The sequence below is a fragment of the Saccopteryx leptura genome, chromosome 7, assembly GCF_036850995.1.
Source record: "Saccopteryx leptura isolate mSacLep1 chromosome 7, mSacLep1_pri_phased_curated, whole genome shotgun sequence".
Classification (NCBI taxonomy): Eukaryota; Metazoa; Chordata; class Mammalia; order Chiroptera; family Emballonuridae; genus Saccopteryx; species Saccopteryx leptura.
The window spans coordinates 118,087,738-118,157,720 of NC_089509.1; the positions used below are offsets into that span (position 1 = coordinate 118,087,738).

At 54.1% G+C, this 69,983-nt stretch overlaps 2 protein-coding genes across 2 annotated transcripts; both read left to right on the forward strand.

Moving 5' to 3' along the window:
- Positions 1 to 4,050: 4,050 nt before the first annotated feature.
- Positions 4,051 to 41,818, forward strand: LOC136379056 (proline-rich protein 12-like). The gene is given in 13 exon segments (XM_066346524.1): positions 4,051 to 4,082; positions 4,337 to 4,466; positions 4,598 to 4,727; positions 4,789 to 6,275; positions 6,277 to 7,422; positions 15,106 to 15,243; positions 15,368 to 15,534; positions 36,050 to 36,237; positions 38,781 to 38,887; positions 39,108 to 39,200; positions 39,757 to 40,048; positions 40,789 to 40,922; positions 41,804 to 41,818. Coding segments are annotated over 13 exon segments (4,059 nt in total).
- A 3,791-nt stretch (positions 41,819 to 45,609) lies between these two features.
- Positions 45,610 to 54,955, forward strand: COPS8 (COP9 signalosome subunit 8). Its single transcript, XM_066345706.1, has 8 exons — positions 45,610 to 45,801; positions 46,769 to 46,839; positions 47,974 to 48,022; positions 49,166 to 49,298; positions 51,235 to 51,342; positions 52,212 to 52,274; positions 53,039 to 53,086; positions 53,988 to 54,955. Exons 1-8 carry the CDS (start codon positions 45,724 to 45,726, stop codon positions 54,065 to 54,067), a joined length of 630 nt encoding a protein of 209 aa, XP_066201803.1. The 5' UTR covers positions 45,610 to 45,723; the 3' UTR covers positions 54,068 to 54,955.
- Positions 54,956 to 69,983: the final 15,028 nt, after the last annotated feature.

Consider the following 69,983-nt stretch of genomic DNA (forward strand, 5'->3'; position numbering starts at 1 on the left):
TTTGCCATCCAGAATGCTCCCAAGAATTTATAAATATTTTTCGTAAGGGCACTCTCGTTTGATGGAAACCTCATCTCTTTTTGTCCACATTCCCTTCCTGAACAAAGGTCTAACGATGGCGATGGTGCTAAACTCAGGTAGCAGGCTCTATCAGTGCTCGGCGTCATGTTACGTGCTTTGCCTGCACCGTCTCAATCGGCCTTTGTAAGAGCCCCATTTAAAGCTGTGTTGCCCTGACCTGTTGGCTCAGTAGTAGAGCTTTGGTCTGGCGTGTGGATGTCCCGGGTTTGATTCCCGGTCAGGGCACACAGGAGAAGCACCCATCTGCTTCTCTACTCCTCTTCCTTTCGCTTCTCTCTCTCTCTCTCTCTCTCTCTCTTTCTCTCTCTATCTTTCTCCTGCAGCCATGGCTCGATTGCAGTGAGTTGGCCCTGGGTGCTGAGGATGGCTTCATAGCCTCTGCCTCAGGTGCTAAAATAGCTCGGTTGCTGAGCAACAGAGCAGCAGCCCCAGATGGGCAGAGCATTGCCCCCTAGTGAGCTTGCTGGGTGGATCCTGGAGGGAGTGCATGCGGGAGTTTGTCTCTCTGCCTCCCTGCCTCTCACTAAAAAAAAAATTTAATTTTTTTCAAATACTAAAGATGTGCTCACTGAGGCCAGGAGAGATTTTGACAACTTGCCTGAGATCAACAATTGGCAACACACAGAACCCGGGTTGGAGTACAGCCAAAGCCGACATTTTTCACCTTCTCTTTGAATTCAGTCTCCCTTTCTTTTTCGTTTTCCTATAATCCAGAAAAAAACATTCTTCAATTGATTTATCCATATATAATTTTACTCCTTTTAAAAGCTACGAGGGCCCGTCTACAAGTCCTACACATCAGTGATTATTCCATTTCCTGACATGGGAGGTAACGATATTCTGATCTGCAGGTCGTAAACTCAGTCGGATGAAATCAAGTCGTGTTCCTTTGGCTCACCGCAGGAAGGTAGCCGTTACCTCTACCAGAAGAAAGCCCCCCTTCTTCATCAGCCTGTACCCCACAAACAGCCCCGGCGTGCTCACGGCCGGCTTTCATTACTTGGCTCTCGTTTTAAGATTTTTTTTTTTTCTCCCAGGTGTTCTTAATTTGGAAGTTATTTTTCCATCGCCCATGAGCCCATCAGGGCTGTAAATATCTAACTTCAGTATTTTCCATAGCTGGGAGGACTTTACAGTGGTCACTTCAAACACGGGGACAGAATTTTTCTCCGCTTCTTTAAGGCTGCTCTATAAATTAGGATCTCGGTAGTTGATCGCTCGCTGGCTCCGGGTGCAATTCTTTTCTTCTCTCAGACTTTGATGTCTAGAAGCACATGGTGCTATTTATGCCTTCAGCACGTACAGGGATATTTCCTAAGCACGGAGAAGCACAGCTCTTCTGAGTGAATATTTTTCTAGTCAGTTCCTCTTCCGCCTTGGGAATCTTCCTGTGCTGTTAGACAGGCACTTGTGCCCGCTGTCTTCAGGGCTGTGTCTGACCCAGGACCTCGGGTCGGGGTCATGCTCGACTTAGTTGCTTTCTCATATGAAATGTCCTAAAACCCTCCCCTCCAAACTCAGGCTGACCCCAGCCCTCGTTCATCACCCATTCTGCTCCACCCTGTCCCATAGCCTTCCCCAACCAGGGTCCCTCCCCAACCAGGGTCCAACCCCAACCAGGGTCCCTCCCCAACCAGGGTCCCTCTTCAACCAGGGTCCCTCCCCAACCAGGGTCCAACCCCAACCAGGGTCCCTCCTCAACCAGGGTCCCTCCCCAACCAGGGTTCCTCCCCAACCAGGGTCCCTCCCCAACCAGGGTACCTCTCCAACCAGGGGGTTCCTCCCCAACCAGGGTCCCTCCCCAACCAGGGTCCCTCCCCAACCAGGATTCCTCCCCAACCAGGGTCCCTCCCCAACCAGGGGGTTCCTCCCCAACCAGGGTCCCTCCCCAACCAGGGGGTTCCTCCCCAACCAGGGTCCCTCCCCAACCAGGGTCCCTCCTCAACCAGGATTCCTCCCCAACCAGGGTCCCTCCCCAACCAGGGTCCCTCCTCAACCAGGATTCCTCCCCAACCAGGGTCCCTCCCCAACCAGGGGGTTCCTCCCCAACCAGGGTCCCTCCCCAACCAGGGTCCCTCCTCAACCAGGATTCCTCCCCAACCAGGGTCCCTCCCCAACCAGGGTCCCTCCCCAACCAGGGTCCCTCCCCAACCAGGGTTCCTCCCCAACCAGGGTCCCTCCTCAACCAGGGTCCCTCCCCAACCAGGGTCCTTCCTCAACCAGGGTCCAACCCCAACCAGGGTCCCTCCCCAACCAGGGGGTCCCTCCTCAACCAGGATTCCTCCCCAACCAGGGTCCATCCCCAACCAGGGTCCCTCCCCAACCAGGGTTCCTCCCCAACCAGGGTCCCTCCCCAACCAGGATTCCTCCCCAACCAGGGTCCCTCCCCAACCAGGGTCCCTCCCCAACCAGGGTCCCTCCCCAACCAGGGTCCCTCCCCAACCAGGGTCCCTCCCCAACCAGGATTCCTCCCCAACCAGGGTCCCTCCCCAACCAGGGGGTTCCTCCCCAACCAGGGTCCCTCTCCAACCAGGGGGTTCCTCTCCAACCAGGGGGTTCCTCCCCAACCAGGGTCCCTCCCCAACCAGGGTCCCTCCCCAACCAGGGGGTTCCTCCCCAACCAGGGTCCCTCCCCAACCAGGGGGTTCCTCCCCAACCAGGGTCCCTCCCCAACCAGGGTCCCTCCTCAACCAGGATTCCTCCCCAACCAGGGTCCCTCCCCAACCAGGGGGTTCCTCCCCAACCAGGGTCCAACCCCAACCAGGGTCCCTCCCCAGCCAGGGTCCCTCCTCAACCAGGGTCCCTCCCCAACCAGGGTCCCTCCCCAACCAGGGTCCCTCCTCAACCAGGATTCCTCCCCAGCCAGGGTCCCTCCCCAACCAGGGTCCAATCCCAACCAAGGTCCTTCCCCAACCAGGGTCCCTCCTCAACCAGGATTCCTCCCCAGCCAGGGTCCCTCCTCAACCAGGGTCCAATCCCAACCAAGGTCCTTCCCCAACCAGGGTCCCTCCTCAACCAGGGTCCAACCCCAACCAGGGTCCCTCCCCAACCAGGGTCCCTCCCCAACCAGGGTCCCTCCCCAACCAGGGTCCCTCCTCAACCAGGGTTCATCCCCAACCACGGACCCTCCCCAACCAGGGTCCCTCCTCAACCAGGGTCCCTCCCCAACCAGGGTCCCTCCCCAACCAGGGTCCCTCCTCAACCAGGGTCCCTCCCCAACCAGGGTCCCTCCCCAACCAGGGTCCCTCCCCAACCAGGGTCCAACCCCAACCAGGGTCCCTCCCCAACCAGGGTCCCTCCCCAACCAGGGTCCCTCCCTACCGTGCCTTTCCTCCCTCGGCCTACCTGCCCTTGGGTCATTTTAATTAATATGTCCTAATAACCACGTTAATATTAATACATCATGTTAATAAATCAATCTTGTGTCTCTAAGGACATAGTCACATAACTAATCTGACTTTAAAAAGAAATCACATTCATTTGAAGTGACACAGATGTATTATTTTGCACCGCTTTGCCAATGAAAAACTGTAAAAGACAACTAAAAATATCTTCTCACGTTTGTTCCTGTAAGCGATTGTTTCATTTTCAAGTTGCATTCCCTATTGCAGGAAGATAACATTCTTTATCCAGTATAAAAAAAAAAATAGAATGCTACAATGTAAAACACCAGTGGGTATGAAAACATCTCGTTGATGCATCTGGTCCATCCTGCTAACACAGGAATGTTGTTAATGATCTGAGGTCGAACATTTTTTATTTCCAGAAGATGCTGATAAATGCCGTGTTTCTAAATGGCTCACACTGTGAGTCGTTAACAACTTCCTTAGGAAATAATTTCACGTCCCCATAAGATTTTCCTGCCTCTCATCCTAAATTTCCTTTGGACAGATTTGATGGCTCAGTAGGGTGATCATTCCGTTGAACACGTCACGTTGCCAGCTGTGTGTTGTAGTGACATAAAGGGTCATGAACCCGGAGAGCGGGAAGGGACCCACAAGGTACGAAAGCACATAGGACCCCACGGCCATTCCCACCTCTCTGCAACTCAGATGAAGCTGCACATGTTTGCTTATTGACCGGAAAAATCATCTCAGCCTAATTTTGAATGGAAAAGATTTAGTTTGGACAACAGTAGACAGAGTCTGATTTTTTTTTGCTGTGTGTGTGTGGGAGGGTCTCTCTGTGTTGTCCGTAAGAAACAGACATGTTAACTGTCTGTTGGTGAGTCTGCTGGACCGCCTGTCCTCTTGAGGGGACACGTGGATGGGAGAGTCGCTACCTCACGATCAAACGGGGACTTGCCAGATACTCTCAAGTGCTCCCTGGACCTGACACCGACCAGCCCCGGTCTGGCTCTTGTGGACAAACTGAGGAACAAGTTGGTAAGCCGTGACGGTCAGCTGTGACCACCCTCTGTGCCTGGGCGGGCTGGCTTGCGTTTGAGGAACACCTTCGCAGAGCTTCTAGCCTGGGTCTCGCCCCCACCTCAGCCCACCTCATTCCTTTTTCCTAGAGGAAGTTTCCTCCTCCACCTCCTCCTCCATCTCCTCCTCCTCCATCTCTTCCTCCTCCTCCTCCTCCTCCATCTCCTCCTCCTCCATCTCCTCCTCCTCCTCCATCTCCTCCTCCTCCTCCTCCATCTCCTCCTCCATCTCCTCCTCCTCCTCCTCCTCCTCCATCTCCTCCTCCTCCTTCCCCCTCCATCTCCTCCTCCTCCTCCATCTCCTCCTCCTCCTCCATCTCCTCCTCCTCCTCCTCCATCTCCTCCTCCTCCATCTCCTCCTCCTCCTCCATCTCCTCCTCCTCCATCTCCTCCTCCTCCTCCATCTCCTCCTCCTCCTCCATCTCCTCCTCCTCCTCCATCTCCTCCTCCATCTCCTCCTCCTCCTCCATCTCCTCCTCCTCCTCCATCTCCTCCTCCTCCATCTCCTCCTCCTCCATCTCCTCCTCCTTCCCCTCCTCCTCCATCTCCTCCTCCTCCTCCATCTCCTCCTCCTCCATCTCCTCCTCCTCCATCTCCTCCTCCTCCTCCATCTCCTCCTCCTCCTCCATCTCCTCCTCCATCTCCTCCTCCTCCTCCATCTCCTCCTCCTCCTCCATCTCCTCCTCCATCTCCTCCTCCTCCTCCATCTCCTCCTCCTCCATCTCCTCCTCCTCCTCCATCTCCTCCTCCTCCATCTCCTCCTCCTCCATCTCCTCCTCCTTCCCCTCCTCCTCCATCTCCTCCTCCTCCTCCATCTCCTCCTCCTCCATCTCCTCCTCCTCCATCTCCTCCTCCTCCTCCATCTCCTCCTCCTCCTCCATCTCCTCCTCCTCCTCCATCTCCTCCTCCATCTCCTCCTCCTCCTCCATCTCCTCCTCCTCCATCTCCTCCTCCTCCATCTCCTCCTCCTCCATCTCCTCCTCCTCCTCCATCTCCTCCTCCTCCATCTCCTCCTCCTCCATCTCCTCCTCCTTCCCCTCCTCCTCCATCTCCTCCTCCTCCTCCATCTCCTCCTCCTCCTCCTCCATCTCCTCCTCCTCCTCTTCCTCCTCCTCCATCTCCTCCTCCTCCATCTCCTCCTCCTCCATCTCCTCCTCCTTCCCCTCCTCCTCCATCTCCTCCTCCTCCTCCATCTCCTCCTCCTCCATCTCCTCCTCCTCCATCTCCTCCTCCTCCTCCATCTCCTCCTCCTCCATCTCCTCCTCCTCCTCCATCTCCTCCTCCATCTCCTCCTCCTCCTCCATCTCCTCCTCCTCCATCTCCTCCTCCTCCTCCATCTCCTCCTCCTCCATCTCCTCCTCCTCCATCTCCTCCTCCTTCCCCTCCTCCTCCATCTCCTCCTCCTCCTCCATCTCCTCCTCCTCCTCCTCCATCTCCTCCTCCTCCTCTTCCTCCTCCTCCATCTCCTCCTCCTCCATCTCCTCCTCCTCCTCCTCCATCTCCTCCTCCTCCTCCTCCATCTCCTCCTCCTCCTCCATCTCCTCCTCCTCCTCCATCTCCTCCTCCTCCTCCATCTCCTCCTCCATCTCCTCCTCCTCCATCTCCTCCTCCATCTCCTCCTCCATCTCCTCCTCCATCTCCTCCTCCTTCCCCTCCTCCTCCATCTCCTCCTCCTCCTCCATCTCCTCCTCCTCCATCTCCTCCTCCTCCATCTCCTCCTCCTCCTCCATCTCCTCCTCCATCTCCTCCTCCATCTCCTCCTCTTCCTTCCCCCTCCATCTCCTCCTCCTCCTCCATCTCCTCCTCCTCCTCCATCTCCTCCTCCATCTCCTCCTCCATCTCCTCCTCCTCCATCTCCTCCATCTCCTCCTCCTCCATCTCCTCCTCCTCCTCCATCTCCTCCTCCTCCATCTCCTCCTCCTCCATCTCCTCCTCCTCCATCTCCTCCTCCATCTCCTCCTCCTCCTCCTCCTCCTCCTCCATCTCCTCCTCCATCTCCTCCTCCTCCTCCTCCTCCTCCTCCTCCTCCATCTCCTCCTCCATCTCCTCCTCCTCCTCCATCTCCTCCTCCTCCTCCTCCATCTCCTCCATCTCCTCCTCCTCCTCCATCTCCTCCTCCTCCTCCATCTCCTCTTCCTCCTCCATCTCCTCCTCCATCTCCTCCTCCTCCATCTCCTCCTCCATCTCCTCCTCCTCCATCTCCTCCTCCATCTCCTCCTCCTCCTCCATCTCCTCCTCCATCTCCTCCTCCTCCTCCTCCATCTCCTCCTCCATCTCCTCCTCCTCCTCCATCTCCTCCTCCTCCTCTTCCTCCTCCTCCATCTCCTCCTCCTCCTCCATCTCCTCCTCCTCCTCCATCTCCTCCTCTTCCTCCTCCATCTCCTCCTCCTCCTCCATCTCCTCCTCCTTCTCCTCCTCCTCCTCCATCTCCTCCTCCTCCTCCATCTCCTCCTCCTCCTCCTCCTCCTCCTCCTCCATCTCCTCCTCCTCCTCCTCCATCTCCTCCTCCTCCTCCTCCATCTCCTCCTCCTCCTCCTCCTCCTCCATCTCCTCCTCCATCTCCTCCTCCTCCTCCATCTCCTCCTCCATCTCCTCCTCCTCCTCCATCTCCTCCTCCTCCTCCATCTCCTCCTCCTCCTCCTCCTCCTCCTCCATCTCCTCCTCCTCCTCCATCTCCTCCTCCTCCTCCTCCATCTCCTCCTCCTCCTCCATCTCCTCCTCCTCCTCCTCCTCCATCTCCTCCTCCTCCTCCATCTCCTCCTCCTCCTCCTCCATCTCCTCCTCCTCCTCCATCTCCTCCTCCTCCTCCTCCTCCTCCTCCATCTCCTCCTCCATCTCCTCCTCCTCCTCCATCTCCTCCTCCTCCATCTCCTCCTCCTCCATCTCCTCCTCCTCCTCCTCCTCCTCCATCTCCTCCTCCTCGTCCTCCTCCTCCTTCCTCCTCCTCCTCCTCCATCTCCTCCTCCTCCTCCTCCTCTTCCATCTCCTCCTCCTCCTTCCTCCTCCTCCTCCTCCATCTCCTCCTCCTCCTGCTCCTCCTCCTCCTCCTCCATCTCCTCCTCCTCTATCTCCTCCTTCCTCCTCCTCCTCCTCCATCTCCTCCTCCTCCTCCTCCTCCTCCTCCTCCTTCCTCACCTGACTCCAGTGTTCAGCCCTCTGTGTCATGGCCCTCCCCTCCCCACATGGACATTAGTCACCCTCCTCTATGCCATCTTGGCATTTTGTTGACTCTCTGGTTAGAGACCTGAGAGTCCATTTGCCTGTGTCTCTCCCCTAAGTGATGCTGAGTCCCCATGGCAGGATAGGGACTTCCCACTGTCATGGCCCAGGGCTGCCCCGTGAACAGTGTGCGTGGGGCTGCGGACACGGCTCCGGCGCCGACCTCGATAGCTCCGTCACTCTCCCACTGACCAGAGGTACCCGCTGCTCAAAAACCCGAGCTAGCGTTATTTTGCCGTGTCCTGAGAAGATGACCCAGCAGGGCGAGGTCTAATGAGTCCTTTTATGAAATTAACGTCCAGAATGCAAAGGACCCAATGCTTCAAAAAGTCACAAAAACTCTTAACTCCTAAAACCAGTGGTATCTGCTTCCCGTGGTAAAATTTTACGGCGCCTTTGACATAAAGCTCTTCAAGTCCATTGAACTGAAGCCACAGGGCATAAGCTGTCGTAAGATAATAAATCCTACGGGCCAGCCTGGGATGCAGCCGACAATGGGGAGGGCGGGGAGGGGGTGCTGGGAGAATAGGAGGCCCCGAAAGGCACTGAGACGAGCTGGGCCCACGGAGGGACTGCTGGGGTGGGGTGGGAGGGGAAGGGGCATCCCCCCCGTACAGTTGTTTAATGTGCAGAATGTAAACTTGTCATCATCAGGTAAAACTCAATCTCACAGGTGTCGACAGGGAACGACACTCAAGAAGTGGAGGGGGATCTTCAATAGCCAACGTCTCCATGGGATTTATCAGCTATCTCAAAATGCCCCAGAAACAAAGGGAGCACCTCAGCTGTGGAGAGGAGGGACCTCCAGCTCCGAGGAGAATGAGAACTCACTCCGAGCGCACTGTGGGGTGCTGGGCCTGTGTTCCGTCCCCAGGACAGGGCCAGGGGCCGGCGAGGGGTCTTGTTCTGAGGCCCGACCCTGCAGAGAGCGGCTCCTCCTCAGAGCCACCGCGTGAGCTCGGGGCTGGGGGAGCCGGATGCATGCGTGTGCGGAGGTGCGTGTCTGTGGTCCTACCTGGGACAGACAGCCTGGGCTCCATCTGGGACCGAGTAAAGGGCAGACTGCTTTAGTTCCACAAAGACACGGGCACCTCCTGGAGCCAGAATGGGTGCCATGAGACCCCCGATCAGACTGCATCCCTTCTCTGTTCAAAACTTCCCCCACCCCCTCTCACACCCGGAAGACTCCTCACCAGGACCTGCACAGAGGCCTGCACAGAGATGCTCCGACCCCAACTTCCAATGCCCCGCCTCCCCCCACCAACCACCCTGCTCCGTCATTCAGCTTCCTTCCTTCCACCTCAGGGCCTTTGCACATGATGCACCCTCTTCCTGCAACACTTCCTTCGCACAGCTGCCTGGTCTACTCCTGCACTTCCTGTAGGTCTCTGCTCCCACGACCCCTTCTCGGGGGTCCTCCCCCGACCGTATGTTTACTTGTTTGTCCGCTTGTCCGTGTCCCTCTTCCCACACCTCACTACAAGGTAGTGTCCACCAGGCAGGAACCTGGAAGTGTCCTCTGCTCTACCCCCAAACGTTTGCTGAGTGAGTGAAAGAACAAATGTACAAAGTGTCCTCTCCACCTTTGCCTCCAGAGGGCACGGCTCCCTCTCCATCGACTATCTGGGTGCCTGTGTCCAGTGCTTTTCCACTGGTGCCAGCGGTCAAGGCCCCGGGAGGCTCCCCGCAGAGCCCAGCGGAGGCATTTTGCAGACCAAGCCTTCCTCTGTTTGAAGCTCTGTATCTTACTCAGTTCAGATCTCAGCAACAGGGGCCCGGCTCGCACTCTGCTAACTTCTCTCTGACACGCCTCCACGCACGCACCCCTGAGTCAGCGTCCAGGCTCTGGCTCGGATGGAAGCCCCGAGCAAGACAGAAGGTGTTTGGTCTAGGGCACTTCTTTGTCCCCAATAAACTGTCCTCGGCTTGAAACGCGTCACCTTTCCCAACTTGCCCACCTGGCTCACCGACGGAGTCCTGGCCGTTTATAGTGGTGACCTATGTCCACAGCGGCACCCTGAGTGGACAGAAGACATTTGGAGCAGCGTCTGCCCCTTTGAGCAACGTTGTTATTAACGACGGGTGAAGGATCTGAGGACCGCAGAAGGTTAAACTCTACGCGTCTGTGGGAAATTAACCCTGAGACCAAACACTCTAGGATTTCTGTTTTCGGGAGCGATGGTTCCCCACTTGTGGGTGGCGGACCCTGGGGGAGATAGATCATCTGGGCTCTGTCCTATGTCACGGCGCCCTGCAGTCACTGCGGTCACAAGTGCCACCTGCCTATTAAATAGAAGTCCCAAGTTCCAGAGACTGACTGTCATCTTAAATAGGTTTCCCATTGCCCTGGCCGGTTGGCTCAGTGGTAGAGCGTCGGCCTGGCATGCAGAAGTCCCGGATTCGAATCCCGGCCAGGGCACACAGGAGAAGCGCCCATTTGCTTCTCCACCCCTCCCCCTCTCCTTCCTCTCTGTCTCTCTCTTCCCTTCCCGCAGCCAAGGCTCCATTGGAGCAAAGATGGCCCGGGCGCTGGGGATGGCTCTGTGGCCTCTGCCCCAGGCGCTAGAGTGGCTCTGGTCGCAGCAGAGCGACGCCCCCTGGTGGGCAGAGCGACGCCCCCTGGTGGGCAGAGCGACGCCCCATGGTGGGCGTGCCGGGTGGATCCCGGTCGGGCGCATGCGGGAGTCTGTCTGACTGTCTCTCCCCGTTTCCAGCTTCAGAAAAACAAACAAAAAAACTACTTAAATAGGCTTCCCGCGGGGCTTTGGGATCAACAAGTTACGCCGTCAGGTGCGTGGTTTCCAGTGGGTCTCCGCCCAACCGCAGCCATCGCCACCCAGAAGACGCCCACACTGCTCCCCGCACAGGGTCTCCGTGCTCCGTGCCCGTCCGCGTCCACCTGCGCGATTGCTCCGTAACCCGGGGTCTTCGGGGAAAGCGCGGCAGATTCAAAGCGAGAAACTTGTCTCATCGGAGGTTCGTGGAGACAAAAGAGAAACAAGCCGAATTGCAAGCCACCGGGAGACTCGAGGTTAAGAGCCATCACCTGGGAGTTTTCCTTTTTCAAGATTTTTATTTTTTTCTTTTTGTCCGCCGATATTCAACGCAGGTCACGTTTCAGTCTACCGGTTCCTGGTCCTGTGTCAACAACACAACAATGAAACCGCTGTCTGCCTGCCCTTTGGATGATTCCCCCGCGGCTAAAATAAACCGAGCCTCGCTGCGCCACCTCGCTCCCTGCTTCTTATAAGTGACCACAAAGCATGCTTTCCGAGAAAGGCTGACTCCGGCGTGTGGGGCGGTCACTCGCCGGACCACAGCTGCCTTCAGACCGGTGGGCAAGTCAGGGACTCCGCTCGCCCGGGGTGGTGGGGGGTGGTGGCGTGGTCCCAGGATGCACGAAGATGACATGTGCACAGGTCTGAGGGCCTGTGTGGGCCGTGTCTGCGTCCCTGTGAGAGGACTGAACACATCTGTGAGATGGGGACCGGGCACCGACATTCTGTCAAGGCATTTAAAGGTGTTGTTGCTATTGGGTTGGCAAGAAAGTATTTCCGGTGGTCTGTGTTCTGTCTGGGTTTTTCCTTTTGACATTTGATATCAGTCACATTTAGGTTACTTTAGAAGCAAGTTGCATGTAATTTTGTTTGTAACTTGTTAGTTTAGGATCAATTTTCACAGGGAGCGCAGAAACGAACATTTTCGGCATATTTTACTCTTTGGTGTCCGTCAAGGAAACAAAGCGCTGAGGCTCACAGAAAGATATGTGAAGGGTGTGGTGTGGATTGCAGAACAGAACACGCATGCGTCAGAAGTGGTTTAAAAAATTCTGTTCTGGAGATTTTTCCCCCAAAGGTGACCAACGTTCTGGTCGACCTACTGAGGTTGATGATGACCAAAATTCAAAGCCATAATTGAAGAGAATCGTCATATAACTGCATGAGAGATTGCAGAGAGGTTAAATGTATCGCACACAATGATTGAAAATTACTTAAAATGTCTTGGGCTCGCTAAGAAGCTCGGTATTCGGGTTCCACATGAATTGAAAGAGATTCACTTAACACAATGAATCAATATTTGCGATATGCATCTCAAGCGCAATGAAACGGACCCTTTTTTGAAAAGAATCATCAATGGTGATGAAGAATGGGTCGTCTACTAGTAACATCATTCGAAAACGATCTTGGTGCAAGCGTGAGGAACCAGCACAAACCACGTCTAAAGGCGAATTGCATCCAAAGAAAGGTCGTGCGGTCAATTTGGTGGGACCACAAAGTTGTTGTGTATTTTGAGCTGCTTCCAAGAAACTAGATGGTCAGTTCAGATGTCGACCGTCAACAACTAATGAAACTGGATGAAGCAACCAACGAAAACTGGCCAGAACTGGTAAACCGCCAAGGAACTGTGTGTCCCAACGTGACAATGCAGAGCCTCACACGTCTTTGGCAACTCGTGGGAAATTATTGGAGCTTGGTTGGGAAGTGATGTCGCATCCCCCATGCAGCCCTGACCTGGCACCATCTGATTACCACTTATTTCGAAGTTTGCAAGAGCTTGATGATGACCTTACATCGCACCTGGTTCAGTTTTTTTGCTGATAAGGATCAAAATTCCTATGAGCGCAGGAGAGATGGCAAAAGGTCATTGAACAAAATGGAAAATCTATCATTGATTAAGGTTTATTCTTTGTATAAAAAAAATGAGTTTTATTTCACACTACAAAACCGAAATTACTTTCTTTCCAACCCATACGTCCTAGCCACTGGATGTCCCAGACCTGTGAGCACCAGGACGTGCGTACGCTCGCACAGGTGCGGACAGACCTCACCACGACACTGCTTGTATTTCACGCTGACTGCCCTTCACGTGTTAGTGTCTGCCTCGTAGAACCCCAGTTTGAAACGCAACCAGAGGCTCCTCGTCTGGTCCAGCGGCTTCTTCCCCAGGGGCGCGAGGGGTAGAGCGAACACGTGGGCAGATAGAAGTCCAGCCCCACCCCCTCCCTTCCATCAGAGCGGACCCCTTTCGCCTCTTTATCAAACCTATTGACCGTGTGATCGGTCGATTTAACTTGGTACAAACGTTCTGTCTGCTCTAAAGGACTAAGTTTGAAATCCAGTGCTCTATTCTAAACTTGCAGTACGATTTAAATAAACCGCTGTCTCGGAGTCAAAAATCTATTCATTGTGTTAGTGATGAAAAGGCCCTAACACATTTGAGACCAAAAAATAAAAAATGGAATCTGACAAATGTGGTAGGACCCCCTTTGTTTAATGAGAAACAAATCATGGTACCATTGCGGTTCTCCGAGAGGGAACTTCCTGTTGGGTCAAAAAATTCTAGCTGCTGCGGACGATTTCCTAAGAGATCAGAAAGGAGCGGTCGTCTGGTGCCCGGCTCAGAAAGGAAGAGAGTACAGGCCGTTTGTCACCCAGACAGAGAGTAAATGCCACGTGGGGTCTCTAGCCCTGTTTCCCCTTTTTTGTTTTTGTTTTGTTTTATTACAGAGTATGACTAAAGAGAGAAAAGTCTGGAATTGTGAAGTAATCCATAACAAGTGCAGGTAGACAGGCTCCGTAGAGACGGTCCCTCCAGCTTCCACGCTGGCTCAGAAAAGAGTTCCCGGTCCCCGGGCGTCCCCCACGCTCTGTGGCCGTGACCTGCCCGGGGGTCCATGCGGCCACGGGGGTTTCGTCCTTGGAGATTCATGTGAGCAGCTCCTCTTCTTTTGCTAATTAGACATTTTAAGACCAGGCACCTTGAGCACTTTGGCCTTTCATAAATGGTCAAAGAAGACGGGGAGTTTTACATGGTTACCACGGTCTGTCAGTGAAGCCCTACGAACTTGAGTCCCATCCCAACTCTAAGCAATTGCTTTTTGCACATTTTGATGGGTTCCGTGTACAGGAAATGTGTTTTCCCTCAAACTGCACTGGTTTGCTAAGTATCTCTGGTAATAACTTTTTAGTAATCTCTTGGGTACTGAGATGCTGAGAACCTGGCCTTTTAGATGCACGAATGGCTTTTATAACTGTGTTTTATCCTCCATATGAGATTTTTCCTCCTCCTTTTTTTTTTTTAAGTGTGAGGAGGGAAGACAGAGAGACAGATTCCTACATGCACTCCAACCGGGACCCACCTAACAAGCCCCCTACTTGTGGTGATGGGTTGTTCTGCCCATCTGGGGCTATTGCTTGGCAACTGAGCTATTTTTAGCACCTGCTCCACAGGATCCACAGAACCATCCTCAGTGCCCGGGGCCAACTCACTCCAACCAATCAAGCCACGGCTGCGGGAAAGGGAGAGAGAGAGAGAGAGAGAGAGAAAGGAGAGGGGTAGATAAGCAAATGTTCACTTCTCCTGTGTGCCCTGACCAAGATTCGAACCTAGGACATTCACACGCTGGGCCAACGCTCTACCACTAAGCTGACTGGCCAGGGCCTTTTTCCTCCCTTTATATTATCTTCTCATTGCTTCCTTAGAATGTCTTTTTCCTTTTTTTCAGTTTCATTCCTCATCAGTGGGTCTCTTTTTTCACTCCCACAAGGTTAAGGTACTTTTCACACGAACGATTAAGATCTTCTGTCACTCGCTATTGATAACCGTGAGAATGTGATGTCCAATGATGACATTTATCTTAACAGAATCAGTTGTTTACGGTAAAATCCTAAGCGTTAATCCCGTTCAGGAAAACCTGAAGCACAGTTTATATTTCTTAGCTTTTTTTCCCCATAAAAGATGTTCCGGCTTCCTTTCACTGCACGTGTCATCTGTCTTCCAATCCAGGATGTTCAAGGACTTCCCAGGACAGTCCTTAGTGAAGCTGCCTCCTTCCCCACGTCCTGGAATGATCAAACACCCACCGTGGCCTCCCTCTGTCTGGCTGTTTGTTTCTTATCATGTGTTTAGATAGTGCCGGGGGCAATAAACCTTGGCAGCCGTCTGTCACTGTGGAGCACGTGGCTCGTGCCACTGACCGCGCTGCCTCGACAGGTGACAGCACTGTTCCTGCCACTCAGCCGACAAAGAAACTGAAGGTCAGAGGGCTGGAATAATTCACCCAGCGTGGCCGTGATGCGGACAGGACTCAGGCTCCTGCAGGTGGGAATGCGCTCCCAGACGACCGCGGCGCCGTGTGCGTGTCTCGTGTTCCGTCTCAGCCACGCAGAACTGGCTCTGAGCCTCGCTGGAGGCGCACACGGCCCCCCCCCCCCCAGGACCGCCTCTCTTTGCCATTCATCAGTCAAAGTCTCCTTGCAGCTGCAAAGCCGATTCCTGCGGCTTCCAGGGCACCAGCCCGACGGGGTGACAGGAGGCAGAGAGCCCCCTCTTCCTGTGACCGAGACCCCGTGGACCTCCTCCTCCGTGGAACTCTCCAGAAACCCGAGAGCAGAGCTCTGAGCAAGAAACCAGAGAAGGTCTCCCAAACCCAGGAACAACAGCCCGGCAAACCGAGCGCCTTCCGACTCTCTCAGTCCCCACCTTCGACCCGGCGCCAGCGTCCGGGGACCTCTCTGGTTCTCCATGAACCGAAGAGACAAAACAAAAATCAGACCCGCAGAAAATTAGAACTCCCTTCGCGGGACGCGTGGTGACCTTGGGAGGGCCTGGGCGCTCTTCATGCCCTGCTGTCACTCACAGCTGGAAAACGCACTTCGCTGCGTGTCCACCGCCGCAGCTGCCAAGCCAGACCCTCCGCCCACCGAGGACCAGGGTGCTGGCTGTCCCAGCAGGTCGGCGGCCAAGGCCTTGCAGTTGCTGATGGGCAGCAGCAGCCACAAGCTCCCCCACCCGCTGTGTTTGAGCCGGTGCAAAGCTTATTCACACCGGTGTTCAAAGCTGCCGCTCGAGCCACCCCAGAGAACACGTCACCTTCAGAAAGCAACCACCTGCATCTCTGCACACGTGCAGTGACGTGTTTCTCCTATTTTTTTGGGGGGGGGGATAATGTTTCTTGGCGTAGATAGGTGTTCTTAGAAAACGGCAAGAGGACAAAGGTCCCTCAGGAGCCTCAACAAGCGGACGTTTCATTTACACGCCTCTGCTAGTGGCAAGGTTAGATTTCTGACATTTAAGTAAAATTGTTTAGGCTCTTGTGTTAATTAATCCATAGGAAGACGCCAGGTGGCCAGAGCCCAAAAACATGTCATCTCAAGACGAGAGATCGGAGCGGGAAGTCTTCTCGGGGTGGGGGTGGGAGTGGGGGCAGCGTTTTCGATACTCCTGTGTGACAGGGAGTCCCGGCCCATTCCCGGGCTCCCTGCCTCTGCGGTACCTCCCACAAAGCAGACCCAAGGCCGTGCCCACACACACACACACACACACACACACACACACACACACACACGTGCACACCGTCACATATGCCGTGTAGCACCTGGCAGGCTGTTTCCTGCACCGACAGGCACTGTCCTTGTCAAGTTCCAGAGGAAAGGGACCACACGTGAAGTTCCTTATGGAAGGCTCACCTGTCCCCTCCCTCACACCCTGCCTCTCCTTCCTCCTTCCCTCTCTGCCAGCCTCGCGGGGAGCGTGTGTGCACCCCTCCGCACTCGTGGGCAGAATGAGTGACCTTCCAAAGACTGGCCAAAGCCCTTCCGCGCCGACAAGGCCCCCGGCCCGCTCGCCTTGGCCCCGCAGGCCCTCTGGTTCCGTCACCCCACGTCCGCTGTCCCGGTCGACTCAGGGGCCACAGCAAGATACTATAGACCGAGTGGCGTCCACAACAGATGTTTATTTCTCACGGTTCTAGAAGCTGGAAGTCTGAGGTCAGGGTGGTGGCTCGGGCGGGTTCTGGGGCAGACCCTCCATCTGACCCGCAGATAGCCGCCTTCTCGTTCTGTCCTCACAGGGCAGAGAGAGAGAGAGAGCGCTGGTGTCTCCGCCTCTTCTTACAAGGACACCAGCCCTGTTGGGTCAGAGCCACACCCTCACGACCTCATTTAACCAGAATTCCCCTCGTCAAGGCTCTGTCTCCAGTACAGGCACATGGAGGTGAGGACTTCAACGGGCTTCAGGCCTTGAGACTTCCCCTGTGTGAGTCAGACCTCGTGTACCCAAATTCCAGAGAACAGGGGGTCAAGCTTCCTGATGGGTCCCCCCAAAGACCCCCTCCCCTGACTCCAGCCGAGCCAGAAGCATCCCTGTCCTCTCCCACACAGAAGTGGGGGCTGCTCCGCCCAGCGACGAAGCTCCCCAAAGCGAGTCCCAGCACGCACCCCCTCGTCCGGCTCCCCTACCTGGTCTCGGTCCGTCCACACAGGCTCGGAGCTGGGAGAAGGCTGGCCTCTCCCCTCCTCACTTCAGGAAGTTGGTTCTGGCCTGGTTGTGCTGTGTTTTGCCGAAGCCCTGGAGCAGAGAGTCCTCGTGTGGCTATCCCGTGACAGTCACGAGTGTCTACTGAGCGGTAAAAGCAGGTTATGGAAGAAAATTTATGGTTTCATCTCATTTTTGCTTTATTAAAGTAAACATTTACAGAAAACCCCTAAAAGGCATAAAATGGTGTAGGAAGTCGCGTCGTATAAAATGATTCATTTTCTGTTTGCTTCTTTGTAGGTAACAACGGTTTTCTTTCTGCAATGGACATATGTTTCCTTTCGAATCACAGGAACACACTGGAAACGGCCTTTTTTCAAAATCTGAACATAAAATGCAGAAAAGTCGACAACGCCATTCGGGGGATATTAGTCAAACTTGAGTAATTTCCTTTAAAAGCAAAAGCACTCTCATGGGTCTGGGTTCCTGTGGTTCACAGATTCTCTCGTGATAATGTTTCTTAAGTTCGTACAAACACAAAACTCATTAAAACCCCTTCTTCGGAACCACTGGCATTTGCAGAAGACACGCCAAAAAAAAAAAAAAAAAAAAAAAAAAAAGGCCTTAAAAACGAATAAAATTCAAATCAGTGCTGGTCATTAGCTCTGACTGATTGCCCCATTTGGCTAAAACAAAACCACTGGTTCTGGGTTTAACGGGAGAATGTGCTCGCGCCTCCTGCGTCGCGGTCATTGTCTCGAACGTGTTCTGTTGTTCGGCGCGATGGCCCAGCCGTTCGAGTCACCACCGCTACCGCTGTCGTCACTTACCCTTTTCCTTTTATTTGTAATGCGTTCTCCCGGTTCCTTTTAACTGCCCATCCGTTATGTTGACAGCCCAATCACTCTAGAAGTGCGAGAACGGGAAATCAAATCGTGCCATTCAATGAAAACTCACTCGTGGCCCGTCTCCCGCTCCACGGACTGCTGGCCCCGCGGCCGCACTGGCCCCACGGGACGGAAGCTGGGACCTGCCGGAAGCGGCCCTGTGAGGGGAGTGCCCAGGGACAGTGTGGCTCCAGTCACCTGGTCCCCGCCACCAGGTGCGGGGGCAGGTCTCGATCTACCCCCCCCCCCCCCTGTTTTTCTGGCTAACTTCTGCAAACCTTTATGGTTGAAGTCCAAACATAACTTTAGATTTGGTTGGCGTGGCCGCGGGACTTTCACATTTTGTGTTGTCCCCCCCGCCCCGCTCTTGTCAACCCAGGACAAGGAAAAGGAGTTGTCTCCCTTTGCAGCCCTCGGTCTCAGAGATGGTGTCAAATCAAAGTCTTCACTGGTTAACTTGCTTAGGAGAGGGAAGTCTCCGTCCTGTGCAGACGGCTGCCGTGGCCGCGAGGAAGTGTTGGTTGGTTGCGTCGCTGGCTAAAGAATTCACACAGACGCCGGACCAGGCGGTGGCGCAGTGGACAGAGCGTCGGACTGGGATGCAGAAGACCCAGGTTCCAAACCTCAAGGTCGCCAGCTTGAGCAAGAAGTCACTTGCTCTGCTGGAGCCCCCTGGTCAAGGAACATATGAGAAAGCAATCAATGCACAACTCAAGTGCCACAATGAAGAACTGATGCTTCTCATTTCTCTCCCTTACTGTCTGTCTGTCCCTCTCTCTGTCTCTGTCACACACACAAAAAAAAGAAAAATAATAAAGAATTGACGTGGACAACACGATGAACAGTGAAGAATGCTGCCAAGTGACACGAGGGGTGTTTTATGGGACCTCAGGGCACTGAGGTGATGACAGATGGAAACATGGACCTTGAAATAACCTGGAAAAGTAGTTTTCTGTATCCTCCCAAACATGTCTAGGGTAAGTGTTTAAAAACAGCATCAAAATAGAAAGCAAAGCCTTGGCTGGTTGGCTCAGCGGTAGAGCATCGGCCTGGCGTGCAGGAGTCCCGGGTTCGATTCCCGGCTAGGGCACACAGGAGAAGCGCCCATCTGCTTCTGCACCCCTCCCCCTCTCCTTCCTCTCTGTCTCTCTCTTCCCCTCCAGCAGCCAAGGCTCCATGGGAGCAGAGTTGGCCCGGGCACTGAGGATGGCTCTGTGGCCTCTGCCTCAGGTGCTAGAATGGCTCTGGCCACAGCAGAGCAATGCCCCAGATGGGCAGAGCATCGCTCCCTGGTGGGCATGCCGGGTGGATCCCAGTAGGGTGCATGGAGTATCTGTCTCTCTGCCTCCCTGCTTCTCACTTCAGAAAAATACAAAAAAAAAAAAAAAAAAAAAGGAAAGCAAAAAAAAAAAAAATGTAAAATACATATGGGGAACTTGCATTCTGTGAAATTTCCACAAAATTCACTTTTCAGGCTGCCTAACCCAGTGACGTGGTAATCCTCGGTGCTCCCGGGCTTCTGGGTGCACGATTCCAAGCCCCACTTCCGTCACCGTATAGAGATTTTCTCTGTGTCTGTGACTCTGAGTTGAAATTCCCCTCTTCTCATAGCACCGTTGGTCAGCCGGGATAGGGGTCCCCTCCACCCGCACTATGACCTCGTGGCCACCAGCTTCCCCAGCAATGACCCTATTTCCACATTAGCGCACGAGCGCAGGCTCTCTGTAGACATGAGTTTTGAGGGGACACTCTTCAGCCCCCTATAATTAGCAATAATTATTTCTTGAGCATCATCGGCTCCACAGATAAGAAATAATTTTATTTCTCTCGAGTCCCCAGATTTCATGCCCCAACGGGAAAGCTCAAAGCGGCGAGCCCAATACTGTCCTAGGAGGGTGGTCAGCTCTGCTGGGTCATTAAAGACTACATTAGGGGGGGGGGGTCCTTGGGTTACGACACAGTTCCATTCCGACAACAGTGATGGAACCCGAAACACACCCCACACCCTAGCCTAACATAAACGGAACACTTGCGCTTTTAACAGTCCAAAGCGGCCTAGGTAAATGCGCGGAGGGGGGGGGGCGGATGCCAACTCCCTCACTCACAGGCCGCGTGACTGTGTGTTCTTCCACCGTGCGCGACCAAACTATGACAGTTTGCCCACCTAGTGTGTAAGCATGACGCTAATGGAGTAAGCCAAAACACTCACGTCTCAGTTTTTTAAAGTGATAGGGGAGTGAGCGTCGTACACTAGGAACGTCGTATGTGGAGACTGCCGTAACTCGAGGACCCCCTGTATACTCGTAAAATCTCTAGTCTTGGTGACGTGTTGCCACTCTGGGGTAAAATAGTAGAAGAAATACCCACTCGTTCCTCATTCTGTTGGCATTTTTTGAGCACTGAGATCTGTGGTTTCCATCTATCTTGGGGGGGGGGGGGGTGGTTCAGCATTCCTGACAAGGTCCCTGCTCTTAAGCACTTACGAATGTTTAATAATACAGTGAAGAGTCCCCTTCCCAGGCTTGGCTCGCCGCTCCTCCGCGGCCGGCAGGACAGCAGGACAGCGCTGCCCGCTGCAGGGACGGGACGCCCTTTGAACTTCCCACTCCAGGAACTTTCTGCAGACAGAGCTGGAAACGCAGCAGAGAGCGGCTTTGTTTGGGGGACTGTTTTGCAAAGGGAACCTCTCACGGCAAAGCCTTCCCCTGGAAAGTCTAGGGTTTCCTCACGGGACAGAAAACTAAGCCTTCCTCGTGCCAGACGGGACAAAGCCCTGGTTTTTCCTGCGCACGAGGGGGTGTCCCCCTTGGCCACGAGGAGACTTTTAACATGGCCCACAGTAGGCTAGATGACATTTTGAGAAGGGGGAGGGACAGATCAAACGGAATGTTTTCCACTTCGGGTGACACCGGGTAATGCCCGGGCCGTGTTTCCCACACTCGTAGGCTGCTCTGCCTTGCCCTGCACACATCAGTTATTTACCGCAGAATGTTTCTCTTTAGGTTGACTCCTTTGAGAAGGTCAGTAATTTATTCCCACCCTCGGCAGTCATAGCCGTGAAAACAGAAACCTAGTTTAATGCTCCGGTTACCCGGGTTAGTTTGCTCTTCCAGTTCGGTTTTCCCTCAACCCCCCTTAAAATAATACATGGAAAACTATTCGCCCATCTGCCACGCCAAGTCCGCTCCGGTCTCGGGCACGGGATGCCTCCGCACTTCAGAAAGACAGGTGTTGGGCCACACACTTGACGGAGTTGAGTTCCCACACTCAGCCGCGGTGGCGTGCGTGTACCATCGGTTATCTCTAAGCTACTGACTCACTCAGTAAACCTCTCCACGTGCACGGTCGTCCACAGTACGACTCAGTTCCTTCCAGCGAATGCCCTTGTTTCTCACTTGCCAATTAAAGGACTACAGAAGCCCCCTACTCACAGCCGGATGCTAGCTGTAACGCAGACCGGCTCCTGCCTGCGAGAAGCCCCCTGTCTACCGGAGGGAAGAGACATTGATCAACTACTCTCCCAAGTTCATACCTGATGACAGGGTCGAGTCCAGGGAGCGGACGAGGCATTCGCGCATAGAACACAAAGGCCGGACTTGGCTCAGGAGGTGAAGGACGTGGTGCCTCTGAGGCCCTGAGAAACAGCCCTCATCCCTGTTCCTTCAGCTGGTATCTATCATGAAATTGAAAACACCAGGAAGGACCACCGGTCTCTGATCCAGGCTGGGCTGGAGGCATGCCCGTGGCCCGAGAAAGAGCCCCGCCCGGACTGTCTACCCGAGAAGATCATCGTTCATTCAGTCGCTCCAAGTACGTGGTCACCTGGAGTTCAACTGAGTTTCTTTTGATCAATGTCTTGATTGCCACTTTTCCAGTTAAGGAACCCCTTTGCGATAGCATCTGTGAAAGAATGTCTAGACAGCGTGGACCCTGCAGACGCTGAGGTCACTACACTGGTATTCAGGAAGGGCTGATCCAATGGAGGACTTCGGTCCCGCAGCCACCGATGGCATATTTCCATCAGAAAAGGAAAAGAAATAACAAAAAACTGGATACTGCATCCAGGGCCCAATAGAGCGCCGGAGAAGCAATTGGCGATGTTCCATCCTCGGTGACCTAAGTGAGGTCGTGGAGTGATTCATCTGATAACGCAAGAGTGATTTAAAATATTGATTGTTACTGCGACATAGCATCTAAGCACTTTCACTTCCAAACGTCTCCTGGGTTTTCCCCGTTCTGACGCTGCCGTCCGGCAAATGTAAACATTTGGGCATGACCCGATGACCCGATGACTTTGAGGCTCGTAATGTTTCGCAAATGTCCCTTGCTTTCATGAAGGGACAGGAAACGCAGTGCTCGTTAAAAATCACTGCGTACGTCCGACCGGGCATTCATCAAATGTAATGACTTTAGAGCTCACCGTGGCTGAGTCCCCGCCCTCCGCCGTCAGCCCGCAGAGCCAGGGAAGGAAATTGCAGAGGAATCTTTGGTGTCCAAGAAAAGCCACGTGGGTGACGGGGAAGGAGAGATAGTGGGGGTCACTTCCTTAGAAAAGATCCAGGTTACACAAAACCGGGACGCGGAGGGCAGCCGGGAAGCCTGGCCCTGGCACGCCGGGTTTCAGTGCCTCCTGCATAATCTCACCAAATACGCGTTCCCTGGTGATAGGATCGTGCACTCGCACACCTGCTTTCGCCCGGGGTGTGCTTACTTCCTTCACAAGAAGATGTCAGGGAACCAACTCTTACAGCAAAAAGAAACGTAAAAAATCAACACCCACAACATGTTTTGTTTTGGGGGTTTTTTCCCCAAAGAAATAAGCAAAGGAAGGACATTGGCTCAACACATTTTCCTGAAGAAATTTGACAACCTGATGCTTAGATTTCCCTAGCATTGTTTTATACAGGTTCTTTATTAGAGCGATGTTGTTAAGAAGCGGACCAAGGAAAACATGTCTGATCTGGATAACTGGTAGGAAGGACGTTGATACAATGAAATGTAAGCACTGCAGGAAGACCCGTGCCTTCTCTCTCTCTGTTCTTCTTCACGCATGTATTCAGTCGGTGAACGAACACATGAGGAGGTGGGGCAGCCCAGAGGGCATGGGTGCCCCCTGCGCTCTGCCCACCCCACGCTGCCATCACCGCCGCCCCCTTCGGGTGGACGCACACACACCTGCCTGCCTGGCAGAATGCCCCGCCTACGAGAAGAGACATCCTCAATGGCGAGAAGGGCCCATCGCTGCCAGGCAGAGAGAGCAGTTTTTTGGGGAAAAATAAACACTCAAAAGGACAGAATCCAAAGCTCCCTGGGTCAACACATTGGCGTGTAACACTGTGCGACTCCTACCAACACGGGTGAGTAAGACTTGATGCCTCCATGTTCTGTTTAATCCGTTGTATTTCAAAGTCCCAGGGAAGATGATCAAGTTTAACGTTTTGTTCATAAAAATTGGGTTCAGTTATCTGGTCATTTCTCTTGGGTGAAATCATACATTCTGAAGAATGTCAGGTAACTGAAACACTGCTGAAGTACATGTACCCCAAGGAGCCAAAGATGGGGGGCTGCTCATCCCCAAAGTACTCGCCTGGCCTGAGCAAAGTCACGAGGAGTGGCTGGGCACCCACCACGGAAAGGGCGATGACAAGTTTTTTTCCCAACAAGTGGAGGGACCTTCCCATGTCCCCAAAGGGAGCTCCCAGGGGAGCATTTCACGCATGACCGTGGAGGAGGGAGAGGGCTTGACTGGAAGTCCCACCAAAGCCTCGGGGATAAGCCAGGAGACCCGGGAGGCTCTCACCACGAAGAAGAGGGGAAGCGAGTGAAGAAGTCCGCCACACAGAGGACTCCCAGTGATTTGCTACCATAGTCTGTCCCCTCTTGAAAGAACCTCCCACAAGTGTCCCACTTGAGCCTACTTGACCTTCCGAGCAAAGACAAAGGGGGCATCTCTGTTGTATAAAGGACAGGGCAAGAGGGAGGGTGGACCCCTATCATCCTTGTCCCGAAAAGGCAGATGGCAGAGCCCTAGGTCAGCATCCGACCAGAGAGAGTTTAAGGGGAGAGCACCCGTGCTGTGTCTGACAGCTCTGTCCGGTGGGCACAAGAGCTCAGCAGCGCCCGGGGTCCACCCGCCTGCGGGTAGGAGAAAGGGCCCCGCTCACTCAGGTGACAGGAGGCAGGGAAGAGCTCGAAAAGAAGTCTCAGTGTGTCCCCAGCTCACTCCCGTCCTCGGAAAGAAGTCTCAGTGTGTCCCCAGCTCACTCCCGTCCTCGGAAAGAAGTCTCAGTGTGTCCCCAGCTCACTCCCGTCCTCGGAAAGAAGTCTCAGTGTGTCCCCAGCTCACTCCCGTCCTCGCACTGACTGACGAGTCCTCGCAGCTCTGACTGAAGCTCTGACTTACTTTTGAGAAGATAAAAGCCATCACAAAAGCCAGGGACTTAAAACATCTGTGAAGAGTCACCTTTACCGTGTGGCTTGGGAGGGGGGTGTTTTGAAAGCCTCAGTCGGCTCACTAATTTCAGAGAGAAGGCCAAGCACAGACGCGCCGAGCACTCCTCGTTTAGGGGAGGCCGCACCTGAGGACCAGAGGGAGCAGGCCTCACCCAAGAATTTGGGGAGGGAGGCAGCCCCCCCCCAACGTGCAAGGAAAGAGACGGTCTGTGAGCCAGGACGGGCTCACGGCGTCCTTCCACGCGGGTCGTTCGGCATCTCAGTGACACCGCGCCCACGTGTGTGCATAAGTGTAAGTACTGCCGTCAGGCCCCAGAGAAACCCTGTGACAATGACAGGGCCCCAGGAAGCTGAGACACGGAGAGACAGACCCTGACACGTTCCAAGGATGAGGGACATTGGGTAAGTAGCACAAATATTCTGGCTGCTAAAATGATGCTCACTAGGATGACCTTGGGGAGGGCCGTGGCCCCCGTGGCCGCCCTGACTTCTCCTGAATCCATGCCCTCCTCCTCCCTTTGTTATCACACATTGACTTCCTAGGTCCCTAATCCAGAAAAGGGGGTGTTCGCTAGGCTAGCAGTCTCTAACGAAAAGAAATAGCACCTATGAAATTTAACCGTATCACCTTTTTGGTTTATTTTATTCATTCATGCCATCAGTGTTTACTGTAATTTTCAGTATGCTAAAGATGTTTACTGATGGCATCCAAATTTGAGTCGGATACAGCAACCCCAGACCTCAAAGAGGCTCTGCTGGTTTGTCTCCATCCCAGAGACGTTTATAAACCCTGCAGTACTGCCATCCTGTGGTTAGAAGGACAGAGAAAGGCCACCCAACCAGTCTGTATGTGGTCAGGGAGCCAAGCTGTGACCCTGAGACAGAAGACACCTACTACAAAGTATAAATGTATAGCTGTATAAATATAAGCCCAGTTGTGACTAACTGGGCTCACATCTATATAAAAAAACAGAGCCCAGCAGCCATTTCTACACAGGGGTCTCCCACTCCAACAGCACTTTGTAGAGAAGCCTGCACTCAACTACGGGCCTTTGAACTGCCCACCTGCACTGTGGTTCTGCCAGCTGAGCCAGCCTTTATAAAGCAGTTCCTGGAATCCTCTTGACCTGCTCCGTTTCCGACCTGGGCCGGTTTACTCCTCCTTAGGCAACCTGGTGGTCCCCCGCTCCCGGGAGGTCACCATATTGATGCCGAACTTAGTGCGGACACCCGATCGGCATAGCGCACTACAGCCCAGAACTCCTGGGCTCAAGCGATCCTCCCGCCTCAGCCTCCCGAGTAGCTGGGACTACAGGCGCGCGCCACCACGCCCGGCAGGAATCCTCTTTTAACTAGTAGGATTGAGGCTTTTCCCATCCAATTGGAGTTGCTCGGCTCTGACCAATCAGAGAGAGATTCTTTTCTGACCAATCAGGACAGTGCTTTTTGGACCAATCAAACTGTGAGGATTTGGAGTCCTCATTTGCATGAGAAGGAACCAATCACAGGCCAGGGGCAGGGACCTCTGTCCATATAAGACAACACCCCCCCCCCCCCCCAGTGTGTTTTCCTTTTTTCCACCAGAGACTGAAGGCTTTGTCTCCCTCGTTGAGCTGAAACATGGGCGATGTCTCGCCAGAGCAGAGTGAAGCAGACCAGCACAGGGCAAGGGAGAACAGGCTGGGGCAGGTGGAACAGAGCAGAGCGGAGATGTGGACCTGGAGGGAGAGCTGGCTCCAGGGCTGCCGCACAGCCTTACTGTTCTCACGGCTGTGCTCTAGCACGACTGAGCTCTTTGCACCGAATCAAGTTTCCTTCCTCATCACGCCCCAAGTTGGGGGACTCCTGTTGACACTGAATTGGCGCCAGCGACCTTCAGTTGACAAAGCGAAGGCTGGATTCCTGTAGAAGGTTTTGTCTTTGACTCGGCCCACCCTTCCGTTGGTGAAGCGAGAGAAAGGCGGAGGAGAGCAGAGGAGAAGCACAGAGGTGTGTTACACAGCGTAGTATGTCTGAGAAACCGCAAGAATTTTGGCATGGACTTTGCAGTCGTGAATAGTGAGAAATGTGTGTAGAGAATTGTTCAGGAGCCAGGAGTTTGCCTGCAAGAGCCTCTCAATAAAGGCGGTGTGGGCTCCACAGCGGGGTGGGGCGGAGGGCTGTGGGCCACGGGAGAGGGATTGCTGCATGGCCATCAGAAGTAAAATTTAAACTTGATCGGGAGACATAAAAGAATCCCTGGGTAAAGGCTAGATCTCCATGTTCCCGAAAGGGACAGCTCGGTGTCACAGGTCATGTCTCTCAAAGTCAATCCAACCAAGTTCTAATCAAAGTCCTTACGGGCTGTTCATGGTGGGACTTTAGAAACTGAATCTGGAAGCCTGTTTTTGAAGAAGAACTAAGACGGTTTAGGGCTGAATCACATCCCCCATAAACATCATTTGTGGAAGTCTTAAGCCCCCAATACATCAAAATGTGACACTATTTTGAGATAAGGTCTTTACAGAGGTGATCAAGTGACGAGGGCATTAGTGTGGGTCTTAATTCAGTGTGACTGGTGTCCTCCTAAGACAAAGTTTGGATACAGACACGTATAGAGGGAAGACAACGGGAAAACACAGGAAGAGGATAGTCATCTACAAGCTGGCGAGAGAGATCTGGAACCTTCCTTCTGAGCCTCAGAAGAAACCAACCCCGCTGACACCGTGACTTTGGACTTCTGGCCTCCAGACTATGAGAAAGTCAGTCTCTGTTGTGTCAGCCTCCATGTTGGGTGCTTTGTTATACCAGAGCTCAAAACAGCTAATAACAAGGGAAGTTGTCCAATAGGTCTCAACAGGTATTTTAAAGCTATGTAATTGAAACAGCATCATAATCAGGACCAAGACCGAGAAACGGACCAATGCAACAGAACAGAACACCCAGATTCATTAGAAAAAGATTTTTATATCTGACAAAAATACCAGGGCTGACCGGTGGTTCTCCTGGCACTTCAGAGGGCACCTTTGTGGGCACCTTGGCATTACAGGTAAGACTGATGACACACTTACTATAGCCCATCAATTCTCTCCTTGAGTGCAAATCTTAGAAAATTCTCACATGCACAAAAGGCACTGTTTTCTTTCATCCTTTTGGGTGGTTCTTGCACTGACTCAAGGGGTGGTCCTTAAAGGCACTTGCCAATCAGTCTCCAGCTCAGTCTCTGAGGCTGATGCTCCGCCCACAGCAGAGCTGTCCCCCTGTGCAGCGCCTTCCTGTTGTTGTCCTATGAGCTCCAGCCACTGCGGTTTCCTGGGCTCTGTCTTTCCACTCAGGGGTCAGCAGGCTCTGCTGGGGGAGATAGGGGGTGGGGCGAACCTTGTATCCACAGGCTGGACCCTCTCTCAAGGCAGGAGGATTGGGTGAGTATTGATTGATTAGCTCACAGGATCACTGTCATTCATGGCCAAACGTCCAGTGTCTTGAAAATCATCACCTCATATACTGTGTCTGTTTTTGGTTGTTTCAGGCAGGAGGGTAAATCCCATCCCTACGACGCCATCTTGGCAGTTAGGGGGAGCTCATTCGACGGAAAGGAATCTTGCAGTTTTCAGAAATGAGCTAGATTAACAATCAGATTTATGTGCATTAACATTGATTCTGAGAATGAATATCGAGTGGAAAAAAAGTCAAGTTTGAAGAAGACTATACTTTGTCTGACATCACTTACATAGTTTGAAAACAGACAAGGTTGTCCTGCAGAGTGATTTCTGCACACTAAAACCATAAAGGCGTGGGTGGGAGGGAGAACCCTCCATCAACCTAACGATGATGGTGGCTGGGGGAGGAGCGAGTGGCGAGCAGGACGAGGAAGTAATAAAGGGAAACAAGAAACAAAACAAACATGAAAACATGTTTGTATATTAGCATCACTTCCATCTGACGGTGGGCTGAAAAGTTATTTATTCATTTAAGCATGTTTTGCCTGTATCTTCAAATTATTCCCTAACTGAAAATATCTCTCATTAGAAGCCTGTGCTGTCAGGAAAAGCTACTTAAGTGGGCCCTTGGGGCACACTGTGCTTTGCTCACATTTGCATAATTAAAACGCTCCCGGAGGTAGCTCCCTGGGAGAAGAAGACCCTCTTGTAAGAAGGAAACAGCTAAGATAACACAGCTCTGAAGAGGTGAGTTGTTCTGGGCGATTATTAGATGTTTTTAAAAGTGTAAGCAGAGCTCTAAACATGCATCTCCGCCAAGTGTTTTCTTCTGGAAAATGGCTTTTGTAAATATTTATTTAGACTAACCCATGCACAGGAATTACTGTTCGTTTTCTTGCTTTTCGGGAGTCATCTGGATGCGTGTTTGCACACACTGGTGGGTATGTGCCTGTGAGTGTGTCCTGTCCATGTGTACATAGATCTGTGTGTGTGTGCATGAGTGTTGTACGGGTGCGTGACATCTTGTTCCCTGTTCAGGGATAACAGGAATAGAGACTCTCAGACTTAGGAAGATTCGTCTGCTCATTATCAAGGCTATTAAAATGAATAAAATGAATAGAATGTGTTTGATATTTATGGTGTACAATTACTTCCTATTAATTAATACCCTGATACATGTATAATGTTAGGGTTATCTTGTTGGGTCAGGGCGGAGCTAGACCACAGCCCTGTGAGAAGTGTTAGGTTTCCCTTAAGAGAGCAGGTGGGCACCGTGATGAATTGTGTCATTCCTTTGTGGGAGCTTCTGCCAGTCTGGCTTGAACTTCGCAGGCCCAGAGAGCCCAGCTGGAGGGCTCTCTAAGCATGTCTCGTTGTATTTCCCTTCTGTTACTCCGCAGATTTCTGTCAGTCTCTATGAAAAGTTCCTGCCTGGTCTCTGCTATGCTCGGGGAGTGAAGGACAAATCCGCCGCACAGGTGAAGCGATTCTGGAAGAGACTGGGCTGGGGCCACGCGGCGATGGTCTCAGGAGGCACAGGAGCAGAGGGGGCCAAATACACGACAAGGGGACCACAGGGGAGATGGCGGGACCCGCTCCTGAACACAGGAGGCGGCTCCCTGAGACACCTGTCCATGGGATTGGAAAGCATTTTCCCATAATGAAACTATCAGGGATTGGAAATTATTTCCCCATAGTGAAACTATCAGGGACCACTCGTGACATGAGCATCTCCTTAGGGATTGAAAATGCAAAATGTGGCTTTATTCTGTGGTCATGGAGCGGTGAGGACCAGACACCTGGGTACCACCACCAGAAAGAAACACCAATCCCACCTGGAACATCCCGACATCCTCCTCGCGCCCTCCAACAGGAAGTCGCCCCCTGTCCTCCCTTCCTGACAAACTCCGCGGATGCTGACGCCAGGTGTGAACGGGGCCAGGTGGGCCGCTCCCCACCCTCCTTCCCGCCCCTTCTCGTCCACACCCGTCACTGCCTTCCCCTGGTCACAGTGTTAGAGTGCAGGTGACCAGCGACCCACAGCCATCTTGCAGGCTGTCCCGAGTCCACTTCAAGTCTGATTCACAGGGGACTCGGGTGCGTCCGTGTTTGCAGCCAATGACTCGTGCCACCTGCTCCGTCTTCACGGGCGATGGCAGTCGGGGAGGGAGGAGGAGAGAAGTGAAGACTGAAGGACGAAGAGGAGGAAGGAGACCCGGAGACACTGGATAGGGAAAGAGCAAGTGAGCTTCTCAGCCAGGGACTCTCCGGGAAGATGGCAGCCACTCCGGACGGTTCAAACGGAGGAAGTGTGACACGGGATAGGCATCAGCGCAGCCTGGGGAGTGGAGCTCGGACACAGGATGACTGGCAACGTGGACGTGAGCGACGGAGGGTGGCTGCTGCCCCCGCAGGGCTAGGAGGTCCCAGGAGGAGAAGAGACTCAGGCAGCCGGGATCTGACCACTGCTGGGGACTGAGACCGTGAGGGGCAGGCACATCTGGCCAGAGCCCCGGATGAAAGCGCAGGTAGCCTGGGTCGTGCTGTCCTGCCTGCCCCCCCCCCAAGCCGATCCGGGGTCTGGAGGGCAAGGGAGCAGGGCCATGGCCCCCTGTGGGGTCAGGCAGAGCGGAGGAAGGGTGGGGGATGCTCCTAGACGTGCAGTTGCTAAATTAACGACAGATGCCAGGTAAACCCCAATTTCGAATTTCAGATAAACCGCGAATCGTGTTTTAGTAGGGGCACCTACTTATACAAAAGCTCATTCATTGCAGAAGACTAGAGCTTCATTGCAAGGGGGAGAGGAGGGTGAGAGATGAAGGAGGGAGGGAGTTAGAGAGTTAATTCATCTGAACCTTCAAAACACTTCCTGAGATCAACCTGAGATAAAGGCATTCCCACAGATGTCAGAAAGGAAGCCCAGGGCTGGGGTGCGTTGGGGCTGGGGGTTTACCCTCAAGAATTCCTGGAAATGGGTCATGTCCCCGATTGAAGCCTGAAACCAATTAAGAGGTGAAAATGTGCTGGGCCTGGAAACTGAGCCGGACCTACAGGAGGGAAGGCATGGATCGCCGTGAAGGATGAGGAAGAGCGGAGCGCGCTCCGGTGGGGACCCCTCTCCCCCTCATGGCCCCGGGAAGGGACAGGCGGACCACGGAGGAAGCAGAGGAAACGCCATCCCTCTATTCTGAGAGTCCAGGCGATTCCGAGAGCGTGGAGCGGTGGCAGCCGCTCTCTTTTGTTCTTGAAGAGGAAATCGTGGGGAGACGGGCCCTCACTTAGGGGTATTCCCCATGGGTCTACTTGTTTACGCACGCGCACACAGTGGAGGCAGGGAAAGTCACTTAGACACGGTTCACACGGCCCGGCCCCGCCCTGCACACCTGGTACCCCTGCCTCCTTACGGAGCAGTGAGAGCGCCCACAATTCCCAGGCCTCTCCCAACCATCAATGACCAAAGTCCTGATGCGAAAAGGGCCTCCTACGCAGAGGGTTGATTCTTCCGGGAAGTCCTGGGGCGGAGCCGTGGTGAGAACCGCAGCATGAGGATTCAGACGGAGCTGTGTCCTCAGGGGCGTGGTACCCCTAACCCTCCCCTCTCGGTGAGACCCACTCACCTGCACGCAAACGAGGAGTGTGGTCGAGGACTCGGACTGTTCACGAGAGTGGCCAAGCCTGGCAGAAAGCTTCCTCGCCGACCCCGGTTTTTGTTAGGAACATTAAGATTTTTATGGAAACTGTAACCACCGGGAAGGAAGCAATTTCAGGTGTATGCAAGTTGCCCACCGTGGAATCCTGGCCTGGGCACCAAAGGGGACAGAGGATTCTGCCCACAGAGGCCTTCCTCTTAATAAAGAAGGAAGAGCTTCCCGGAAGTGAGCTGTGGGTGAGAGGGACCCGTGCTGTGACGGAAGTGAGGTCTGTGTGGTGGCAGTTCTGGGCCAGGAGTGTAAAGGAATTGGGACTTCCAGTTTCTGGGCCTCTTTTCCCCCAATTCCGGCCTGTCTTGGCAAAATGACCCCACGGGCCAACATTTCTACCTGGCTTCCTCCCGAGGCTCCTGTCATCATATACAAGTACCGTTACTGCCGCACACTCATACACAAAACAACAGGCGTGCCCCAAGCCCACATGTCTGGCGTGGGAGGTACCAGTCACAAGTGACTACCGAGGGTCTGAAGACGGGCTGACGCCACAGGGACGCTCCATTCTTCCATTGTATTTTACTCTGACTTTAGATGAACACCGATACTCAGCCCCGTCGCTAGGAAACTTCGAAGTATTCTGAAACCATGTGGGTGTGCGAAATCGACCTCAGCTGTCAATTTCATGAAATGTAAACAGAGCCCGTATTTCTCATGAAAACTCTAGCATCTGCCTTGGGGGATCCTGTCCCTTGTGACACACAAGAGGTTTCAGACTCAGTATAAAACATCTAAAATATCTCATTAATATGTTTATATGGATCGCATGGAAAAAAGTGAGACTGTTTTGGACCGATTGGGTTAAAGAAGGTAGTATGTCCTTGGAGTTCACTTGCTTCACGGTTTCTTTTTGAATGTGGCCACCAGAAAACGGAACACCTCTGTGTGGCGCCCTGTACCTCCGCGGGAAGCCCGCTCTGGAGTCTGCGTCTCCGTTAGCCCTGTGTCCCCGTGCGCTTAGGCGTGTAGAATCCTGCGCTCCACGTAAGCCCCTCCCCCTGTCCGTGGACAAGAGCAGTCAGGTGCAGTCCGCCGAAGGGCAGGGGTCCGGGGCTGAGGGGGACACGAGCGACCGCAGAGCAGGCACTAGTGGGAGAAGCGAATGGTCTTCCCAGCCCTCTTGTCTCCTCCACTCTCAGGATCTTCAGAAACAGAGGGAGGGCTGTGGAGACTCTCGGGGCAGCATGACGAAGCGTCCTAGGTGTGCAAGATGGCCACTGTCGCCATGAGAAACAGCTGACTGACCCCCTAGAGAGTTCACCCTGAAGATCCTGACGGGCTAGAGCACTGTTTACTTCGTAATCCTTTACTAGAGGGTTCCCAGGGCCGGAACCCCTCGCTCATGCGCTGTAAGGGCCTGTGGCCCCCCACGGATGGAGCCTGGGGGTGACCGGTGTGTGGTCAGCGGAAGGAGACGCAGGGAGAAAGGGATGGAGAAAGGAGCACTGGACAGAAGGGACACCCAGATGATGGTCTGGTCCAGGAGGCATTGTGAACTGCACGGACAACACTTCTTGTGTGGGGCGTCCTCCTCCGGAGCGTGGGTGCGGGGTGGGGCGTCTCCCGTTGTCCATCATCCTCCAGAGCGTGGGTGCGGGATGGTGCGTCTCAGGTGGTGCGTCCTCCTCCGGAGGGTGGGTGCGGGATGGCGCTTCTCCCGTTATCCATCATCCCCTAGTGTGGGTGCGGGGTGGGGCGTCTCACGTGGTGCGTCCTCCTCCCGAGCGTGGGTGCGGGGTGGGGCGTCTCACGTGGTGCGTCCTCCTCCGGAGCGTGGGTGCGGGGTGGCGTGTCTCACGTGGTGCGTCCTCCTCCGGAGCGTGGGTGCGGGGTGGCGCGTCTCACGTGGTGCGTCCTCCTCCGGAGCGTGGGTGCGGAGTGGGGCGTGTCTGTAGGTGACATTGTTTCCTTTTAGGCGATGAGTACCATGAATCTAGCCCAGAGATTGCCTTAGTCATCTGTCAAGCTGCCCGCCACCCGCCACCCCACCCCCCCGCACAGGAATTTGCTGCCATGTCCCCCAGTCCCGGCCAGGACCGAGCTGAGTGCCCAGCGCCGTTAGGTCATGATGGAGACTAATGCTGGTCAGGTGCTCTCTGCACCTGGTCTATACAGCGTGATTCTCACGGCTGCTTGCCGAGGCGATCTGATTACCAGCAATCACTTCCCCGTTTCCAGACGTGAGGCCCCACCCCCGGTAGGGAACGCTCTGTGGACTGTGTGGAGCTCAGCATAGGCAGCCCGGCCACCCTGTGTCCACCTCATTCAGCAGCACAGTCGCCTGTGGAGACGCTGGTTCTTATCCTGTGAGCTTGGGCACACGACACCGCCCTGAACGGCACCGGGCAAAAGGAACTTGCTTCTTGCCAATATTCCCCCTGGAGTCAGAAAGGAAGAAAGGGGCTTAAAACCTTGGAGAAGAAATAATTTGTTTTCTAAAAATCCAGATAACTGGCAAGGAGATCATTTTATGACCCCAGAGAGGAGTGAGCGGAGTAGGGTCTTCGTTGGCAGAACGTCACGGGTCACGTGACGGGAGAGGACTTCTCATTGGAGCCGCATTCCAAAGGGCCGGCTTCCGGCCTACGTGTGGGGTCCGTGGACACTGCCGCAGTGACACGCCAGGGGGAGCTGCACGCATCTGTGCTGAGCCGCGGAGAACCTGGGGGGGGGGCGTGCCTTCGGGCTGGGGGGCCTGCAGACGGAGGGGCTGTCGCAGATTTGGGAAGCGAAGGGGATTACCCGGGAGCTCTGGCTGGAGACACACACCCCAGCCCCTGCCGGGAGGGACCCGCGAGGGCTGTCAGCTCCGGTGGGCAGACCTGCCCCACTTTGCAGTTCCACCTGGGGGGGGGGGCTGTCAGACCCGTGAGATCCCACCCCTGGCCCAAGCCAGTGGCCTTGAGGACAGCTGATCCCACCCAGTCCCCACTGGGGGTGGAGCACAGGGGGCCCCCTTGTCAACACGACAGCAGCAGAAGCTGCCGTGTGTGAGGAGGGGACAAAGCCCCTCCGCTGCCCTGCGCCTCTGACCTGCTGACCCACGAAGGAGCAGCAGGTATCGGAGCCTGACCACGTCACTGGTGTTCTCAAAAACACTTTTAAAGTACCCAATAAAGTATTTACTTTAAAAAATCAAAATAAATCATCTATAATTCCATCCTGAAAGATATCCACGGGTAAATTTTTAACAAAACCTAGTAAGGTTTAAATTTACAGCTTTTAGCTGCTTTGTTCTACAGTTTTTAGCTGCTTTGTTCATTCCAGAACTCTATTTCATGTCGTTGGGTATTTTTCAATGCTGTCTGTTGAACACATGCACGAGGCTCATTTTCTGATACGTTGGAATCCACCCCTCCGTTGTTTGGGGCTGACGCCAACTTCGTATTAAATTGTATACATTCTCATCAAGACACGTATATCTTGACTTCAGCAGATTTCACTGCTGAAGAATTCCTTTTCTATTGGTTTCCAGGTTTTATATCCCTCACCATCAAGGTGACCCTCAGGACAGCTGTAGAACCAGGTGTTTCTCTGGCTCTGTGTCTACTAAATGTTTTCATGGGGGCGACATCCCCCGTGAGTGCCCCCAGCCAGTGACCGAGCGAGGCAGGTCTGTCCTGGGAGATGTGAGGCTGAGTCCTTTGGCCAAGCACACACTCTGGTTGTGACTGTGGTGCCCAGAGTGGACAGTCCTGGGAATAAAGCTCACGGACAGTGGCCCTGGCAAGGGCTGACTGGAACAGGCGGCTGGACCTAACAAGAGACGTCCCCCTTGACCGTGAAAGGCGGGCAGAATTCAGTGAGGATATGTCAGGCAGCACTTGACATGGGTATTTTCTTCATGCACATACATACAACACAAGAGACTAATAAGAGGGGAAATTCTGTGACAGTGTGCTGTCCATGAGACTTTCGACAAGGACACAAAACACACTCGCTTCCTAACTCTCAAAGGTCGGGGTTCCTTCCCTGCTGAGGACCCCAAGGACACAGTTCCCCTTCTGTCCCAAGACAACGTCCCGGACCCTGAAGAGCACCTCGCTCCGGGGACTGGGGTGCGTGGGGACTGTGAGGTAAATGGGGGGCAGTGTACAAAAGAAGCAACATTTGCCAAGTGTTTCACAGTAGAATAATTTTTGCATACAACCAAACTCCTCCCTATCTCGGGAATTTCTGGACTGGGGACAAAACCCCTAAGATCCCACCCTGAAGGATGCCCTTCCCGACTCTCTGACTTTGCCCCCTTCTCCAGTATTGGGGTCCGCCCCTCTGGGAGTTCTGTGCCTCCTTAGTGTGGGGGATTAATTCACTTTGACAAGGGAGCTTTCCTGGCCGGGGGGTTCAGGAGGCTGAGCCCCTTCTGGACTAGACCTTGGGACCACACAGGATTAAGTTGTCCGGATCAGGTTGGAAATATTGAGAAAGGAGAAAAGTAAAGGAAAGCCCAGGAAAGTCTCAAATGTCTTTTGTTCGTATCGTTTTTTGTAAATTGCCAGTTAATAAAAAGATTCTATTCCCGTGAAGAGATAGCCGGCTTGGAATCCTTTTGTGGTGAACGCCCCCTTGTGGTTCGTTTTTCACATTTTTTTTTTCCTCCCCAAGAACTCAAGTAGCTGTGTCCGGGCTTCCGGTGCAGAGAAGCCGCCTCTCCACCCCACACCTGGACAGGTGCGCCTCGCCTTCCTTCCCACCTGAGGGCTCAGACCCGCCTCCAGACCTGCCCCTGCAGGCCTGCGCCACTTTGCTCAACTCAAGACTGAACAGTTTGCTGGCTTCAACCCGGGGCTCAGGTGACGGCTCTGCCCCCAGGTCACTCCCGCATTCTCAGGTGGACGCCACGCCCCCGAGAAGGTTGCCTTCCCCTGTGCCTCCCCACCCTCCCCCGCCACATGCCATTCGTGACTCAAAACCACCACCCACCACGAAATTCCCTGTCGCTCTGCGCTTCCCGAAAAGGGTCCGACGCACCAAACGTGCGCGGGACAGGCCCGGCCTCCTGCGTCCTGTGTCTGTGTCCACAGATGGGGGCGCGCGTGGGTCTCGTCTCGACCCCGCCCCTCTCTCCCCGCCCCTCTCACCGCTGCTGCGTCAGGGAAGCCCCTGGGACCCCGTCCACTGAAAACACCACCCTCCCGGGCCTGGGCTCCGGGCGCTGGCCCACAGAAGAGGGCAGGACGTCAGGAAGGACAGTGGGAGCCCCGCGGAGTTGGAGCTCCCTGCCTGCTGTCGGCCCCCGGAGGTCCCGCTCCACGACTTGTATTCCTCTGTTCATAAATTCTCGTGATAGCAGCTTTATTTTTTGGGAATTCATCCAGATTCCCACCCCTCATTGAATTACACTTTCTGGGTGTGGAGGGACCCTCCTCGCTGTATGTTACGAAGCTTTCAGAAACCACGGTCATGCTTTCTGGCTGCTGGAATGATGGGGAGGTATTGCTAATTCTCCAGAGTTTTGGATATTTTGTCTTAAAAGCATCGATGAAGTTTAAAAGGGTTTTCCAAATGAAAACCAGGGCGCACACTGCCTCCCGAGAGAATCTGGTTTATACTATTATGGGATGCTTTAAGAACAATTCTGCCGGTCTGTCACCTCCGGACCTCTGTCTAAAGGACAGGCATCCCTCTTGAAGCCACACGGTACAGCGGTTAAGCACACAAGCCCTGCAGGGGGGACTTCCCAGGTTCAAATACTGGCTGCATCTCTAACAGGCTGTGTGACCTCATTCAAGTTGCATAACTTCTCTGAGCCTTGGTGTCCTTGTGCGTAAAATGGAAAAGACAGCGCCCACTCCACGGCGCTGTTGTAGGGATTAAATATGGTGCCGGGGAGGAGCTGGGAAGGGTGATTCACAACATGGTAGCCCTCAGAGTAACCGTTTTCTGAGTGTCTGTCATGGTTGCCACTGAGGACGTGTTGGGTCTGTGAGCTGCGGCCCCTGGACGACTCTACCCCTGCCCGGGGGGCCAGCTGGGCCTGGACTGTCCAGCGTTCCGTCCCCCACCGGAACAGACTTGTGCGGTCACTCAGGGCAAGCACAAGGGCGGGGCCAGGTTCCCCAAGCAGCCGCACTGACCGCTGCCCAAAGCACAGGCTTCTTCCTCCCTGTCCGCTGCCTCCACGGCCCAGAGGGAGGCAGAGGTCTGACAAGGACGTCAGAGCCTGTCCCAGGCCACCCCACCTGCCCGCTGGCCCGCTTCCCCCTCTCCCACGTGGTCACCCTGTCTCCAAATCACGCCTCTTTCCAACCTCCCGTTCCTCATCACCACCACCTGGGCTTTGCCAAAATCACGGCGAAAGGCAAAGTCCTCCTGGCCACCAGCCGAGACTCACCCACCAGCTGCAGGTGGGGAGTCTCCGGGGCCACCTTTCCACCAGACCAGCTCTCTACAAATCCGGGGGTCCCCGCGTACTCCCACCGGGTCAATAATTCTCTAGAATGACTCACGGAACTCGGAAAGGCGCTCAACTCACAATGACCGTTTCCTTAGAGCCAAAGGATCTTAATCAGAACCAGCCAAGGAGAGAGGCCCGAGGGGCAGATCTGCGGTTGGGAGGGTTCCAAAGGTGCAGCTTCCAGGTCCCCGGGGGCGCCGGACCCCGCGGTCACTGATGTATGTACACGGTACTCACAGAGTGTTACTGAGCCAGGAGGCTCCCTCCCGGGAGCTTCGGATCCAGAGATTATCGGGGTTTTATTACAGAGGCAGAATTGATTGACTCATCACCTGCATGATTGAATTCCTTCTCCAGCCCCCACCGGCGCCCCCCCAGATGTCGAGCTGATAGCATGTGGCTCAAAGCCCAACTCTCTAATCACATCCTTGGTCCCTCCGGCCTGGCCAGCCTGCATCCCGAGCCATCTCATTAGAGCACAGAGCCTTGGGCCCCGTGAGTCACCTCGTTGGCACAGACTTTCAGGTGTGGTCCCAGGGGCCCCGCCAGGAAAACAAAGACACTCCCATCTTCCCGGGAAATTCTGAGGCTTTTGATTTACCTCCCCGGAATGAAGGACAAAGGCCAAGGGAATTCCCTGTTCCATCAGCTGCTTACCGGCCTCCCTCTGGGGCTCCAGGTTAGGGCTCCAGGGTAGGTCACTTAGGTTTAAATCCCGTCACCACATAGGTATTTAACGGGACAGCAGAATCAAAGATCCTATCATCGTACACATAATGCCACTTTGGTCTGCCCACGTTGTGTGAATCAATTTATTTCTTCCCCAATCCCATAACTAGTATCTGTACCGGGAACTGTGGACAACCATTGGCTTCGTAGAGGTATGTCATCGGTCCCTCAGAACATCAGAAGCTTTTCTCTGCCCGTCCTCTCGACTAGGTCAGCGGAAGCCGCAGTCCATCCACAGCTGGTGGACGCCGACACGTGCCCGGGCGGCCGCAGGATTCACTAGCCAGTGTCAGGAAGGCTGTTTACGCAGAGCTCTGGTGGGGACTTCAGCACTCGCCAACCACGGTGGAGCGAGTACCTTGAAAAGAAGTTGTAACATTGTAAAAACATCACCACTTTCCTCTCCTTTGGGGTAAGAGGGGCAACAGCTTATGGAGTGTCCAGTAAACCATCACCGACGGTTAAAACTCTTTGAAGACTTCAAATTGAGTGGACAGTGTGCGACTTCTTCGGTAAACACCATCGTCTGTCATTTAGAGGCTGGAGCACTTGAGTGGCGGGGCCCAGCAGGGCCTCTGGGCAGAACCTCGGCTGAGACCACCGCAGACGACCCAGGTCCCGGCCGAGCGAGTCAGAGTCACCACCTGTTAACCCAGAAACGGGGAGACTGGACAAAGAACAAACACACACAGAGCGAGTGCCACGGTTCATTCGACCCTTCTTCTGCCAGCGCCCTGGTGAATGGGATCGTGCCCGTTCTTTCTGTATCCTGTGAGCTGTGCCCTCAGGGTGAGTCCTTAGAAGAGGCACTGTTTGGCCAAAGGGACGTGTGTTCATTGCCCGGGGCTATCGTGACAAAGCAGGACAGACTGTACTGTGAAACCAGAGGTGGACTCTCGTACAGTTCTGGAGGCCAGCAATTCAGAGGGTGCCGGCCGGAGGACCCCACTCTCTAGCAAGGGGCTGCGGGGGAGGGGGGCGTCCTTCCCCAACTCTTCCGGCTTCTGGAGCGGGCGGCCACCCTTGGCTTGTGGGCGCCTCCCTGCGGTGTCGGCCTCGGCCATCACAGGACCCCTCCCTCCCTGTGTGTCTGTGCCTGTTCTCTTCTCCTGGGGACACCAGTCGTTGGAGTTGGAGCCCGCTCTACGCCCAGGATGACCTCATCTTCACTTCATGACTTCTGCAGAGACCCCGTTTCCGAACAAGGCCACAGTCACAGGTTCCAGGTGGACACGCACTTGGAGGCGAGGAGGACGCTCTTCAGCCCAGTGCTGTGAGCGCATCCGCGGCTGGGTTGCGTGGGCCCGTGTTCCGCTCCGCGGCGAGGTCCCTTGCTGCCCCACCACCACCACCACGTCCAGCCACACATGGGGGCACCTGCTCTGCGCCCCCGGTGACACCGTGTGCCGACAGGCTTTCGGCTTTCCGCCAGACTGATACCCAGAAAGCAGGGTCTCCTATTCTGTTTCTCATTACGGGTAACGTCCAGCATTGATTTTGGGTTTTTTTCTTATGTGCTGATTTGTACATTTCGTAGGAGGTCTGTTCCTATCTTTGCCCGTTTTACTATAGGGCTTTTTGGTATTTTTCCCCCCTCAATTGTTGTTTTTTTAAGTGGAACTCATCCAGGACGTCCCCTCAACCCTTTCCTGCTGTGTGTTTATGGGGCGCGGTTTTCATGGCCGTTCGGGAGGAATCCTGGCCCTGGGCTGCCCCTCGAGCCCCCCGAGCCTGCTCTGCTGTGTGTGTGTGTGGGGGGGGAGTGGAACATATGGCGCTTGGCTTCTGAGAGTCCCTGGCTCCGTTTCCTTCCCCGGTTGCATCTGGACTCTCTCCTGCCCGTCTCAGTTGTCTCCTCGCTGAAAAAACGTTTGACCTCCTGCCAGCGGTTTCTGCCAGGCACGGGGTCCTGCCCTGGAAGAGGGTCCCCCGGCAGGTCCACTGTGAGAGCCAACAGGGTCTGTGGAAGCAGCGCTGTTGGCGACCCCCCCCCCCCCCAGCTGCTGTGGCTCGCAGTGCCCTCTACCTCCGCCAGCCCAAACCGAGTGGAAACCATGGCTATGTGGGGGTTTCCTCCTCTCCGGCCAGGCCCACGTCCGGTTCCCTCCTCTGCTTGTTCTTTCCTGCACGGACACAAGAACACGCAGGCCTACGTGCTGTTCACGGTTCGCTCCATCCGCCTGTGATGTGAAGTTCTCACCGATACCCCGTGACCCAGTTTCCCGGTACATGGTGCCTGTGGCTCTGGTTTTCTTCGTCCAGGTGCTCCGGCCGTCCCCCCAGGGGGAAATCGGGGACACGGGACGCCTGGACTCCCCGCCAGCGTGGCCGTCCTCGCCGGGCTCAGTCCCTGTATGTGACTGGCGTCAGCCCTGTGATTCCGGTCTATATGCAAGTATTGTCCTCCAAACTCGGTTTGGTTTTTACTTCTGATACTGCATGCGGAGTTTCGGCATGCCCAGGCGTCTTTTCAGTATGCACGTGTCCTTCCGTTTGAGGTGTGGGGGGTCGCCTTCTCTTCTGTGCCTTTGGGGTCTGAGTCCGAAAAGAGAAGCTTTCGCCACAGAGGACGCTCCCGGTTGGGGCCTTCCAGAACTTGTGTGACTTCATTTTATCTGTGTACATTCCTCATTCGTTTGGAGTCTACGGCAGGGTCGGGGGTGAGTGTGGTTATCTGATCATCTCAGCATCGCTTGTTAGACAGCCGACCGTGTTCCAGCATTTGAAATGTCACCTTCATGATACCGTATTCCCCATCCACTGTGCATGCTGTTGATTGAATAACCGAAGAGAGGAAGTGGCTGCTGTAACACGTGGCTTCTGTCTACAAACCTTGTGGCCAAAAGGGATTGGTGCGGCTCTCAGGGAAGGTTAGATTATACACAATAGGGTTAAGATGCTTATACTAAGAGGAACCCTCATCACTAAGGTGTCCTGGACATATGCTCCCATTTTCTACATATTCTTCTCACTCTTAATCATTCCTATGCTACCTTTTATAATATACAAAATTGTAAAATATTAAAAAGACAGACAGGCAACGCCTTCTAGGAAAAGCACGTGACAGAACATGAGAATTACTTCAGGGCAGACTCCCATTTCAGGGGACACAATCCGATGGAGCAACAGACTCGGCGACGCCCCCAAAACCAAATCCACCACGTTTTACGCCCGGAACGAAGCCGACGACGTCAATACTCCCGCGCCGTCCGCATTGTGTCTTCTGCTGGCAGACCGACATCTGTTGATCGTATGTTTATAAGAAGAAAAGAATGGGATATCTGAGAAGCACGGTGCCCCAGGCTTCCACTGAAGAAAGTGATGTGGAGGAAGAGAAATGAACTGCCCGGAGCTGAAACGCAGAAGGCGGAATAAGCTGGTGCCTGACGGCTCCACCCAAGGCCTGTCCACCGCGTTCGCTGGGCAGCAGGGCAGTTTAAGTTCAGACGCGGTGCGGCAGCACCCCCTGGTGGGGAGGTCTGAGATCGCGCCCACGAGGTCTCCAGACTCCTGAATTCACCGACCTTCTGTGACCTCTCCTTTGGAGAGGGGAAAACTGGAAATGACTTCCTCAGGACGAACTGACCTCCAGAAAACATAAAAGTACAATGCCCGCTTTATTGAAGGTTTAAAAAGATGCGTCTTGAAACCTTGTGCGAAGAAGAGACGCCCCCACCCAGGAGTTTTATCATCTGTCAGTATCTGCAAAGAAGCTAGCTGCGATTTTGATAGGAATGGCCCTGAGTCTGAATGTGAGTGGTATTGCCATCATAATATAAGATCATGTGATTCATGAGCGAGGAGTATATTTCCGTGGACGTAGGTCTTCTCTGATTTCTTCAAGCAATGTTTTACAGTTTTCCCAGTATAAGTTTTGCCCTTCTTATGTTAGATTTATTCTTATTTTATTTTTGGTGCTATTGTAAATAAAGTCGTTTGCTTAATTTCAGTTTGTTCATTGCTACTGTCCACACATATAACTGATTTTGCCTAGTGATCTTCTCTCCTGCAATCTCGCTTAACCTGTTTATTATTTCTAAGAGTTATTTAGTGGGATTTTGGGGAACCAGGTAAAAATTCAGAGTTCGAACTCGCCATCTTCCAGTTTCCCACCTCCTCAACGACTGTCCTCCGAGAAGAGTCTAAGAGTTGAGGGAGGAGGGGCAGCTGGCAGGGGCAGCCAAGCCGAGGTAACGGGCACGAGACCAGCTTCTCCAGCCTCGGGCGCCCACACTTCCCTTCGACATGCTGACCCGGCCCTCATCCCAAGTGCAGCGGGGGACGCAGCCTCCGGCCACCCCAGAGTCACCATCCCCAGGGAGCGGGGACCCTTCTGCTGTCCTCTTCTCTGCTGCCCTGCTCCTGTAAAAGCCTGATCTTCTGCATCCTGCCTCCTGAGGTCACTGCCGTTACACCACACCGCCCCTCTGCACGCCCCCCCCCCTTCACCGGTCTGCTGTGGAAAGTTTGGGGGGAAGGCAGGCGCAGCACAGCACAGTAATAACTCCACACTGCACGCCGGCTGCCGCGTCCCTGCACACCCCTCGGCCCCTCAAGGCCACTCTGCATCCAGGCCTGGCGCTCACGCCTGGCCCGACTGCTCCATTCACTACATCCCGAGCGCCCTTTCCTTCTCCCCCCAGACCGTCTCTGTCCCCTTTTCTGCTTCAGCTTCAACTCTAAAAGTCCTGCATCTGTCTATTAAAGAACAGTGTGGTCCTCTCGGTGACACCCCGAACTCTACCTCTACCCTGTCATTGGTTTTCCAAAGCCCCACGGGGGTCTTCCGTTCAGCAAAGAAGCAACTAATCAGAGCCCTCGCCTTTCAACAGCCCAAGTGCCTGCCCAAGCTTACAAATAATCCCTTTCCTCTCTCAAGGATCGTAGCTCTGCGTGGATCCCACGAAATCTTTCTTTACCCGAAATGGGCCGGGAGCCATCACTACATGCTGAAATTTCAAAACCCTGCTCCTCAGATTGACGCCAAATGATCTTAGAATCCCTTTGTCTTCTGTCCTTCTTCATACAACCGATGAAACTTTGTTGCTTTGTTCTCTAGTTAAACCAGCTACTGCGGTACTGGTACCGTCCTATTTGATGTTGTCAACTCTTTAAGGGACTTATGTAGTGATTTTTAAATGTTCCACCGAGAAAAAAACAAAAACTGCTACATATGATTGCCACATGGTAACTCTTCATTATGCAAATATTATAATCAGTGAGGCTGTCTCTGCCTTCAAATTCTTAATAATTTTATCTTTGAGCTCGTGTGTGGTAAGGAAAGTCCATTGGGGCAATGGAGCTTTTGGATGTGAGCAAAGGGATACATGCAATATGCATGCTCACTGCCATTCCATATAGTGTGTAAAATACATCACAAACGTAGATAGACTTTCCAGGGGAGCCCCAGTGGTGGTTGCTCAGCAGTGCTCAAAGTGGCAACCACGTGCCCTGTTTCGCTCACAGTTGGCTATGCAGGAGGGGGACGTCCCTGAGGGTCCGTCTGCCCTGAGGACCTGAACTTGCTTCCAATACATAATGAAGACAATGGGGTTCTAAAAACACTAAAAATCAAGGGACTCTATCATTTCCTGCCTTTTTTTTTTTTTTAAGAGACAGAGAAAGTCAGAGAGAGGGATAGACAGACAGGAACGGAGAGATGAGAAGCACTAATCATCAGTTTTTCATTGTGCATTGTGACACCTTAGTTGTTCATTGATTGCTTTCTCATATGTGCCTTGACTGGGGGCCTTCAGCAGACCTAGTAATCCCCTGCTCAAGCCAGAGACCTTGGGCTCAAGCTGGCGACCTCGGGGTCTCGAACCTGGGTCTTCCGCATCCCAGTCCGACGCTCCATCCACTGCGCCACCGCCTGGTCAGGCAAGGGACCCTCTCATATTCTTCCCTACTTCCTGGTGGCATGCTGAAACACTCCTTTGATTGTACTGACAATGAGAACATAGCAGGAAAGGGAAAGTGGTCTCCCTTCCAGTCCTGGCCCGGCTGGTACATTTAAACATTAGTTTTGTACCACATTTGTATGGTTCTGGTAAGAAACACACACACACGCATGCATTAGGCATTTAATACAAATGGTGTGACTTCTGGGATTCCATCCACCTCGTGAGTTAAGTGCACCAATACCTGTGTTGAAAACCGGCATTGCACAATATGAAGACGGAGGGTAAGAAGCCTGGCTGATCATTTAAAACTTTTCTGCTGTCACCCTATTTATTAATAGAATACTGTAAACAGCGAGTGAAAACGCTTAGGTACAACTGAGACTGCAAATAAAAGAAACCAATTTACATTCTATTACATTTAAGGGCACCCCCCTTCCCAGACCCCGTTCTTTGAACAAGGGGCGTCTTGTATTTTCGCTCTGCTGCGCGCTCTCAGGTTATGGGCAGAGAGGGCTGAGCCCCTCTCCCGGGTCGGGAGCGCAGCACAGGCACGTGGACACGGATGCGCAGTGCGACGTGGCTGCGGGAAGCGCTGCGCTGCAAACCGAGGAGACCGCACGGCCGCGCACGCCGAGGAGGCGGGGGGCGCAGGCCTCGGAGCCTTCCTGGTACGCGACGGCGAGGACTTCGGGGTTCAGGGGTTGGAGAAGAGGAACAGGATCCGATGTCTCAGGAAACACGGCCAGAGCCGCCCGGAGGGAGGGAGGGAGGGAGGCAGGCAGGCAGGCGTGGAGGCCGTTCCCCCACGTGGAAGGGCCCCGGGGGGCCCTTTATAGAGATAGGGGGGATGGAGGAACAGGTTTGGGGCCGACCCAAAGCTCCGTTTTGAACCTTTCCATTGGCGTGTGTATTCAGCCCCCAAGACAAGACACCGAAGAGCCCCCGACTATGCCCCCTAAAAAGCCTTCCTCGTTCTGGACGCGCGCATCTTCCAGGAGGCCGTGCCAGTCCTCCAAGGCACCGAGAGCGCCGGCCAGAGCGCCGGCAGACCCATGCCGGCCGCCGCGACGTCCTTCTACGCGCGCCGGAACCGACGTTGCGCCTGCGCAGGGGCACACGCGGCGACGGTAGCTTTTACGTCATCACGGGCGCGACGCCGCCCGCCCCCCTCCTCCCCCCGAGGGACCGTCAAGGGGTCTGGCTCTCGGGAAGGTGCGGCGGCGGCGGCGGCGTAGGGACCGGCTGGGAAGATGCCCGTGGCCGTGATGGCAGAAGGTGCCTTTAGTTTCAGAAAGTTGCTGGATCAGTGCGAGAACCAGGAGCTCGAGGTAACCGCGTCGCGCTGGGGGGAGACTCGGCGGGGTCCTCCCCGTGGCCCCGGGCGGCGTCGGTCTCCCGGGTAACGGGGCGGCCTTAGGAACGGGGGGCGCCTGGAGGACGCGGGAGCTGCGCTTGTGCCTCCCGGTCGCTGCGGCCTGTTCCGAAGGCCGGGGGTCCGGGCCCGATCGCCCGAAACGGCGATCGGGAAACCGGCCGGGAGCTGTTTGTTGTCTGTCTGCAGCCTGTGAGCCCGAAAACCCTGTCCTCCTTTGCGCCTTGCACCCTCCATCCATATGCTGCTCGCGGTAGACTCAGCATCTCCCTCCCCCACCCCCTGCCCCGTGTGCGAGGCGCGTGCAAGACGCACAGACGCAGACCAGGGAGGGTGTGACCAGTGCGCCCCCTTCATCAGCTCAGAGCGCCCCGGTTGGTCTCAGGACGTTAGTTAGCACGGGAGCTTACCGACTTGTCCTCGACGAGAGGCGCAGGTGACATCAGGCAGCTGTGAAAGAAAGGGGAGGTGTTTTTCCTTCGGAAGACACTTTAAAAACCACGCGTTAAAAAGTTAACCAAAGGAGACAGCAGTCAGACCAGCAGCTTGCTAGGAGACACTTCATAGCTGGGTTTTTGTTTTGTTTTGTTTTGTTTTTAATAAATTCAAGTTGAAATGAGGTTAGAAACGTCTGTCGCACAGTGTGGTGTGTTTTTCTGTGCGTTACTCGTTTACTTAAGACATTTGGTGTATCTGATAAAATGGGCAGACTCGTCATGCTTTAGGAATCGGTTGGAAATGCTTGTTCCTTATAAAACAGTAAGATGGTTTATATAAAGAATTTGAGAACAGGGGAGAGGGTCCCGTTTTTCCAGAGGGAGAAAAGGCAACTGCTGATGACAACAGAAGGTAAAAACTTAATACTCTGGGTTTTAATATAAGCGTAAGTGAGGTTTTTTTTCTCTATCATTTTGGCCTTCTAGGCTCCTGGAGGAATTGCTACGCCCCCGGTGTATGGTCAGCTTCTAGCTCTGTATCTGCTGCATAATGACATGTAAGTGCTTCTTACCTCAAGCTGAGAGCAGCGGATTCTTCCAGGTTACACAGAAATTATGTGTGTCCTGAAGTGTCACCACTAAAACACAGGCACAGGGAGCTGGATCTGTTATTATGATGATACTACATCACATATTGAACCATAATTTATGATTAGGCTGAGTTATTTTAAAATACCCTTGTTTTACATAGACCTTCAAAAACAAAAACAAAAAAAAACCTCCCAATTTGTTATGAGAAACACAGTATCAGTGAATTCCTTTCATTCTATTGACCTTTTCATTCTTTTTCATTCTATTTCATTCTTTTTTGTCTTTTCTATAAAACTTTATGATCTGCATTTACTTAGCTTCACATGTAACTAACAAACCAAGAGAAGCTGAAAGGGAAGGTTGAGAAAACTAGGAGGAATTTGTTACTAACATGTGTGAGAGACCTTGGAAGATTTTTGTCGGTGGTTCCTGCTTCACACGTTTGAAGAAAAGTCAGAAAGCATAACTGCAGAGGAGTAGGGAGCCTCCATTCTACACTTCATCAGTGATTGCTGTTCAATTTTGTTTTCAATTCTTCTAAACTCTTTTTGTATCTTTTAAAAAACTGATCCAAGACTTTTAATACACATATCATATAAATTATCTGTTACATTAATTGTAATCCTTGTCATCTCACATCTGTCGTAGTTCTGGCTTCCAGACTGGTAAAAACCACCTTGAAGTTTATTTAGGCGGCTCTGTAGCCACTGGTAGGAGGAGGGGGCGTGACAGGGACGGAAGCGTTGTGCGTTTGTCCGGGGACGCCAGAGCCTTGAGTATATATGCCTTTGTCTTTACAGATCAGTTATTTGGGCAGTTCTACTTAAATCGTGTTTTTGCTGCACTGTTAATTTAAGATCTGGATCAGTAATAAGAAAAAAAATATGGTACAAATGGCAAAATATTCCTTTGGTAAAAATAGTGTCTTTTAATCTGGAAAACTACTCACTGGATGAACTTACATGAAACTAGATTTCACTATTATAGAGAGTATTTAAAAATATACTTCTGTGTGTTTGTATTAAGATCTAGAATTTTTAAAATATTACTGAGATGATTATTTTTTAATTGCTTATTTTTTCCTGGGGGATTCAAATTAGGAATAATGCAAGATACCTTTGGAAAAGAATACCACCAGCTATAAAATCTGTGAGTAACCTGTTTTATTGCTTTAATACAGTAACGGCATTCGTCTAAGTGGCCACCTCATCAAAGTTTGTTTTCTTTCCCATATGGGTCACAGAAATTGTTATTAAACTGGTAGTAGAGTTTAATAATAGATCATTGAGTTCTAATCAGAAATTCTCGTTTCCCTTGGGTGGTACAGAGCCAGGCTCAGCGCCTGCTGATCAGACTTCTTGGGATATTTCACGTACGTGTCACTTAACCAGGTCAGCAGCTGAGCAGCCAGATAAAGGTCCCGTGTTTATTGTTTTTTAACTGACTTGTGCAGTTTCCTATTATGGTACTTATTTTGAACCTGGTAACGTTTATCAGAATATTCTCAAAGTGATGAATACTCACAGCATTAACATCCTTTCTGTGAAGTAAGATTTTAGGTTTCTTATTCTGTGTGGGAGAGTAGGTCGAATGGCCTCTGAAAAGTTTTCTCCAGAGTGGAATGAAGTGGGTGTTTCCTTTCAAGGGACGCGCTGTCTGGAGCGCACGTGAGGGAAGTTTCTGAACGTGCACGAGCGGCACCAGGAGCTCACCTGGGTGCCTGGGTGCCTTTGTCCAGCAGGTCACACGACTGTTTTGACCCTCTCCCCTGTCCCCATTGCTCTGTCAGTGTCCCTCCCGCTTCAGTGGCTGGAATGAAGAACCCCCTCGGTTATGTGCACAGTCTCAGGAATGTTAGTGGGAGCTTTGTCCTCAGAGGTGACAGCATGTGACATCTTAGATCCGCAGCTAGTGTTCTTAGCCATTTTGCTATTTCTTTTGTCCTAAGTGACATATTTTTATGTATGTATCCATAACATATATTCTGTGTGTTGCATTTTATGTATTAATGAAATATCAATGTATCTTTTAAAAACAATGTTTGAGGTCATCTCAATTTAATTCTGAAATATTTTTGGACTGCATTGTCATGCCTTAATTTGCTATTATAATAAAAACTTATATCAACTGTAAATAGGCTTTACTGTTCACAACATTTAAACACCTTTTTGATAGTATTGAACTGAAAAATAACTACACCTCTTTTAAAAATGTTGAATGATGCTTTAGGATACTGTTATTGATGAGTCTGTAGAGTGGATGTCCTCCCAGCAATGATGATGTTTATTGCAGGCAAACGCTGAACTTGGGGGAATTTGGTCAGTGGGACAGAGAATCTGGCAGAGAGATTTCCCCGGAATCTATACGACCATCAACGCTCACCAGTGGTCTGAGACGGTCCAGCCGATCATGGAGGCGCTCAGAGGTAGTGTCCGCTGCGGTTCAGCTCTGAGCCAGACCAGACCTGTCCTGCAGTGGTCCAGTGTTGTAATAAGACCGTGTGGTGTGTTCTGAAAACAGACTGTCTGCTAAACGGACGGGACAGCCCTCCGAGGCCCATGGCTTCATCTCCCGTTGCTGTGATTAGTCGACGGCTCAGGGCCACAGTGCTTTTATTTAATTCTAGACTGAAATGCTTTTGTCAGGGGTTTTTGCTACAGAAATGCAATATTGCGATACCCTGTAAGTTCGAGGTAGGGGTCAGACTTCTTAGAGGCTGCACTTGGGGCTCTGGACTGCAGCCGCCGATGGGTGCTGTCTCCAGCTTCCGGATTTCCTAGCCAGTCGATCCAGTCACGAGCCTGCTGCCACACAGTGACACTCGTCTCTGCCTCTGTCTCGCCTCCTCCCATCTTCCTGGCTCGCTCTTGCCAGTTCACGCAGTAGTCTGTGTCGTGACGCCCGCACTCCTCACAGCAGCCTTGTCTCTGGGTCAGAACGGGCCTTCCTGTCCCCTTCTGGCTCGGGGGAGCCTGCCAGCGGGAACTGAGCTCATCACTGGGGGGGGACCATGGCTTTGTGGGGGAGCAGCGGTGAGGACTGCTGCCAGGGGTCACAGTGCTCCTGGCATGGAAAAGGGAAGAATAGGAGTGACTCACCAGGGGCACATGCCCTAACGGAGGCCGGGGGTGGAGGGTGGGGCTGGCGGTGGGGGAGGGAGGAGGCGGGATGGGCTGCCCTGTGCAGAGGGGGCCCCCAGACTTCTGCACAGGAAACAGCCTCCCTCTTCCCACGTGGGAGTGGGCTTTCGTAGATCCGGTCAGTCCGGTGGTTACAGGCTGAGGACTTAGGCCATGTGCCTTTTCCTGTGTGGGCCTGCAGGGTCAGAGGCAGGACGAGGGCCCGGGTGTCCCCACTCACTGCAGGGATTGCGGAGGGTGTGGGCGTTGTGGGCAGGGCGACAGGCCTGGGAGAGTGGGGGCAGGTGGGAGGGCGTGTTGGGCACAGCCAGGGAGTTGGGGCCTGAGGCTTGTTGGGGGGCGAGGGTCAGGGGGGTGGTTAGGGATGTCCCAGGAGCAGAGGGTGCTCCCGGTGTGTCCCGGGGGCCACTTCCCGACGTGTGCACCTGCCTGTTACCTGGGAAATGAGACCCGGAGCCTGTCCCAAGCGTGTCAGCGGGCAGGCGGGGCGGGCGGGGCTCTGCTAGCACTAAAGGAGCCCCTGGCAGGAGGACTGGCCAGCGGGCTCCCCTTCCTGCCGTCCACGTGCTGTCTGTCCTTCCTGCGTTACTCGGGGTGGGAGCCTGGGGAGAGTCCCCTTGTCCCCTCCAGGGAGGAGGGAGTTCCACTCTAGAATTAAATGGTTGCTAGAACTGTTGGCAGCCCTGCCTGTTAAGTTCGGGCGTTCGGGGCTGGACTTCGGGATCTGAACCTGGGTGAAGGCAGCAGTGCGGGCCGCCTGGACCGTGAGGGCAGTGCTCTGTGCCCAGGCTTGTCCTGCCGCCCCGGCGGGACCCTGGCTGGACCCTCCACAGACAGCTGGTGACGCAGTGGGTGTTTTCTGCCCCATTCGCTGTCTGTCACTAAAATCAAAGAGCTGGTTAAAAGCTTACATTGCAAGCACATAAGTGTGGTTAGAGGAGATATTCGTAGGCTTTCAGTCTTGTGTACATGAACTCATTTGTCTCTGTACTTTGCATTGTTGTCTGAGAAAGGTTTCTTTTTCTAAGAGGGAAGATGAGAAATGTGTTTATTCTGCGGTGTTGGGGCACCTCTTACCCGCTGGACTCGTGTCTGTAAGAGCAGACGTCTCTGATTTGATCGAGTCCTGCTTGTAAGATTTGGACAAGGACAGGAATGTCATTTTGTTACACATTTTTCAAACATTGGCTCTCTGGTCACTCACTGCCCCCCCCCCCCCAGAGGCGACGCGGCGACGAGCCTTCGCCCTGGTCTCCCAGGCGTACAGCTCCATCATCGCCGACGACTTCGCAGCCTTCGTCGGGCTCCCCGTGGAAGAGGCTGTGAAAGGTACTGTCGGCCTCTGGTGACTTCAAGGGGGGTGGGACGTGGAGGTGTGACTGTGTGTGTGTTCCTTAGAGAGGGGGGTGCAGCGCGCCGCCCAGCCGGCAGCAGGCCGGGGCCGCAGGCTGCCCGGGTCCAGCGCGGTGGGGACGCCTCACGGCCGGTGCGCGGACAGTTCCGGGACAGCCGCCTGAGTCAGAGAGAGACTGACCTTGCGGCCCTCCCTTAGAAGCCCCGTTCACGCTCCCAGAGTCCCTCTCGAGCCTGTTCTGTCCCGGCCATCTCTTCCCGATGCCCTGACCCGGGAGACCGCACGGCGGGTGCCCTTGCGTCTCGCCCTGGTAACCGTCGTGAGCACGTGCGCCTGCGCCCGTCCTGCAGTGTCTGACGCTCATTCTCCCCCCAGACGGGGCGCCCGCCAGGCCCTGTACCTAAATCTCCCAGGGGAGCAGGTTAACGAACGCCCTCAGGTTAATTGCTCCATTATTTACTCGTACAAACGTTTACTTACTTGACTCTTCTCTTGAAATTGACCTATAATTTGCTACCTAATAAGTTCTGTACCCCGAGTTCATACTGGGCAGAATCGTGGGCCACCCCCCTGTTGCGGTGTGCCCTCGGCCGGTCCCTAGAAACCCCTGAGCTTCAGTTTGCACGTGTTCAGTCGTGGCTGTAAGTCCCCCCTCGGGGCGCTGCCGGGACGGTGGCCTGACGTGGTCGGGTAAGAGCAGCCGGCACACAGCGTCCTCTCGGGACACATGACGGGCCACATTGCGTGGGCCGGGTCTCTAGTACAAGTAACGACTTTTGACAGCAAGTGAGAATGTACACTTTTCGGTTATTTCTTCATCTTTGTGTTAAATACACGTTTTTAGGTATATTAGAACAAGGATGGCAAGCCGACTCCACCACGAGGATGGTCATGCCCAAGAAGCCAGGTAGGTGGCGCTCTTGCCCCGTCTGCAGGGCCGGGCGGCCCGCGCTTCCCTGTGGCAGGCGGACGTCTGTCATTCCCTGTGACGATCTGCTGGGCCGGCCAGACGGACATTCCGTGTGTTAAAGCCATCCAGTTTTACCCTAATTAAAAATGTGTGAAAACCTATTTGATAGGGGTGTTTCATAACTCCTATCACAACCTAATTTTTACAAAGTGTTCATCTCCCCTGTGTGTGGAGCCCTTTCTGACGCTGCTCCTCCTCCGTGTCTGTTGAGCACTCAGAACCGCGTTCCTCTTGAGCTGCAGACACGTAGACTCCTCTAGACTAGACCTCCACTGCCTTCCCCATCGCCTGCTCTTCCTGCTGGGGCTTCATGTCCGCGGGCTCTGTCTGGTCTGAGCTCACACCCCACCCTCCTCTGGGCGGCCGGCTCCGTCCCGCCTGGTGGTTCCTTCTGCCCACTAGGGGCCTCTCCTGTCCGGTGCTCAGAGCCGGGCTTCACGCCCACGTCCACGGCTCTCCGACCTCCCCCCCCCCCAGCGCAGACGCCTTCCCCCCCCCCCAGGCCTCGTTGCCCAGACTCCGTGCGTGCATTGGGGGGGCGGCGTGCCCCGGGCAGTGCGGGGAGGAGAGACTACCGAACAGCACAGCTGTTCTCTCTGCTGCGACGGCAGTGGCCGTGAGGCCTATTGCAGTGAAAACGCAGGCTGGGTGTGAAAGTCCTTCCCAATGACCCCTGTGAACCTGACGTTCTGCTCATTCAGTTGCAGGGGCCCTGGATGTCTCCTTTAACAGGTGTATTCCTTTATCAGGTACGGAGTTCCATGTGTCCATTGAAATGTTTCGTTTGCTGTGTATTTTTCTTAGTTCTAACCTTGTAAAGAGAGTAAATTCTTTACTCAGTGTCTGTAACGATGCACCTGGTTACAAGCATGGTCGGTGGGTTCCCTCTGAGCTCGCCTGGAGTGCCTGCCCCCGGGCCCCTGGGGCCTCCTTAGTCCGGCAGGCGCGTGGGCGGCCCCGCCACACGTGCTCACTGAACGCAGGAGAGGAGCTCACCTGGAGTGCCTGCCCCCGGCCCCTTGGGGCCTCCTTAGTCCGGCAGGCGCGTGGGCGGCCCCGCCACACGTGCTCGCTGAACGCAGAAGAGGAGCTCACCTGGAGTGCCTGCCCCCGGCCCCCTGGGGCCTCCTTAGTCCGGCAGGCGCGTGGGCGGCCCCGCCACACGTGCTAGCTGAGCGCAGGAGAGGAGCTCACCTGGAGTGCCTGACCCCGGGCCCCCTGGGGCCTCCTTAGTCCGGCAGGCGCGTGGGCGGCCCCGCAGCACGCAGGCTGACACGTGCTCGCTGAGCGCAGGAGAGGAGCTCACTGATGGGCGCTGTTTGTTGTCCGCGGACAGTGCGATGGTCCCCTAGAGCAGGACCTGTGGCCAGCATAGCACTCGGTGATCATTCTTAGAACTGAATGTCACCTCGGTGTGGTCTCTCCATCACTGGCTGTGCTATCTTCAAAGGGATGTCACATGGCCACCCACATGGCTTTACCCCCAGCCTGGGGACACTGCTCATGCGAGTTTGAGACCTGTTGGCTTGTTTATCACCACTGTGTAAAATTGGGCAGTTCTGGGAAAGTGTAGTGACTGTTAACGCTGTTGGGGGCGGGCGCCGGACTAAAGTGCGACACTGGATGCTGACTCTGGTCTCTTGTGCGCAGAGCCCGCGCCGGTCCCGCCGATCCCCAACGAGCAGCAGCTGGCCAGGCTCACCGACTACGTGGCTTTCCTCGAGAACTGAGTGCGCCCTGCTCCTGGCCCCCGACGGTGCTCCCGACTCCCGGCCCCGTCCGCCCCGGCCCCCGATGGCACGCCCGGTGCCCTGTCCCCCGACAGCGTAGCTCCCGGCCCCGTCCGCCCCGGCCCCCGACGAGTGTGCAGTGTGTCTTCAGTTTACTGGGTGGACTGGCGCCTGAGCACCCGCACTGAGCCTGTGATGTAAGGCCTGCCATACGTCCTTGTCCCTGACTGTCGTGCTGAGCAGTGGCCGAGGCGGCTCGCCCTGGGGGCCCCGCAGTCTCCCGGGGCCGTCGGGGCGCCTCTCATGCAGCGCAGTGCTTGGTGGCATCTGCCCCACCCCGCGCCTGGCACGCTCCTGTCCGGACCACCGGCTCAGTCGCAGGCTCATCTGGGATGTGAGGAGCACTGTCCCCGGGGCGGTGTCTGCATTGGGGGCAATCCGACGCGGCCTCCGGGGAGCATGCCCTCTCCTGGCCTGTGAGTCACCAACAGGACGCCGAGATCGGCTGAGGAGCAGATGGACTCCTGAGAGACCCTGGCTGCGGACCCCACTCTTCTCCGGGCGTGGGGGCACCCCTCGTGGCAGCGGGGGGGGGGGGGGGGGGGGGCGGCTGCATGAGAACGGGACTGATTTTCCCTGGCGGCAGCACCGAGCCGGGCCGTTTCCTCCCGGGAGCGGGGAACACGTGTGGAGATCAGTGACACTACACCTGCGCTGCAGCCTGCTGGTCACTGGAGCCTGTCCCTCGGTTCAGGGTCTGTCTCGGAAATGCTGCAGAAGTCCCGTTTGTGTGACAGCCCTCCCGTGTTTGAAGGTGTGTTGTAGCTTCAGGTTCAGATGTGCCCTGGTTCATTTGTTTTGCATTTGTTCAATAAATATTTAACTGAGTTCTTGTGTTTCATCTGAGGTGGCTCCTAGAAATTTCACCGTCCTGGTTTTCTAGTTTGTCATTGTCTCTCAAAGCAGGAGTTTCTTAATTAAAATGAAATGACCTAGAAAGAGGTAATGACGTGATTCATGTTTTCACTCATCTTAAGGGATCTGTTTACAGCGTTTAGCTTTGCCTCGACGGCTTTGAGAACATGGCTCGTGTCTGAGTTCCTGCAGGTTAAGCTAAGAGCCACAGCTGAGGGGGCTGCGTGCTCACAGCCCGTGAAATCAAGGTCCCTCCCAGGGGAGCCCTCAGATGTCAGCAAGGCTGTTACACTGTCCAGCAAGATTGTCATTTTGTCACTTTCTAAGTTTGGATAAAGAACGCTTCATGCGGGTCCCGGGAGGAGTGTTTACGAGGAGGGCGTTTCAGCATGAGACGGGGAGACGGGACGGGAGCCAATGGTCTCGGAACCCTGGGCGTCGTCAGGCAGTTTTGTTGAACGCCCCTGAAGGCAGAACCCGGTGAAGGTTAGAGAACACCTGTTTTGGACTCGAAGAGCTGTTCAACTGCCTAGACCGACACTACCCAATAGAAGTAGAAGGCATCCCCTACGGAATTCTAGGTTTTCTAGTAGCCACAGGAAAAAGGGAAACATGAAATGCATTACAACACATTCAGCCCAACCCCAAATGCTATCAGCTCAACAGGTCACCTGTATCAAAAACACTAGTGAGCTAGTTGACAACCTCTCCTTCGTGCTAAGTCTTTGAGGTCCCACTGGCTTCACAACAGCATAGCTCAGAGGGGACCGGCCACGTGTGACCGTGAGCACGAGACAGCAGGGGCCTGCAGCGTCTCAGAGTCCGAGAGGGGCCTCGCGGACAGGTACGCGGCCAGGATGTATAAGCACTCCCTCCTCAGGGCCCTGAGTACAGTGTCCCGTCTCCTTCCCCCTTCCCTCAGCCCCAGGGCCCTGAGTACAGTGTCCCGTCTCCTTCCCCCTTCCCTCAGCCCCAGGGCCCTGAGTACAGTGTCCCGTCTCCTTCCCCCTTCCCTCAGCCCCAGGGCCCTGAGTACAGTGTCCCGTCTCCTTCCTCCTTCCCTCAGCCCCAGGGCCCTGAGTACAGTGTCCCGTCTCCTTCCCTCAGCCCCAGGGCCCTGAGTACAGTGTCCCGTCTCCTTCCCCCTTCCCTCAGCCCCAGGGCCCTGAGTACAGTGTCCCGTCTCCTTCCCTCAGCCCCGCTTCCTGCAGCAAGAGCCCGAAGAGAACTGCAGCCAGCAGCGTCCACGCCCTCTCCGGCCACCCACAGGGCCATCCACCCGCCCACCTCAGCTAGGCAATCAGGGCCCAGGTGCTTCCCGGGAGACAGGCGCGGTTGCCGGAGGTTCTTAGCTCTCGGTGTGCGGGGGCTTTGAAAACAAGCTGCAGTGAGTGGCCACTGATGACTGCTGAGCAGGAAACAGGCCTCTGTTCACTGGGCAGGAGCAGCTTGTGAACGGGAGCAGGGGCTCCTGGCTGGCAGACAGACCCGTGCCCTGTGCCCTGTGCCCCGTGCCCTGTGCCCTGTGCCCGGCTTCCTCGGTGGGAACCACTGGCCACGCTGCCCTTGGAGGTGGAGCTGTGCCTTCCGGACGGAGTTCATGACCTTAGGGAACCAGATCTTTTTTTATTTTTTGTTTTTATGGTTAAGCCAAGTAATCACCTTCCTCTGATGTTGCTTCTCCAAGTGCAGGAAGCTTCCAGAATGCGGTGGCAGAGACGGTGTCATTTTAACCAAATATCTAGAGATAAGCTAAAACCGGGGTGGATATTTTCTTGGTTTGCGTGGCTGACAACGTCCTCCTGGGTCCGTGTAACATCTTCCCAAGTCACGAGTGACCCCCGGTGGTCACACCGTGGGCGCCCACCTGAGCGGGGCCAGTGCGTCCTGACGTGAGTCACAGTTTTCCTCCTGGGCGGGGTGTCAGAAAGGGCTGCCTTCCCATCTGAATAGAAGGAACCAGGCCATGTTCCACTGGTGAGTCACATGACAGAGGGACTAGCCAAGAAGCCAGTATTGATTTCATCATGTTCTCGTGATCCGTACGCCTGGCCCAGCCTCTATAAAGAGCAACTCAGGACAGCAGGGGAGGCCCTGTGCACGTCAGAGCACACAGTGAACACCCTTTGGCAGGGGTCCTGTGTCACTTGAGGAACGTGATTGAAAATGATCGGGGGCCCTGGCTGGTTGGCTCAATGGTAGAGAGTTGGCCCTGCATGTGGAAGTCCTGGGTTTGATTCTTGGCCAGGGCACACAGAAGTGCCCATTTGCTTCTCCACCCTTCCCCCTCTCCCTTCTCTCTCTCTCTCTCTCTCTCTCTCTCTCTTCTCCCACAACCATGGCTCAATTGGAGCAAGTTGGCCCCGAGTACTGAGGATGGCTCCATGGCCTCTGCCTCAGGTGCTAAGAAGAGCTCGGTTGCTGAGCAATGGAGCAATGCTCCAGATGGGCAGAGCATCACCTCCTAGTGGGCATGCTGGGTGGATCCCTGTTAGGGCACATGTGGGAGTCTGTCTCTGCCTCCTCTCTCACTGAATAAATTTTTTTTTAAATGGCTGGGTTGTGCATGAGGCTGGCAGTGAGTGATGATAAGGAAAAGGGTCCTAGAAATCCCAGTTCCATCTGGCAGCCGTAAGCCTGCAAGCGCCTCCTCTTAAAGGTCTCAATTTCTACCAAGACGCTACCCGGGACTCGAGCCCGCTTCCCCGTCACACAGACGGGTGGAAACACCGGGACGTGTCCTCGGTGGCTCCAGTCCTGCCCGAGGCTCTGTAACGTGCATCGCTCTCCAGAGGTTCGCAGGCTTCAGCCTCCAGCCTCGTCCTGCACGTTCCTGGCTAAGTCTGTGTATCGATGCCTCGCCCGCCTCTCCTGTGACCGGAGCTGCCTTGCGAGGCGGGGACTCTGCAGGCGAGCTGGTCTTCGTGGCCACCACCCCTTCCTCACGGTCGCAGAGGGCTCCGACCAGGAGCAGCGGACACACACGGGCTGAACACTGGGCTCCGAAACCCCCTCGTGTTGAGTTACCACCGGAAACGGGCGTTCGAGCCGGAGCCAGATGTTGGTGTGGGCCAGGGGCCCGGTGGCCACCATCCCTACCCCTCCCAGCCACAGGCTTTCCTCCAGGCCACGTGGGGGTCAGGGTCGATCCTGTCACTCCACCTAGGGACACAGTCCCTGTGGAGACAGTAAGTCTTTCCACGGGCTGGAGAAAGTGGCGTTATGATTGATTAGACGGGAGGTTTCAGAGAGAACAGACGTCCGGAACCTTGAGTTCGAACGCTCAGACGAAAGCAGCGTACCGAAGTCCCTTGGGGATCTCCTATCCACTTGACCCAGTCACGCTTCTCATCGTTTTTATAAGGAGGTGGTCTGGAGGTGGCTAGAGATTTTGGGAACAAGGACCTTCATCGCCGTGTTACTTGGAAAACTAGGACGGCCTTTACGAGGGAAGCTCAGGTATCCGTAGGCAAGAAGCCCTGCCCTCCGCTCTCTGGCCGGCTGGCCGGGCTAAACGTGGCGGGCTCTTCTTTGGAGACGGGGGTGGGGGGGCGGGGGGGTGGGGACAGGGACTGAAATCAGCAGGGGTCTCGAAGTTCCAGAGGAACCTCTGCTCAGCAGTTGGGGGTCACGGCGGCAGGTTTGCTCCCGGTGAGGGGAACCCCCAGTCATTCAGGGGGTGCCTGTGCCTCCGAAGAGTCCCTTTGGGGCGTGGGGACCTCGGTGTCAGCTCTCAAGCGTGATCCTGAAAGATCTGAACGTCAGCGTTCGGCCTCCTTGTCTATAAAATGATACAGAAAGGCGAGGGTCGCTCCGTCCCTGACACACAGCCCCTAACGGCCGCGGCTGGTTTGCGCTCCAGCTCACCAAACCCCGCTTTGGCCACGAGCCTTCGTGGTCTTAGAGAAGCAGCCCAGCCCCCCGTGACGGCTCCCCTGCACGCGCCCCCCGACTCCTGATGGCCCAGCACGCCGCAGACGGCTGAAGAGACAGCCACGCTTCTCTCGGGGGGTTCCGGCTTTGCCGTTCAGACGTCCAGCTTCGGGGGCTGAGAAAGGTGTTCAGGAGAGAAACCCGTCACTTTAAACATGTTGGAAAGAAAACCCGCTCTTCTGCTTCGGGGCTGACCCTCGCTGGTCTCGGCGGCCTGCCTGAGTGGACGGCAGAACCCAGGTCCCCCACACGCCCTCGACCTCTGGCCGGCCATGACCGGGCTCCGCTGACAGGCTGTCCTCCCTCCAAAGGTGACCGTGTTGCTGCTGCCATCACTCTGACCTCTGCAGGGGACCCTGGTCCACCCCAGGCGCCCTTTCCCCTACTCCCCCACGCCACAGACTGGCCTGCACGGTCAGCCCACTGCAATGTGACCGAGAGCTCAGGGGTCATGCAGGCAGCAGCACGCGGAGTGCACCTCACATCGAAGTCAGTGACCTTCCTCGACGCCTGGGAAAGGCCCCCTGGCCACCTCCGTCCACGTCACAGGGTCTTGGGGGTTCAGCGTAAGGACCCCCGCACACATACCGTGCAAGGGAGCGGGCCCAGCTCCTCTCCGAGGGTCCCCAGGGTCCCGAGATCTGGGAACCCAGCCCCCTGCGCGAAGCCACTGGGCACCTTCAGAGGCAACTGGTGAAGCCAGCCCCAGCACTGTCCTGCCCTCCCAGCACACGCAGGCGCCTCCAGGACGCCCGGGGCTGTGACAGCACCCGGGACACCTGCTGGCCATGGGACACGGATAATGTCTTGCTCCAAGGGTATGCCGGTTTGGCTTGAATACTTGCAGCAGAACGGCTGCATTGGGGAGAATGATCTCTTCTGCCCAGAGACCCACCTGCAGTGGCGGTGACTCGGGGCCCAGGGGACTGCTGTGTCACCTCTCCAGGCACCTCTGAGGGCTCCCCACTGGCTGCTTCGCAGAGGAAGACCAGCCCTGTGTCCCTATCCTTGCTCCCGAGAGGACTCGGCAGCTGGGGCCTGGGCAGCCTCCAGGTCCCCCTTCGGAAGCCCTTGAGATGGATTTAAGACTTGTTGGGGGTTTGCCCAAAGCTCCGTGCAGGTCGGTGGTCGGCGCTTTCGCTCTCCCTCGGGCGTTCCCATCGTGAGAAGAAAGGCTCAGAGAGGACACATCTCTTCAGAGAGTCACCGAGGGGCTGAGATAGGCCACACACTCCGCCCCCTGTGCGGGCTGCCGATCATGGATCATGAGGGCGTGGCCTGTGCACCCTGGTCGGAGCCCTGGAGGACCTCCCCTCTACGGCAGCACGGGGAGAGGATGCCCGCGGGGGGTTGAGGACGTGTGAGCTGAGCCAGCGCTGGCGAGCTGGCCGGCCTCTTGGTTCCGCGGGTGTAGCGCGGGCGTGCTGGGTGGGGTTTTGCGGGGAGTCACGCACCCCTTCCCTCCCTCGAGGGCTGCACTGTTTAGAGAGCTTGACTCAAACCAGCCTTTGTATCGTCCACCCCAGTCACAACCGGAGGTCCCTGCGTCCACACCCTCCTCTCTCGGGGACCCTGTAGCCTTCATCCCTAAGAGAAACCGGGACCCCGCAACAGCGAGACCAGGGGCTGTCGTGGACACCAGCAAGGTCCTGACCAAGGCCCCTCACCCCCGGCCTCTCTTCTGCCACGAGGGCGGGGGGGAGCAAAAGCTTTCTTGGAGAAATGGATCAGTCAGTGAGCTTCCAAATATATTTAGAACCTGTGCCATTTGCAAATACATTCTGTAATTAAAAACAAAGAACAGAAGGTTTTCCCATTGTTGAGACTCATTGTTTTAGACTTTGTTGTCATTTTCTGTGTCTAGTTAGTTTCGTCTAGATGAAAGTTGGGCGGAGCAGTAAATACTTATTCCGTTTTCTCACATCGGAATGAAGCTGCGAATTTTAACCCACTAAATAGCTTAGATGTCAATCCTGAAGGAACCTCCAGCCCTTCAAACACTGAAAATTAGAAATGCCCAAGTTTAGAAATGCGTGTGCTCAGCGTTTCAAAAAAAAGGCTAGAACCGGCATATCTGTTTAATTGATGACATCTGTCTGCCACAGATAGGATTTGGTTTCTTTCTGGTTGGAACTGGAAGCCTAGAGCCACTCTGCTATCGTCCAAACTCAAGGTGTGCTTCCATTTAAAAGAAATACAATACTATGCGTAAGTGTGAACGTGGGTGCCTACTAAAGGCACAGGGTGACCCACAGACACGGAAAGCTTGGCAGGAAGAATTGACCCAAACTCACGTGTCCCTTTCCATCTGCAGATCCTCCTCCTGTCCCCTGTGCTCTTGCTGTCTGTCCCCACAAAGCTCAGCCCGCCACCGCAAGCTCCCTGGATGGACGCCCTCCCCAAAGGGCAGGGTGCAGGTGTGGTTTCGCACGGTGGGAGGGGCTGCTGGAGCCCCGCCCACCAGAGCCCCGCCCCTGGCCCCAGGTTCACAGTTAGAGCAGATCAAGGGTTCCTGTGTGGATCGGGGCTTTGTTTCAGGATCCCCCTAGGGGCTGCCAGGTCTGGGAAGCTCATGAACTTGTGTGTAAGGATGGGACCAGGGCACCGGACTTCCCTCTGAGTCTTCAGGGGACACCAATGTGGAGCACCTGACCCCAGGTCGGGCCCTAGACGAGGGGGGTGGGGGTGTGGATTCTTATGTGGGCCCTCAGGTGAGGCCCACCAGTCACTCACAGGTCCTGTCCCGGGGCTTGCTGTGGGCCCGTGGGCTCAGAGAGGCCTGTCCGATGCTCCCATCCTGAGCCCCCTCAGCGGGGGCCGTGGGAGGGGTGCCAGCTCCTACTTCCCTGGGTGCAGATCCACTTCCTGGCAGGTGGGCGCTGGGTGGGGGGCGCACCCCAGCGCTTCCCGGGCTGTGGATGCCTGGAGGCCCCGCAGGGACAGGGGGAGACGCACAGGTGTCCAGGGGCTCCTCCTGCTGAGGGGGGGGAGATACGAGAAGGAGCCCCCCCTTGTCCTTTCCCACCCCCTTCCCCACTCCACACTCGCTGCCCAAGAAGGGCCTGGAAGGAGCCCAGCTTCTTGACACGGTTAAATAAACAAGAGGCTGTGACTCAGGGAGACAGGAGGCAGCTGGAAGGAGGAGCGAGCCGAGCGCCAAAGCCGTGATGTGGGAGCCCGTCACGGAGGGGAGCGGAGCCCGGACGCCCTGCGGGGGCGGAAACTGGGGGGTGGGGGGTGAGTCCGTGTGTGAGAGACAGGGACAGAGTCTGTGTGGGCGAGTGTGTGCGTGTGCGTACACGTGTGAGTCTGCGTGTGCGTGCACTCAGGGGCTTCCCTCCATCTCCCTCTGTCTCCTTTCCCTTCCCCAGAAATGGCTTCCTCGGGAAAGGTCGTGACACAAAGCTCATTTCCCGGGCACCTGACCCTGGTCAGTCCTATGAAATTGGTTTTCACCCTCCCCATGCCTGAGGCTGTCTGCTGATGGACGGCCACCTTGGCCAATGGAAACGGTTACCTGAAGACTGGCCTGGGATCCTCACCTCACCCGCATCAGCTGCTCAGCAGGAAAACAGTCCCCTGTTACAGAGCAAATCCAAGGTCATTTTGTGACTATCGGAACTGAAGAAATTTGTCCAAAAACCTTGGGATTCGGTCCCCATTGTGAAGGATGCCCCCCTACATCAGTGGTTCTCACCCAGGAGCAGCGGTTTTGTCCCTCGAGGTTCACGGGCGGTGTCTGGAGATATTTTCAGTTGTCACCATTGGTGATGGAGGTCACACAGGCCAGGGGCGGTGCTAACCCCCCACAGTGCTTGGGACCATCCTCGCCACAAAGACGATTTGGGTCAAAATGTCAACGGAGCAATTCCTATCTTTGTCCTCTGGTCCCCCAGCATGGAGAATCCAAAATGAGGGTAGTCCCGGCTTCAGTGGCACCCTCACAGCGCCCCCCAGTGGAGGCACCTGTAACCCAGCGGACACTAATCCCGTTGCAACTCTACGTTAAAGCATGGAAGTCCCCTGGAGTGGTGGTGAGCCCTCTCCTGGAGCTGCAGCCTGGGTTCCAGCTGCAGGCTGAGCTCAGACGTGGCAGCCTGGGTGACACAGCCCCGCACTGTTCACTGTCCTCTATTAAACTCTCTTACATCGCCCAGCTTGAGAGTGACCCCTGGGACCCTGAGTGGCACTACACCAACCTTCTTGCCAACACAGTGGTTCCCAGTGCACAGAGCTCAGTGCTTTTCTAGTAAACAGCAGGAAAAGCCCAAGTCTGGGGTTCCAAACCCTTGATCCAAGGGTTTCTGTTTGACTTACCTGTTTTCAAAGGGGTTGTACCATTTACACCCCTGGAAGCAGTGTGCAAAAGTCACAGTTGTCCCACATCCTTGCCAACACTTAGTATTGTCTGAGTTTACATTTTATTATTTTAGTCCTTCGGATGGTGCATGGGTTGTGTAACCTCACAGTGGTTTCCAAGCCTGCTATTGGCCCAACCACTGAAGTTGAGCATCTTTTCATATGTTCTCTGGTCATTGGATACCATTTATTTTTTTTGTAGTCTTTGACCCATTTTACTGTTGGGTGGGCATTGCTGTTTTTCTATGATTGGTGTTTAGGGGCTCTGCCTATGTTCTAGTGAGAAGTCTTTCCCAGATGTACGTAATGCAAGTCTCTGCTCACATTCCGTGGGGCCGCCTTCCACCCGCCGTGCCCTCAGTCTCCGTGATTGTATCCTGACATCTCTGTTCCCCACTTTCCTGGTTTCTTTCCATTGATTCTCAAGACTAATGTGTCCTTTTCCTTAGTCTTCTCTCTTATTTTGTTGAACACTATTCCTCACCACATTTCTCTGGTCCCGGAAGGACCCGCAGAGGACAAGATCCTAATTGCTTGGACGTTAACAGGTCTTTATTCTGCCCTCAGCCTCTATGGGCAAGTTCGCTGGGTACATAAGACGTTGACACTTCTTTCTCTTTTTCTCCAAGCGCATCCATCCATGGAGCGGCCACGAAGAAAGAGTAGCTCCTCACATCTCACCTAGCATATGTATTTCAAATGTCTTCTCCTGGGTTCTCTTTGTTTTTCACATTTTCTTCTGTGTCTTGAAGCACTTCTGCTTCCTAGATGTTTAATTTCCCTGAACGGGCCAGCTGGTCTGCATCTTTTCACCTGCAGAAACTATCAGTGTTTTGGGGGGTTTTTTTTGTTTGTTTGTTTAACCTTACAGAGGGAAATCAATACCAGATTTATTTTATTTATGTTTTTTAAGATTTCTTTTTATTTAATTTTTTAAATTCATTTTAGAGAAGAGAGAGAAAGGGAGAGAGAGAACAGAGAGGGAGAGAGAGAGGAGAGAGAGAGAGAGAGAGAGAGAGAGAAGATGGGGAGGAGCTGGAACCATCAACTCCCATATGTGCCTTGACCAGGCAAGCCCAGGGTTTCGAACTGGCGACCTCAGCATTTCCAGGTCGACACTTTATCCACTGTGCCACCACAGGTCAGGCAATCCAGATTTTTTTTAAAAAAGATGAAAAAATCTTAGAATTCTTGACCTCTTCCTGGTAGATTTGATCTAATCTTACGTGCAGGTAAGAACTGTAGCTAGTGGAAGGTGGTGCAGACCTGGGGCGGGGGGTCTGGTGCTAGACCAGCCGGCCATCTGCGGGGGCTATCTGCCATCAGCTGGGGACACGGGTCCTTCATCTCCGGGGCCAGCTGACAACCACCAGCAGGAGCGGACGTGACAGAACCTTCTGCTCTATTCCCAGAGCCCCTCCCCACGCCTCTCCGTGGGGCATGATCGTTGACCCCGAGGACGGGGCTGCCGCGGGACTGAAATCCATTCGCTGTCCACTGAGCCACCGCGTGGGCAGCCCCCTCCGGGCGGTTTGGTGGAGATGGGCCCCCTTTCCCTCGTCTCGTTTTTGGTTCTTCGGTGTTCTTTTTTTCTGGAACCGTGCCTTATTGTAAATCATCAGACATTTAGGAGCTTGGCTGGTGCCTCTTCCTGGTTCCCAGGAATCGTGAGGAATTTTCCCTAGGACTCGGTGAGATCGTTCGGGGGACTCGGTTGAGTAATAGATGTCAAAGCTACAAAAGGTTAAGCGTGTCATTCCGAAACGGGGAGCCTTTAATAGAAGTCATCTGTAGGTTTGAGCGCACGCCAGACAGTCCAGTCAGGGGCCGGGGATGACACACACGACCAACCTCCCGCACGATATCCAGAGACCTCTGACGATGGCTGCACTTTACGGGGAGCCCCGCGGCCAGCTGGAGGGTCTCTCCCCCATTAGCTCATTCTGTAGTCGTCAGTAATTTACGTCTCCCTCCAGCACGGGGACAGCCCTGGCTCAGCCTCCAGGAAACCCGAGCCGGCCGCCTCCAGCGAGGAAGGGCTGACCCACCTGCCTCTCCCGTCAGCTGGAGGAATCCAGGTGCAGCTCCGACCACGCCTGGGTCTCCTGCCAGAGCCTCCGTCCGTCTCTGCCGAGTGTTTCCATAAAGGCTGCTCCGGGTTCTTTCGTAACCGCGACAGCGCGTCGAAGACGGGCACGATGAGCTCAGGTTGACCTCTCTCTTGTCCGCCTTGTTGATTTTGGATGACAGTTGTCTCTCTACTGCCCGTCACTAAAACTCCCTTTTCTAGCTAATTGTACATCCAAGACTTTTAAAATAAACTCTACGTGGTTAGTTTGTTAGCTTTTTAAGGGAGAGACCAAGCCGTGAAAGGTGCAAAATTGTTAAGATGGCAGTTTTTCCCAAAAGTGATTAATACATAAAATGTCCAATAAAAATTTTGAAATCCTATAAAATCATGCAACCACATTTTTGGGGTTTTTTTTTTTTTTTTTTTTTTTTTGAAACAATTTCAGTCTAATGCCTGACCTGTGGTGGCGCAGTGGATAAAGCCTCGACCTGTAATGCTGAGGTCACCAGTTCGAAACCCTGGACTTGCCCGGTCAAGGTACATTTGGAAGTTGATGCTTCCTGCTCCTCCTCCTTCTCTCTCTCTCTCTCTCTCTCTCTTTCTCCCTCATCTCTACAAAAAATGAATAAATAAAATAAATTTTAATAAAGAATTTCAGTCTAACAATACAATTAAAACATATTCCAGAAACGCTACTATTCTCATCTCCCAGCTCCTACTCACGTGCACATCTGACATAGCCAATAGTGCAGTTATTGACACCAGGAGATCATTGCCATCCCACCAACTGTCCCACCCACGTCCGTCCCTTTTGGGCCGAGGACCCAGTGTGGAACCCTCCCGCCTCCCTGGTCTCCTCCAGCCCGGGACAGTTCCTCCATCTCTCCCTGTCTTTCGTGACCTTGATGTGCGTGAAGGACGTCAGTTGTTATGTGGCAGACTGTCTCCCAGTTTCGGTTCGGCTGACATTTTCTCATGAAGAGACCGAGTTATGTGTATTTGCCAAGGATACCACTAAAGCTGTGCCCTTCTCAGCACATCAGGGCCAGGGGGACGTGAGGTCCCTATGTCCTGTCACTCGTCATGGTCACCTGGGTGATTTGGTCAAAGTGGGGTCTGCCAGGTTTCTCCACATCAAGCGGGTATGTTTCCGTTTGTGAGTAATATGTGGGGAGGTACTTGGAGACGGTGTAACTAACCCATTCTCATCCTACTTTCCCTTGCTAATTTAACTGTCCATTGAGTGATGTTTGCCTGCGACGATTATTAACATATGTCCGCCACATAGTGATTTTCTATTTCCATCATCCTTTCTACATGGATTAACTGGAATGAATACATGTAGAGTTAAGAGCTGGAAGTAAGAGCTCTTCTGTCATTTCTATTTATTCAATTATGTATCTGCATTAATACGGATTCATGGGTATTCAGTGTATTCTAGGAGCTGTAGAACCCATTACTACTGTTAGATATTTTGTTGCTCAACGTGTCTCAGATTTAGTCCTTGGGAGGTCCTTCAAGTTGACTCCTGTTTTGAACTGACCGCATCATGTTAGGGCAGCGGTTCTCAACCTGTGGGTCGCGACCCGGGTGGGGTCGCCTAAATCCATCGGAAAATGCATAATGCATATCAGGTATTTACATTCCGAATCATAACTGTAGCAAAATTACAGTTATGAAGTAGCCACCAAAATTATTTTTTGGTTTGGGGGTCACTGCAACATGAGGAACTGTATTGCGGGGTCACAGCATTAGAAAGGTTGAGAACCACTGTTAGGGGGTCACTTTCTTACTTTCTGGCACCACTAAATGTCCCTGGATAATAATCTTGTCTATTTCTTGGGCCAGCCCTGGTGTCATCTGTTTCTCTAAGGAGCTCTGGTCCTTTCACGGGAGAACGGTACTTAGAAACCGAGGTTGGGTACCAGGTGTGCTCACGCTGAGGGGGCGCCCTGCTTCCCAGCCCTGTCATTCATGACCTAGGTTCATTCTCCCTATCCTCCATGTCGGATTCCCCGACATTCTGTGTGTGGAGAAAGGAGAACAGTCTCCATGTCTTGTACTGACTCACACTCTGTCTTACCTCCATGAGTTCATGGAAGTATTCCTAAAAACCTCCCTGCCCCTCTTTTCTGTTTTTTGGGGGATGGTGGTGATGGGGGTTGTTGTTCTGTTTTGTTTTTGCATCACATGCCGAGAGCACAGAGTGTTTGACAAACCTGGTGTAGTTCCTGGGGGAGGGGGGGGCTTCAGTCCTGGAAGCCCACACAGCCTGACTCGCATTCCCAGTGGGCCTCCGGTTCAGGCTTCGAGAGCCCGCAAACAACCCACCTGAGCTGGCGCTTGTTGCTCAGCTCCGCCTGGCCGACACACGAGGGAGACACAGGGCTGGTCGCGCGGAGGGAGAAGTTTCCGTCAGTAAGATTTTTTATTTTTTATTTTATTTTTTTATTTTTTGTATTTTTCTGAAGCTGGAAACGGGAGAAACAGTCAGACAGACTCCCGTATGCGCCCGACCGGGATCCACCCGGCACGCCCACCAGGGGGTGATGCTCTGCCCCTCCGGGGCGTCGCTCTGCCGCGACCAGAGCCACTCTAGCGCCTGGGGCAGAGGCCAAGGAGCCATCCCCAGTGCCCGGGGCCATCTTTGCTCCAATGGAGCCTTGGCTGCAGGAGGGGAAGAGAGAGACAGAGAGGAAGGAGAGGGGGAGGGGTGGAGAAGCAGATGGGCGCCTCTCCTGTGTGCCCTGGCCGGGAATCGAACCCGGGACTTCTGCACGCCAGGCCGACGCTCTACCACTGAGCCAACCGGCCAGGGCTCCGTCGGTAAGATTTAGGATGCGGCCCAAACCCCGGTTCCATCTTCGGTTTTCATACTTTGCTTTCCTCAGAGTTGCTCCAGTTCACCGAATCGAAAGGCTCCAACCCTCTGGCCCGGGAAGGGAACTTCCTGCCGGAACATGAGGATGGATCTTCCCCGCCTACCATCCACGCCTTGGGGTGCGTGAGGCTGTTTATCAAATAGTCCGCGTTTCTTCATTTTTCTCCTGTGCTTGGGATCTCCCAGTGCCAGAGAGGGTGTGGGAAGCAGAAACGCGAATGTGCCAGTAAGGAGAAAACACGTCGTTTCAAAATTTCTTTTCTGAAATAAATTTTGGAACACATTTTATGAGATTGAAAAAATGTTCCTATTCTTTTAGTCATCCCTTTCCTCTCTGGGAAACCACGCTGGGGACTAAGCCACAAAGTAGTCATTAAAAAAAAAGAAAGAAAGAAAAAGCAGAGATTGGCTTCAGAATTTTTACAATTTAATAAATTGGAGGGGGAAAAAATCCTAAAAGATTTAATCATTGGAAAAGGTGAAAAAATATTACCAATGCTCTAGGTAGAACATTATAGAGCCATTGGTCAGCTTTTCCAATGAATTCTATTAGTATAACAAGAAAGGGAGTTATGATCAAATAGGAGATTTAAAGAGGACACTGGGTAGTTGGGCTTTTGGACAACATACACACACCACACGTGCGTTATTTCTGTGTGTTTAGAAGACCAGGAGGAACTGTACCAACGTGTACACAGTGGTCACGTGATGGTTCCTCGTGCATTCTTTTACCTTTTCTTCTGCTTTTTTTGCATCCTGGAGATCCCCCTGGATGAGCACGGATACCTGGCTTGCAGGGCGGAGAAAGTAGTTTCCCTTTGCAGCAGGAGTAGATTTGCTCACTGCGGTACTGAAGCTTAGTTATAGTGTTCACACACTTGGAATAATCATTCTAAACCAGCTGGGATGCGCCCAGCAGAGCCACCTGGAACAGCTTTCCAAAATGCACATGTGTGTGTCCCGCTCTCGTGCCCACACAGCACACGCGTGCACAGGCGTGCATCCACACTCAAGCATGCACGCACACACGTCACAGTCACCTGGGGCTCACACACACATGGCCTTGACTAGCAACCCCAATAAGCGTGAGTGTTTAAAAACGAATACTTGGAACCCAGAGAAAAGAAAGAAGTTCCGATAACCCTGCATCTCTAGAAGGGCCAGTTTGCATTTGTATGTATTTTATGAGAGCGTTTTTGAAAACCACATCAAAGCCCTTTCACTGAGACGTTCCTTGCTTGTGAAGGCTGGGCGGCCGGGTGGTCTGAGCATGGTGGCATGTCGGGGAGGAGGGGGACTGACACTTTCCAGATGTGTGACCTCGGGGTACTCCCTAACCTTTCTGAGATATTTGACTCAGTTTTATAAATAAAATCAGGGGATGATAATAGCTCCTTTCTCATAATATCACAGCGAGGATGCAGAGACATGGACACCAGGCACTTGGAATGACGCTTGGTCCCTGGGGAGCATTTATACCTTTTTATTACTGTTGTTCTTATTATTAAAGAAATGGCTTTATTCGTAGCAAAGGTCATGATCGGTGGTCCTTGGTCCACCTCGGCGTTGGATCTCGGCGTTCTAAAACTAAAGGGGTAAACAACAGGAAAGTGTTAGATTTCATGGAAATATTCAGATTTCTCACTTTTCTTAGGCGAATCTGGGCCCCTGCTGAGCCCGGGCCAGCATCCTGTACAGGATCGGGAGGAGCTAGGTCACGGCCCCTCAGAGACTCGGGGGCTCCCGGTCAGAGCCCC

Excerpts from the sequence above, each read along its gene's own strand:
- COPS8 (XM_066345706.1), top strand. The coding sequence starts at position 45,724 with ATGCCCGTGGCCGTGATGGCAGAAGGTGCCTTTAGTTTCAGAAAGTTG. Across the intron at positions 51,343-52,211 it reads CGTGGAAGAGGCTGTGAAAG|GTATATTAGAACAAGGATGG; the intron begins GTACTGTCGGCC and ends ACACGTTTTTAG. Across the intron at positions 53,087-53,987 it reads CAGGTGTATTCCTTTATCAG|AGCCCGCGCCGGTCCCGCCG; the intron begins GTACGGAGTTCC and ends TCTTGTGCGCAG.